The 72,089-nt window shown below is 39.8% G+C and overlaps 1 protein-coding gene across 2 annotated transcripts; it reads right to left on the reverse strand.

Annotated features, from left to right (window-relative positions):
- Positions 1 to 1,459: 1,459 nt before the first annotated feature.
- On the reverse strand, positions 1,460 to 21,297 carry TMCO5A (transmembrane and coiled-coil domains 5A). 2 transcript variants are annotated; one of them, XM_016190285.2, is made up of 12 exons: positions 21,211 to 21,297; positions 20,633 to 20,685; positions 19,248 to 19,397; positions 18,738 to 18,861; positions 17,891 to 17,941; positions 16,697 to 16,768; positions 13,499 to 13,555; positions 12,350 to 12,409; positions 10,966 to 11,030; positions 9,206 to 9,260; positions 4,808 to 4,848; positions 1,460 to 1,842 (listed from the first exon to the last, which is right to left on the reverse strand). In XM_016190285.2, exons 2-12 carry the CDS (start codon positions 20,665 to 20,667, stop codon positions 1,644 to 1,646), a joined length of 909 nt encoding a protein of 302 aa, XP_016045771.1. In that variant the 5' UTR covers positions 20,668 to 20,685; positions 21,211 to 21,297; the 3' UTR covers positions 1,460 to 1,643. The 2 variants fall into 2 exon arrangements, with proteins under 2 accessions (XP_016045771.1, XP_060031138.1); XM_060175155.1 differs by lacking the exon at positions 12,350 to 12,409.
- Between the last annotated feature and the right edge of the window lie 50,792 nt (positions 21,298 to 72,089).

Below are 72,089 nucleotides of genomic sequence, written 5' to 3' on the forward strand. Positions count from 1 at the left end.
TTGTCAGTGTTTCCTTTTATTTACCCTGCAGGTGGGGACCAGAGTCCTTATGGATCTTTGCACATTATCACATGAACCAATACCTGCCCGGAAAGTACTTTTTAAGGCTTTGGATCCAGCCATGCCTGAAACCCTAGATTTCTTTTTTATTCTATGAAGCACAATTATATTTATTTATTTAAAATTTTTTTTTAAATCTTTTGATTTTGAATAGAGACAGAGAAATTGTGAGGGGCGGGGGAATAGTGCAGAAAAGATACAGAGAGAAACCTGCAGACTTGCTTAACCACTCATGAAACTTTCCCCCTGCAGGTGGGGACCAGGGACTTGAAACCGGATCCTTGCACACTGTAATGTGTGTATTTAACCAGGTGCATCATCACCTGGCCCCTGATTTTTATTTTTTTAAATCAGAGTACTACTTAGCTCTAGATTATAATGGTGACAGGGGTCGAATTAGGAACTCAGAAACTCAGGCATAAAAATAGTTCTGTATAGCCTTATGATATTCTCCCAGAAATTTGTGACTTTTGCTATAAATTTATAAATTAGCTTAGACTAAGCTTACCTGTAACCAAAAAAATTTTCTTTAATGTTTTATTAGTGATTTAATATATATTTACAAAATTATAAGATAACAGGGTTGTAACTCCACAGTGTTCCCACCACCAGAGTTCTGTGTCCCCACTTCCTCCACTGGAAACTGTATGAGTTCTCCCAAGATCATAGATATGGATTGACTATTATTTTTATAACTATGTATCTATATTTATATATATTTGCCCCTTTTTCTATGATCCTGCCTTCTCTTCCCTTCTCAGTCACACGTACTACAGAGTGTCCTTAACCCCCCAACCACCTCTCTTCTTTTTCTGGGTCCTGATGGAATTGGAGTTCAGAGCCCTCTTGTCATCTTCCCCTAAAATTTCCCTCTATCTCTCTTGCCTCCAGGGTTATTGCTGGGGCTCAGTGCCATATGAATCCACTGCTCCTGGAGGCCATTTTATTCAACAGGACAGGGAGAAAATTGAGAGAGGAGGGGACAATAGATAGGGAGAGAGAAAGATGGACACCTGTAGAACTGCTTTACCACTTGTGAAGTGCCCCCTCCCACCCAGCAGGTGTGGAGCCAGGGGCTCGAACCTGGATCCTTGTGAAGGTTCTTGCACTTCATACTATGTGCTTAAGTGGATAAACCACCACCTGAACCCTGTAACTGCCTTTCTGCTGGACATGGGCATTGGCAGTAGAATATCTGTTTATATCTTTCCCTAGTGGAAAAAGTTTTAATATATATAGAAAACACTGTGGTATGGGGGTGGGGAGAGGGGGGGAATCTGTTCTTAGATTTTTAAGATACCTTAGAGGAATTGATCAAGTTCTACTTGGCTTTGTATCCATGGTATTATTCCAAATGTGATTTTTTAAAGTTTTGGTTATCAGTACAGCTGCAGAAATCTACTGATAGAGCTCTTTATTGGACAAAATCAATCTTAGAAAGACAACATGGGGTAGGAAGGTTAATCAGGCAAGCAAATCACTAGGGGAAAGCTAAAGACTTCTCTCTGCAGCCTCCACCATCTCCTAGCCTGCAGTCTCAGGCACTGCTTGTCTGCTTTTGCTCAAGGATGTTTCCAGGGGTGTCAGTGTGGTAGTGTGTCCTCTGTTTCCAGTGTCAGAGATGGGAAGAGGAAACATCTTAACTTCCACAGGATGTCCCTGTTCAATATTTTGGGCAGTATGTTGACAAGAATATCTGGGTTAATGAAACATATGTGGAAAAACAAGTAGCCCAGCATTCTGATGAAAAACAAGGTGGTGTAGAAGAGATATTGAAAAATCCTGAAAAGAAAAAGCCAAACAAATATTAACTAGTGGTCTGAAAATTTGAGACAAAATAGCACATCACATTCAAATGTCTCTGGGTCCTTGTAGTTCAATTCTTTCTTGCCAGTTTTTGTTTCCATTTCCACAACCATTTCCTTATAAAGGCAGTCTCTGGGGCCAGTTGGGTGCATACCCAGTAGGGAGACTGTAGATGTCACCACGCATGAGGATCAGGGCTCAAGTCCCCAGTCCCAATCTTTAAGCGGGATGTTTCATAAGCAGTGGAACAATTCTTCAGGTGTCTCTCTTTCTATCTCACTTTCTCTTCAATTTATCATTCTCTCTCCACCCCACACTCTCCCTCCCTAATTTTTTGTCTTTATAACAAAAGGAAACACACACAAACACACACACACACACACACACACACACACACACTAAAAGGAAGCAGTGGATTTTTCATGCAGGCTCTGAGAGTCACTGATAACCCTGATGGGTATGATGATGATCAATTGTGTTGGCCAGCCAAATGATATCTCTCCCAGAACCATGTTTTATTTTAGCATTTAACACTAATTAAAATTGTCTTATTCCTTTATTTTTGTTTTGGAGAGATGTTTTTCACAATAGTTACACCAATGTATAACCCACTAGCAGAGAAAATGTTTCTGTGCACCTCTAGTCTGTCTAATCCTTGACATCATCAGATTTTTAAATTTTGAACCAACCATGAGTGTAACTCCTATGGAAAACAACATGGAGAGTCCTTAAACAGATACAAATGTGAATGCATTAAGGCCCAGCAATACCACTCCTAAGCATATACCCAAAGTACATAGAAACACTGATTTGAAAGGATTTGTACACCCCTATGTTTACAGCTGAGTTATTTACAATAGCCACAGGAGTGGAAAAAACCTAAATGCCCATCATTAGATGACTGAATAAAGAAGTCAAGGGATATATATTCACTGGGACACTACACTGCAATAAAAAAGATGAGATTGTATCATTTGAACAAAATGGATGAAGGTTATTGTAGTAAATGAAATATGACTAAAAGGAGTCTTCTGGAAGACATGGCCATGGAGTAACAGTAGACATGGAGGAGACTGTTCCAAAACATAAGGACAGCTTTTGAATCTGAGTTCAGTAATTCATCAAACTAAAGCTGAGACATCTGCAGAAGCACTGTAGTCTTAGTCATCAAGTTGTAGATACTACTACAATTCCATCCTTATATCTCTATGCAGATGATCTCACCAATGTGTGCTGGAACCTCAAGTCTCCACGTCCCTACACTACTTGGGAAAGAGATAGGTTGGGTGGTTTGGATCACTGGGTAACATCCAAGTCCAGCAGATAAGCAATTACAGAAGCCAGAATTCCCATGTTCTGCACCCTCAAAAGAATTTTGGTCCATGCTCCCAGAAGGGCCAGATGTAGGGGAATATGACCAGAGGGCTCTGAACCCCAGTTCTCATGGACCCACAATGTTTGTCACTGTAAATACTATCACTAAGAGTGAAGAGAATCTGGAATACACGGCTATCTAGTCCCTGTTTGACATCTGTTATGTATGGCTTCAATGTTATTCTGATCTTAGGAGAAGCACAAGCCATGTTGTGAGGACACCTAGAAGTCTCTGATGGATTTAACCAAAAGGAGTCCAGAGCTGCTTATAGCCATGAAGAACTTGTCACATGTCTGAGTCAGATACTTATGAAATAGACTCTGACCCCAAATTTTGTAATGACTGTAACTTCATTAATATACATATATTTTAAAAAGATTTATTTATTAACATGAGAGGGGGTAGATATAGAGAGAACATTTATGCTCTCTGTTTCATGAATATTGTGTTAGGCCTATAAAAATATATGATAGTTCATTTGTCTGGTAAGCAAATTTTCCAGACAGTCAGAGATGACCTTTAAGCAATAATAATTTATATTAATCAAATTTATGGAACTCTTCCTAACTCATATTTCATACCAATTTGAATATACCTTCCTAAACAGATTATATTGAGCATAATTTGACATTTTCAGAAGATGCAAGGGCTTCATGTATGCCAATTTTACTTTGCTGTCACATAATTTCCTTAGGACAAATATCCACCCAGTTGTTTGTATTGTGAATGCTTATTCAGTTTGACAAATCTTTTTTTTTTAGCAATTATTAAGAACTGGATACTGTCCATTGCTCTCTTTTTCTTTACAGTCATGTCCTATTATTTTAAGTAAGACTTTTTAATTTACTAATGTGAGAAGAGAGGAGGAGGAAGAGACAGATGAGGAGGAAGAGACATAGGTGGGAGAACCAGAGCATCACCCTCATGCATTCAACGTCAGCGATCTAAATCAGGACTTCATGCAAGATAACCCAGTGGTCCAGCCACTGTACCACCTCCTGGGCCATCTTCTTCCTGTTTTCAAATTATGCTATTAGGTAGCAATATGCTTAAAATTAAAAGTTCTCTATCTTATTTTTTCCCCTACCAGATAGGCAGTGTGATTGTGATGCAAAAGAGTTTGAGCGATGATTAAACTAAATCATTTTGTTATGAACCAAAGAAAAGTATCTTCCTAATTTCTAATGTATTGATGCTAGTGACAAACCAGATACAGTAAGACAATTTATGTTAGTAGAGATGAGGCCTGGGAGGTAACACACTGGGTAGAAAAGTTGACTCTCAAGCATGAGGTTCCTGGTTCAGTCCCTGGGATTGTAGGCAGTAGTCTAGTTCTTTCTCCCTCTCTCTCATCAATAATCTTAAAAAAGTATTACTGGAGCAATATTGGAGTAAGTATGAGATTGGCCACATCTCTTAGGTAATGTAGCCCCTACTGATGGCTTCTAGGCTTTTGCCTTTGGATACTGGAAAGTTGAGGTGATCATTTGTGTTTGGACAGGGAAACCATATCTAGACTTTACTTTCTGCTAGGATAGCTTAAACAGAGTTTACCACATTATTTACCTTTTACAGAACAATGCTGCCATCTTCAAGAGCCAATTATTCTGGGAGGAGAAGAAAAGACACTGATGAACTATTTCTGATAACTGACATTACTGCCAAATAATATACAATAATTTAATAGCTCAATGACTTATAATTTTTATGTGCAAAAGTACATAAAATTCAAATAGTATATATAAATGTATCATATAACAAAATATATTTTACTCAATTATGTAATATGTTAAATATAATTATATAAATTTATTATAAGTGCTTTCATATTATTCTTTGTATACTTTCTGAATGAACTAAGGAGTAGAAAAGTAGAGTATATTATCCTATCCCAGGTCATGAACGTAGTAAGTCATAAAGTTACATTTTCTAACCTCCAAATCCATATTCTAGACACTTTCAACTTTTTTTTTTGTCACTAGGCTTATTACTGGGGTTTGGTGCCTGCACAATGAATTCACCATTCCTGACTTCTCTCTTTCCTTTCTCCCTCCCCTCCTTCCTTCTTTGTCCCTTCCTTCCTTCCTTCCTTCCTTCCTTCCTTCCTTCCTTCCTTCCTTCCTTCCTTCCCTTTCTTCCTTCTTTCCTTCCTTCTAGATAGAGACAGAGAGACTCAGAGGAAATGGATGGATAGAAAGGGAGAGAGAGAGAAAGAGACACAACTACAACACTGCATCACTGTTATTAAAGACCCCTTTCATGAGGGGGCTTGAACTTGGATCCTTGTCCATAGTAATGTATACACTCTACTGGGTTCATCACTACTTGGTCCCTTTACTATACCTCTACTTAGCAAATAACTCTTGGAAAAGTTTATAGGCTATGGAAACCATGCAGATGTACTCTGAGACAAAATTTTAACATGGTAAGAATATAAAGATGAGAGGGATATATTGGATTTTCGTGGAATTCCTCTTCCAAAATAATTTACCAGGGTTAGGGAGATATCTCAGCCTGTTGGAACACCAAACTTGCATGCCTGAGGCTTCTGAGACAACATTGTACACCAGAGCTGAGCAGTGCTCTGCTGTTCTCTTATTCTCCCTCTCTCTCTCGCTCTCTCTTTTAAAGATTTTTTTTATCTTTATTTATTTATTGTATAGAGACAGCTAGAAATTGAGATCAGGAAGGGAGATAGAGAGGGAGGGAGACAGAGAGACAACTACAGACCTGCTTCACAACTCACAAAGCTTTCTCCCTGTAGATGGGGACCGGGGTCTCAAACCCAGGTCCTTGGGCACTGTAATATGTGCACTCAATCAGGTGTGCCACCACTCAACCCCTCTACCTCTCTCTTATAATAAATGACTTATAAGAAATAATATCTCACTTCTCCCATTTTTCCTTTTAATCTGTTTGTGGGATTAGAAGGGGAAGCAAATTCTTGATAATATTTTTTTAGAAATGTGGATATAAGGTTCCAGAATGGGAATTATAGAAAAAACTTTCTGGATTCTAGATTTAATATGTATTTATTTTCCCTTTTGTTGCCCTTGTTGTTTTATTGTTGTAGTTATTATTGTTGTCATTGTTGTTGGATAGGACAGAGAGAAATGGAGAGAGGAGGGGAAGACAGAGGGGAAAGAGAAAGATACCTGCAGACCTGCTTCACTGCCTGTGAAGTGACTCCCCTGCAGGGGTCTCAAACCGGAATCCTTACACAGGTTCTTGCGCTTTGCGTCATGTGTGCTTAATCAGCTGCACTACTGTCCGCCCTCCCACCCACCGATTCTAGATTTAGTTCTAAGATTTGGGTAAGAGTAAATGGCCTACCAGCTGGTCAGTTGTTTAGGCAGCCTCTATGAAGATGGCTTAAATATTTTAAGTCGTTGTTATAGACTATTGCTAACATTGAAGAAGACAGCACTGTCTGTTCCCCCCTCCCCTCTGGTAGCTAGTCAAAAGGGATACTTTGATGAATTATTAGGGAAAAATGGTGAGACACAGCTGGGATCAGGCCACACTTAGTTCTAGAATGATGGAGTCCTGTTAATTTGTTTTGTTTTGCAAGTAGGGTATTTAATTTTGAGACAAAATAACTTGCTCAGCATAGTGGGATTCATGATCACTGGGAACATGGTCTTTCATATATGCAAATATTTAGATGACCACAAGAGCAATGCAGGGTTATAGCTGGAGTTCAAGTGTCTAAAGGCTCCCAGTAGCCATTTTTTTTATAGAGTCAGAGAAAAATATAGAGAGAGAAAGGGAGAGAGAATGAGAGAGATATTTGCAACATTGTTTACTTCTTGTGTAGCTTCCCTCATACAACTGGAGATCAGTGACTTGAACCCTGGTTCTTATGCATGGTAGTGTGTACACTCAGCTGTCCTACCCCTTGATACTTGTTTTTAAGGAAGAGATGCTTTTTTTTCTTTAAAGACTATAAAGATAATTTTTGTTGTTGACATAACATTTTTGGTGTATGTCAATTTTGAGCTTAAATCCAATATGAATATTGGGGAGACAGCATAATAGTTATGCAAAAGTCTTTCATGCTTGAGACTCTAAGGCCCCAGGTTCAATTTCCAGCACAACCATAAGCCAGAGCTAAGTAATACTCTGGTCTCTTTGTCTCTTTATCTCTGTATCTTAAAATATTTTAAGAAATAAACTACCATGAAGAGCAAAATCAGGAGCCAGGAGATAGCTCATTCAGTAGAATAAGCATTTTACCATCTTTGAGGCACTGACTTTGAGTCCAGCTACCACATGAGAGAGTACCGTGGATATTACTAAGGAGGCTCCATTGATGGTGGAGTGGTACAGTGGTACAGGAGTGTCACTCCTTTTTCTAACTGAATCTCCTCTTGTCCCTTCACGTAATAGATAAATTATGAGCCCCAAGGGCCTCTTAGCCATGATATAATGCTTACACAAGTCTCTGGGTTTATTTCCTGGCAACACATTAAAAAAATATAAAGGAATAGTAGAACAAAATCTTATCTTTTAGTCCCATATACTTGTTACCACAAGTTGAAAAGCTAGTCAGTTGTAAAGCTGATACTTTACATCCAACTGTTTCTGTAGGGAAATTGTGAGGATGTGGTTGAGCTTGGCAGGGCTTGATCTGAGGGCCACATCTATCCTGTCAGTCTTTCTCTCTCTCTGCTAAGAGGTTGAGTGAGGAGGGACATGACTCCCCAAGGTTTGCCACATCTTATCAGACTCCCTGCCTCACAAAGCATCCTGCATTCCTGATACTGTGGCCTGCACCCTTATTATCTACATAATCATTGTTTTGCCTGAAAGATCCCCTCCCATTCCGTTCCTTTGATCTATCTTCTTTCTACCCTCAAGACCTTCCCTGCCTGCAGGGTATTATTAATCCTACCAGTTAAAAGCCTTACAACAGTTGCTAAGGAAGTTCCTACCTTTCCCAGCCCATTTTGCCTTTCTCCGCCACTTTCCAAACCATGTCAAGCCATTACCGTTTCTGGCTTGCCACTTCTGGGTCCGACTCTTAAAAGCCTTGGCTCTCTGATCAATAAATAATTGCCACCACCAGCTCTGTCCCTGGGTCATCTCTCTCACGTTGCTGAGTGAGTAGCAGCCCAGGCTGGCTCCAGTCGCGATCTCTCCAACCCAGAGAGTACGCGCCCAAGAAGAGGCACCCTGACAGTTTCCTTCAGACCTTTATGACCTGGTGGTATCCTGGTATTAAATACAAATCAACACATGAATTATCTCATGAAGCTGTCAATTTCTATGCTGTAACTTCCTATGCTAACTCATGTGCTAACTCAATGATGATTGATGCCCCAGTGTTCCATGTAGCTAAAGAGTCAGGGCCAGGTTGGCATCACAGGGGAAGAGTTCTATGATTGTGGGAGTGATGTGTATAGTGTGTTCTGGACTGCTCTCCATTGAGTGTTCTCTCTGTTACTGATTCTTCATGCTACCATTTTGAACCCTCTTAGACCTTTGAGAACATATCATTTGCATGGCTTTAAGTAAGGCAAGACAATGGTTCTTTGACATCCTCTTTGTTAAGGGTAAGAGTGCATCTTAATTAATTGTATCTAGTACTCTTCTAAGAAAATCCAGGTGGTGGCTCACCTGGTAGAGCATGTTCATTGCCATATATGAGGACCCAAGTTCAAGCTCCTGGTCTCCACATGAAGTGGAGAAGCTTCATGAGCAGTGGGGAAGTGCTGCTGGTGTCTCTCCTCTCAGCCTCTTTACCCCTTTTGCCCTCTCTGTCCCTCACCCTGTAGCAGAAAAGCATAGCTTCCTGGAATGACCCAGTTGTGCAGGCACCAAGCCTCAGTGACAACCTTGGTAGCCAAAAAGAAAGAAAATACACATGGAAGATTTGTATATGCTTGATGTCTTAGAGTTTTTTGAAACTCCTCTGAAAAACAATGGCATTGATGGAAGCTAAAGATGGACTGGTGTGCTTACCTCATTGTTCGGACTGTTATTATCTTTCACAGAGTTTACATTCAAGACTTTTGATCTAGAGGGGAAAGAGGTCAACACAGGGATTGAATAAACTCTGCTCAGATATGCACACTGCATGACAGTTACTTTAAGCCATTTTCATATTCTAGTGCCATCTTTGTGTTATTGTAGCTACAGATGAGCTATTTATGTAATTAATTTGAAAACAATCAGTTCCTTGGTCACATTAGCCATAAGTGGCTAGTGACTCTCTATCAGATTGCATAGAGACATCTATAGTAAGTACTGTTCTAGACTCTTGGCTTTACCGTTCATGGCATTCAGAATGCCCAGCAAAGCTCCTGGCAAATTCAAAGGTGCCCCTTAAGGGTGAAGACCTTCAAATCCAGGTATCCTTCCCTTCTGGCCACAATGTGTACTTGACCTATTTAGAAGCTATGTCAAATTTGGATCTCTTTCTCTTGGTTTCAATATGCTAAAAAGCCTAGAAATAGAAATCTTTCTCTTCAGGACAGAGGTTTCACATAAAGAAGGTCAATAAATGGAAACAAGATATTTGATTTGGGAATCTCATCATTTAGATCCTCTGGACCAACTCAAGGAGTTTTATGAGGGTCTCTTTTCTTATTCTTTCTAATATTTAGTGTTTACAGTTCAATACAATATATAGTTCTGAGTTCCATAATATGATAGCTTTAGTGTTTGTCTAGAGGTTAGTTTCATGCCTATCACATTATGTATTAGTTTAAGGTCTTTTCTATGAACTAAAACAGATTTTCCACTTATTGCAGGTGCAGGACTACTTTGCCTGTCTAATGTTCCTGAGCATGATTTATTTAATATTTTTGTTCTTTTTAATCATTTTATTATTTATTATTATTATTGCCACCAGTGTTATAGTTGGGGTTGAGTGCCTGCATGATGAATCTATCATCCCCAGTGGCCTATTTTGGCTTTTTTGCCCTTTGCATTTACTTGATTGGACAGAGAGAAATTGAGAAGAGAAAGGGAGATGGGGAGAAAGACACCTGCTTGATTACTGATTAAATTCCTTCCTACAGGTGGGAACTGGGGTCTTGAACCTGGGATCTTGATCACAGTAACACATGTGTTCAACCAAGTGCAACACTATCTAGCACACTAGCTATTTGTAAAGCACAAATTTATATCTATGGACATATATGAGAGTTTCAAGTGGGAGGGAAAGAGAGAGAAGCCAGAGCTCCACTTGGGGACATGAGGCTCCAGGGATTGAACCTGAAGTGGAACCCTCCTACACATATAAATATAAACATAAACATATGATGAAATGAAAATATATTTTGTAGTGATGGAGAGTGGAAGACACACAGAAAATGAGGAACACTAACAACATTGCTTTAATGCTTGTGAAGTTGTCTCCACACCTTGCAGGTAGAAATCCAGGACTTGAACTTGGGCTTTTGTGCACCATGTGAGCCACTGCCCAGCCCCAGAAATCTTTTAAAAATCACATTATTGTCTTAGTAAAAGCACAAGTAATAGCTGATGTTACAACATTGTGCACCCCTAAAGAAGAGGAGATGGAGCTGAATTTTAAAGTTAGTGCTGGGCAGGGCTGAGGGGAAGGGGTTAACCCAGTCACTAACAGGAGGGAAGAATGTGCTGATGGGGCACACACAATTCCATTTAGGAACTGGGCCGAGAAAACTTTGCTCTGACCCAGGCTGAGATGGAGTTACCACTAAAACCAGGATGTTCCTTTGTTTGCCAAAGCTCACACTTCTCTCTCAAGGAACCGAGTCTCTAGTTCTTCTTCAATTTTCCTCAAAGTTTCCTGGTACTTCTTCAAAGAGAAATGAAAAAAAAAATCCAGTTACTAATGGAATGCTTCATGCTTTTCCTAATCAACACTTATCATTACATTGTAATATGAAAGTTTGAGATTTACACTGTTACTTTTTATTCCTTCTTTGTATTCCACCTAGTTAGTACTGAGCTCTATGATTTACCATTAGTCAAGTCCCTTAGGAGTAATGGGGTATCTTCCTATAAATAGGAAAAAAGTTCATTATTAACTGTTTTGTCATGCTAGGACTTTACCTCTCTGAGTTGACTATTTCAAATAGAAAGAGACAGAGAGATAAAAGGAAAGATGACACACTGAAGTTTCCTTCAATGTTGTGAGGGTCAGGCTTGAACCTAGGTCACACACATTATAAAGCAGGTGCACTATCTAGGTAAGCTATTTTGCTGGCTGCTTCTTATTAACTTCAGAGCATATGCTTTTGAGAGGTTGGGGTAGTAATAAAATGGCATCATTGTGAAGCTTTAAGACCTTTGATGTTCCTTTGTAGCACTGCTTTGAAGTCAAAATTGTTTGAGGGAGAACAGTTCAGAAAGTCTGGCTCTATCCTACCCCACTAGGGAAAGATAGTAATAGTCTGGGGGTATGGATCAACTCATCAGTGCTCATATCCAACAGAGAAGCAATTACAGAAGCCAGAATTTCCACCTTCTGCACCCCATAATCATCTTTGGTCCATATTACTAAAGGGATGAAGAATAGGGAAACTTCCTATGGAGGGGATGGGCTATGGAACTCTGGTGGTGGGAATTGTATGGAATTATACCTCTCTGATCCCAAAATCATATATATCATTATTAAATCACTACTAAAACAAAAAGATAATTATGAGAAGGAGATAAAAAAATGAAAGAAAGTCTGACTCTTTGGCCAGGCAGAGGCACACCAGGTTAAAGTGCACACATAGTACTAAGTGCAAGGTCCAGTGCAAGGGTCCGGGTTCAAGCGCCGGCTCCCCACCTTCAAGGGCAAAGCAGGTATTCAGGTGTCTATCTCTCTCTCTTTCTCTCTTTTTCCCTCTCCTCTCTCAATTTCTTTCTGTCCTATTTAAAAAAAAAGGGATATGGGGAGCAGTGGTTTTGTAGTACAGGGACCTAGCCCTAGAGATAATCCTGGAGGCAAAAAGGAAAGAAAAAAAGAAAGAGAAAGAAAGCAACAGAGAATGAAAAATAGAAAGGAAGGAAAGAGGGAAGGGAGGAAGGAAGGAAGAAAGAGAAAAGGGAAGAAAAGAAAGAGGGGCTCTTGTTTATTCTGTACCCGCCACTAACACTGTCTACCCATACAGAGAGCAGCTATACCTTTATGCACAGGGCCTGATCTTCACAGAGCTGGGCCACAAATGTATAGTCTTCCATTATCTGAGAAAGCAAAATTCAGTCTTAAATTTCTCAGTCAATTGTTGTGAGAACAAGAATATACTCAACTCCTACTTCTCAGACCCTGAATTCTTCTTCTTTTTATATATATTTTAAAACTTTTTATTTTTTTATTATCTTTATTTACTAGATAGAGACAGCCAAAAATCAAGAGGAAAGGGGGTATAGAGAAGGAGAGACAGAGAGACACCTGCAACACTGTTTCACCACTTGCAAAGCATTCCCCCTGCAGGTGGGGACTGGGGACTCGAACCTGAGTCCTTGTGCACTATGGCATGTATACTCAACCAAATGCACCACCACCAGGCCCCTCTTTGAGTTTGCTACCAGGACATCCCTTGAGTTCAGTGCATGACCACTCCAGAATTCCTGGTATTCATTTTTTTCTCTTCCCATAGAAAATGAGAGAAACTAAGAAGGAGAGAAGGAAGGAAAGGGAGGAAAAGACACCTGCAGTATTATGCCACTGCTCATGATGCTTCTCTCCTGCATATATGGAACAGGGACTTGAACCTAGGTCTTAGCACATGGTATTATGTGCACTCTACCAGGTGAACCATCACTTGGCCTCTTCTCTCTTTCTTTGAAGATAAAGAAGAAATATTTTACAATCTGAAGGTAGTTTCTATAGGGCATTTGAGAGAGTAGGTACTAACTTGTGAACAAGATAGATTATGGAGTATTTCTTGAGTAAAAGGCTAGAGAAGGTAAACTTGGGATCCTATACTCAACTCCTTCATGGTCTCAGCTCTAGGATCTTATTACAACTTAATCATTGGGGAAATATGTTAAATGGCCTGAGTTAGAAGCATTTTTATTTCATTTTAAAAATATTTAATTTTAATTTGATAGGATAGAGAGAAATTGAGAGAGGAAGAGGAGATAGAAAAAGAGACACCTGCAGCAGTGCTCCACTACTTGGGAAGCTTACCCACTACAAGTGGGGATTGAGGGCTAGAACCCAGGTCCTTGTACAAGGTAATGTGTGTGATCAACCAGGTTCACTACTGTCCATCTCCTTTAAATTTAATTTCCTTTTGGAGGCGTACCATTGAAGTGAGTTATGGTTACCTTGGTCAGCTTCTTCTCTTGGTCTGCACAGGAAGTTTCCAGCTGCTGTAACTTAATCTGTATCAGAGAAAAAGACCTAGAGCTCAGCACACTGGAAACTATACAGGATTCCATTCTGAAATGTTAACAGGGTGTCTCATGAGTGGTTAAAGTTTATCAGGCATCTTTAAAAATGTCTTATGACTGCACCATCTGCTTGGTGAACCTGCTCTTCTAAATCTCCAACCCTTTATTATTTACCAGTGATTTTACCCCTAAATGTCAACCTGTAGCATCCTTTTGGTTTAGTCAAATCTCTTAGAAAATAAACAGCCTTGGAAAATTTAAACTTTTTTTTTAATCTTTCTTGCTTACACATTTCCCCCCTCCTTATATTTTCTTTCCTCTTTTTCTTCTTTACATATCTGATGAAAACCTAATATATGCTTTTTAACCAGATCACTGTTCATCTCTTGGTTGTGGTGGTATTTGGGATTGAACCTGAGTACTCAGAGTATCAGGCATGGAAATATCTTGGATAATCACTATGCTCTCTCCCCAGTCCTGATAATAGGTTTTATATTGGCCACTATACTTTATGACAGGGTGGGGATGAGAGGATTACTGAGGACACAGTGGTCAGCAGGAATGATAGGATCTCTGCCTCACAGAGCTGACCTTCTCTGGGAGGGGGAGGCATCACACACTGGTCAACAAAGTGACATAAGTGCTGTGAGGGAAATAGAAACAATGATGTGATGAACATGAGTGTTAATGTGAGAACTTTTAGAGATAAGCAAAAAAAAACCAAAAATCATCTCTGATGAGGTGATTCTTGAGCTTAACTCCAAATGATAGATATTAATCAAGATACAGAGACATGAGAAAATAGATGTTCTGAGTGGTTTCACAAGGGCCCAGTCTGTGAAGTAGCATAAAGCTGGTATGTGCAATGGGGCTGAGGAGACACTAGTAAAATGGGAGATGGGATGGCTGAAGAGGGTACAGACATGTATGACATTACTTTGGCCTTACAGATTCTGGAAAGAAATTAGTTCTTTATTCTAATTGCACTGGGGAATCAAAGGAGAATTTGGATACTATGGGCAGAATGTGATTTATGATTTTTATGAATTTAAAGTGTGAACAGTAAGTTGCTTAGGAATAAAAGTTAGCTTACAAAAAGGTGGTGATAATAGTAATAGAAGGAGGAAAAGGTTTATTGGGGGGGATATTCTAGACATAGAGAAGACATAACTGTATCTTTCCTTCCATCCCTTTTTAGATCTATTGTTTCTACTTTTACTTCACATCCAGACTCTTTTGGCAATGCTGTTTTTTTAAAGTTAAACATATTTAGGGCCAGAAAAATATGTTGAGGTCTATAGTTAATAAAGCAGATGTCCGAGTCATGTTAAGTGAGATAAGCTAGGAAGGATAGATACCAGATGATCTCACTTATAGGTGGAACTTAAGAAAGAATAGAAAGGGAAAACAAAATAAAACTTGGAGTGAATTTTTCTATATTGCACCAAAGCAAAGGATGCTGGGGAAGGAGAGTGGGGAGATGTGTAGGAGGATTTTGGGGTCCTAGTGGATGGTGGTGGAAAAGGAGCTAAGTTGGGGTTGAGAGCGTTTTGCAGACATCTGTCACAGAAGATGAGAATTATATCCATATTTCAACAACTGTACTGTAATCCATTATCCTCAAAACACAAAAACAAGATGGTGATTTGAGTCACAAGGAACTTGAAGTCGTTTAACTTACCTGATTGTCAGCTTGTAAAAGGAACAGAAATTGAAAGAATTAGAGAGAACTCTACAAAATAGGTGAGTGAACAAAAATTAACAATACTCTGCAATTCTTTAGATCAGGGGAATTTGCTGCTAGGAAAATGACAATAGTTCTGACAATAGCATGGAATTAATTGTCAGAACAGCTTATTTGACTTAAAATGTAATTAATAGATTCTGGTGAATTTCCTATCAGAATCTGGGAAGCAGAAGGAATCATGGTAGAAAACCAGTCACCTGACTGCAAAAGTGAGTTGGCTTCATGACTCTAGTTTTGCCTTCATTTTTCCCCCTGTATGTATGCTGGTTCCAAATTTCTTTTTTTCCAGATAAGTTTGGCTTTCCTATTTTGTATTGTCTTTGACCACAAGTGAATAGTTATCTAGTCTTAATTTTATGCCTCTATTTTTTGTGTTTACATCTTAAGAAACTTCACAGACAGAGTGAAGATTACTTACTTGTATGGTGTGTCACACACACAGCTCCAGTTTGAGCCTAGTGCCCACCACACTGAAAGAAGTTTAAGGGTTGTGATGTCTTTTGCTTTGTCTCTCTATAAGAAAAATCTTATATAGAGTGGTGAAGATTAAAAAAAAGATAGTGATTGTAAGAATAACTTGATAACACCAGGGCATTGGTATATGGTGTATTCCACAGAAAATATCAAATAAAATATAAACTACTGTCTGAATAAAACATCTTAATGTTTAATTCTTGTTTTTATGAATAGATGAGTAATGGTTGGCCCCATGTTCTTAGTTCTGGAACACAAGTAGAGAAACGCCAAATACTGAATAAGGAAATCAGTGACTAGAGGACACTAAATACTTGAGTGACCAGTTGAATAAAGTATTTTTTGGACTGAAAAGAGAGATAGGCTAAGCAAATTGATTAACATATTGGAAATGTATGCATCTTTGTTCCACCTTTATGAATTCATACACATGCTGTATGCTAGAGAGATGCTATGGCAATGGAAGAAGCTTTGGCATTGCAGTGTCTCCTCTTGTCTCTGTTCCTCCCTGTCTCTTTACCTGAATGAAAAAAAAAGTTCACAGGTCCATTCATCATCACACTAAAGCTGGAAAGGACTGATTATATTTCCCAGTCTTGTACATCAAGCTAAACTTACTGCTGGGGCCAGGATTTAAACTAGTGATTCAATTGTCTCCAAGCTTACATGTGCATTTATGTAATAAGACCTGCTCTTTCAGATGGGAGAGAACTATATACATGACACAGAATGAAATTCTGCACTGCAGGCAAAGGAGAATTCAAATTCATTGACCTAAGCTTAATTAAGTCTGATATGAGCTAAAGCAACAAAGAATTTTTCTCATTTTTTTTTTTTACCACTGTTTCCACTTAAAGGCTTAGATCTTGGTTATGTGGTTTCAACCCATTCCAAATTTCTCTTTCATTTACCTTTGACTCTTCTGGGGTCCTTTTCAGGTTGCTTTGGTCACATTTGGTTACCTTTGGTGATGTCCTTGTAAGCTACAGTTCAAATAAAAGTGAATTTTCAATAAAAATATATTAAACAAAAAATACAGAAGACAAAAATACATTCTCTAGTGTGTGGAGGCCTGTAATTTGACTTTGATAAAAGCTGCAAGGAGGATGGAACCAGGTGGTGGCACATCCAAATTGAACCTACTACAGATTATCATGTGCAAGGATTCAGGTTCAACCCCCCAGTCGTCACCTGTAGAGGGAAGCTTCACTAACAGTGAAGCAGTAATGCAGCTGCTTCTCTCTCTCCCACTCTGCCTCCCACTTCCCCTCTCAATTTTCTCTGTCCTGTTAAATAAAAGGGAAAATGTGGTGTATTTCTCTTGTAGGCACTAAACCCCAGTAATAACCCTGGTGGCAAAATAAAATTCATATAAATAAAGCTGCCAGGAGATGATCCCTTGGCATCTTTGAAAATATTGTTATTGTACTTTCTTCTCATCTTGACTACCCAAACTAGACTTTACTGATTTTTAGGACTACTCTGAACCACTAATTCATGCCAGGCTCCTGAAGGCAGTAGGTATGGATCTTAAAGTAGGGTAAGAACAGGAAGTCCGCTACATTCTGAATAGCTGTTGAAGTAAAGGAAATGCCTATACAAAGCTCCTTCAGGATTGAGTCTCATTCCTAAGTCTCTGGTGAAAGTGAAATTAACCTCTTTCCACAGAGGTTTCTGCTAGTCATTTCAGCAGTATGTCTGTCCTAATGCATTTTCTCATGATAGAAATAAATACCCATAAATCATTGAATACGTTCCCTCTGCTCCTTTCATTTGACATCCAGTTGGAAAAATCTGACACATCAGGAGGCTCATTCTCAGGAGAACCAAGCAGAGTTGCCCTCATCCCCAGCCAGACCTTTCTGACATGTGGATTCTATATGACAACAATTCCTCCCTTACCTCTTGGGACACTAGAGGACTAGGGGATACAGAATCTCCACATCTCCACCCACCCTCTTTTTTTTTTTTTTTTTTTTTTTCTACCAGAGCACTGCTCAGTCTGCCATATGATGGTTCTGAGGATTTAGCCTCAAATCTTTAGAGCCTCAGGCATGAAAGTCTTTTTGTATAACCACTATGCCATCTCCTTAGGCCTCACTCACCCTTCTTTGAAGTTCTGCTATACTGTGGACCAGAGTCTCATTCTTCCTTTCCTATTATGAGAAATAAGCAGAGCATAAGTGCATGTCTGGGACCACCATCCATCTTTATCCAGGGCCTGGCACTTCTCCATTTTATACTAGTAATATTTTCTTACACTAGCTCTAAATGTTTGATGTCAGGGTGAAGGATAGGTCATCTGATCTGACACATCAGCTTTCCAGAGTAGAGTTGCCCACCCGAAGATTTTCCTTATACTATGTATATCTCAAGAGACCTTGACCTCCACACTATCTCTTCTTTTTTTTTTTTTTTTTGTCTCAGGGTTATTGCTGGGGCTTGGTGCCAGCACTATGAATCCACTGCTCCTGGAGGCCATTTTTCCCATTTTTGTTGCCCTTGTTGTAGCTGTTGTTGTTGGCTAGGACAGAGAGAAATTGAAAGAGGAGAGGAAGACAGAGAGGAGGAGAGAATGATAAATACCTGCAGACCTGCTTCACCTTTTGTGAAGTGACCTCCTGCAGATGGGGAGCCAGAGCTTGAACCCCAGATCCTTGTGCTGGTCCTTGTGCTTTGCGCCATGTGAGCTTAACCCACTGCACTAACGCCCAGCCCCTCACACTATCTCTTCTTACAGTCTTATTATGTCATGACTTCTGAGTTGAATATCCCTTTTTATGGTGTCAGTGATTGAATCCATGCGTTTAAAAATGTGAGGCATGCATTCTACAACCTAATTGTATTCCCTTCCCCCAGAGATCACTACTCTTTGTTGCAAGGGGAGAGGAACCTTTCTGACAGCTGATCAGGGCTAGAATCCATGGAATGACTTCCCACCTTCTTGCTTACCAGTCTGGCTGTTTCTTCCTCCAGCTCCTGCAGTGCTCTTTCCCTTTCCAGTGTGGCACAGTTCTCCTTCTCCCACTCCTCATCTTCTGCCACATCTTTGCTCTGAGTGAGCTCATTTTCCAGCCTGAGTGACACAAGCACAAAGCATGTGGAACTAGTGTTTCCAAAGCACAGATCCAACTCAAGTTGTAATGCCTTCTTTCCTGGATCCTTATAATCAATATCACTTTAAAGACAGAAGAGATGATTCAAACACCCGATTCTTCTTCCAAGTTAAGTAAATAAATACCACTCAATCTTTAAGGAATGATCTAAAAATTTTCTCTACTTCAAAGTGTGGGTCACAGAGAAGTGTCAAGAATGGAGATGAAACCTTTTGTTACACAGGATAGATTTTCTAGATCAGAAAGGACATTTTATATTTGTTTCTTCTTCTCCCAACCCTCCCCTTCCCGATACTCTTTGGATTGAGAAGATCCCTCATAAGACCCTCCCCCACCTCGTATTTACCTCTGAATCTCATCTTCTTTCTCATGGATTCTTTGAAGAAGTTCCTGATTTGCTTCATCTGTTCTCTGCATATCCCTCTCAAGGTCCATGTTCAAACTGTTAATGTTCTTCTTTGACTGGGCCAGTCTTAAGATTTCCATTTTCTCTGACCTATAGACTCAGCCCCCCAGATGAATGAGGGCCAGTTATCTTAAGATCGGTAACAATGAGGTTATAGGGTTATCTTGAGAAGACATGTGATTCATTAACCTGAATCTTTCCTTTTTATTCGCAGGAAATTGTATTTTTAATGTTATTAATTCTTTTTAAAATCATTTATTTATTTGATAAGATGGAGAGAAATTGAGAAGGGAGGGGAGAGGAAGTGAGTGAGAAAGAGAGACACCTGCAGCACTTCTCCACTGCTTGTGAAACTTCCACCCTGCAAGTGGAGACCGGCAGGGTGAAACTGGGTTCTTATACACTGTAATATGTATGCTTAACCAGTTGTACTTTGGCCTGGTCCCAGAAATTACACTTATTAACCTTGCACTATAATTTGTTTTAATAATTCTGAATATGAATAAACAGGCAGGAAGATATTCTCTAGACTTTATGAACCAAAACATCAAATCAAACAGTGTACCTCCACTCAAGTGTTACAAAAGACTTTGCTTCTTAAAGTAGATTCTTGCATCAGATATAATTAATAGCTTTTCTTAGAAATTTTAGACAAAGTGTTTCATAAAATTTATTCACACATACACATTTTATCTAGGATACATCACTCATAATTAGACTTATACAGAGTTACAAGAGACTTTTATGAGCTGAGTAAGATTTCCAGTCTCCTCATTGGGGGCTCCCTTCTTCCATTTCAAAACTTCACCTCTATTGGCTACTACTAAGTTTGATAGTCAACCATGATTATGAACACAGAGATATACATTGCATGTATATCCATTCAGACATTCACTTTCAGGAATGCAATATTTTTCTTTTGGGGGGCTGGGATCTGAATTAGATAACTATAGACTCATTTAGAAAGGGTAGCCTGCTAATGGAAAATTCTCAACACACTTTAATTCTTATGTGCCAGTTAATTTATTGGTTTGTCTGATTACCTGGGGCCAAGGAACTTTTGCTATGAATAGGAAATGAGAGATGATATTTGGTAAAGAAAGAGCTATGCTGGGGGTGGGGGGCTGGCTTAGATGTAGGAATTTACAGTAGTTATTTTGGGAGGGCATGGTGCACATGAGGTAGAATACAGTGAAGATGGGTGGAAGTTATGGAAGGAAAGGGTTGGACTAGAAGATGAAGATTCAAAGATTAGAGAAGACATCGGTTGCAGACCTATGTCATACCTTGGTACTAGGATGTGGCTTTTCATAGTCATTACTTACTCATAATCTGGCTGTTCTTTCTTGTGTTCCTCCATAGTAGATTTCCTGAAATACTGCAAGAGATATAGCTAATGAATTGAGGAGATGGGCCCACTTGTGAAATAGCCGAGTATCCCCAAAGACAGGAATGCAATGAACTGGCTTCCTCTCTACAACCCCCACATTTTTGCCATGATGAAACCTAGCCCTCTGATTCTTCTGCCCATAATCTACTTATCCTGCTGTATGGACACAGTGATAGTACTAGAAAGTTCAATATATGTCCTATTAGTAGATATGTACAGAGATGGTTTACCAGCTAAAGCCCTTTCGAAACTTACAGAAGGCAAATAAAAGCCAATAGAGATTATCAGTTGTTCTTTAGTCTCTTTTTACCCTTTTTGATTTCCCAAAGACTAGAGGACATAAATATAAGTGCACAACTGCCCAGAGGAAAAAAATCTTAATGCTCTCTACAGGAGAAAGCCTGGTCTCTGCAGAATCTCCAGATACTAAGTTCTGTAACATTAAATAGGGCCCAGAGAAAGCCAGCATAAATTATCTGACTTGTCCTCTGTTTCTCTTTCTACAGATAATACCTGTTTTGATGTGTGATCTTTTCAATTCTGCCCTTGTCAGTCAACTTCTGATGAGTCTAATATTTCCAAACTGGCACTATCCAAGAGAATTTCAGAACCTTCTAAGGGGTCCTGACCCTGCTGTTGACATAGGATGGGTGGGGCTGCATGTCACAGTGGGCTAGACACAAAGTTCCGAGTCTAACTGACTTCCAGTTGTCTCTGGTCAGCTCTCCCCTCTGGTAGCAGGAGGTCAGTTGATCTGATAACCTGGGCAGGATGACTAGGCAGCCTCTCATTTTTTTCCCCTCTGGGAGATAGAAGTCCCCTACTGTCCAAATGTATCTTGGACCTCATCTGGGAATACTGAGTCCCATATTTAACACTCTGATGCCATTATGTAGCAGACTAATCACAAACATCGACACATTAAAAAAATACTTCTGTGTGCCAGTTACTATTCTAAGCACTAGGGAATCATGGAGAACAAAGCATCCCAAAGTACTTGGTCTTGGATGATCTACATATAGTCTCTGTTTTCTGGGTGGGTGGGAGTATTGGTTAACAATGAACAAAGTAAGTACACTGATTTTATTTTGTTTGATAGAAGAGAATGTCATGAAGTGGAGCAGGTAAGGGAGAAATCATCATGTAGGAAGGAAAACGTTGCAGTTTTTAAAATTATTTTTTGGTACCAGATTTATTGCAGGAGCTAGGCACCTATACAAACTCCACCATTCACCATTCCCGGTGACTTTTTTTATTTGTTTCATTTTTTTTTATAGAGGACAAAAGAGAGAGCGGGAAAGGGGAAATCGAGACATTTTTCTCCACCTTTTTGCTCCACTGCTCATGAAATGAATTAACCACTGCCCCCCACCCCAAGGCTTGAACCCTGGTCCTTGTGCATGGTAATGTATGTTCTTTTATCATAGTCAGATATCACCTGACTTTAATTGTTTCAATTTTTAATTGGGTGGTAGCTGCTTATTCCTACACATAGAAGTGTATGGATGTGCTCAGAAGTCAAATGAATGGGAGACTTTGGGTCTTGCTGAAGTGGACACAGAATCCATGGACATCATGATCACAAGCAATAACAAGGCTTATATTTATCATCAGCATGAGCTAGCATGTAGCTGTAAAAATAAGCAGATGTAAAAATATCAAGAGAAGGCAAAGAGTAAACTAAGAAACAACAGAGGAGTGACTAAGAACATTGTGCATTTTACACAATGGAATACTACTTAGCTGTTAAAAATGATGAAGTTGTCTCCTTTGTCTCATTTTGGACAGAACTTAAAGGAATCCTGCTATTGAGATAAGCCAAAAAGAGAACGATACACACTATATTATCTCACAGGCAGAACTTAGGAAACAAGGGTAGAGGGGAAAACACAAAGCTAAACTTGGACTGGGTTTGGTATGTTGCACTAAAACAAAGGACTCTGGGGCAGGAGGTCAGGGAAAGAGCAGGGGTGTTGAGGTCCTGATATACGATGGTGGAAAAGGGCCTTACTTGGAGTTGAGAGTGTTTTGGAAACACTTTTCACAGGGAGCTGAGAATTTGTATCCATGTGTCAATGATCATCCTATAAACCATTAACTCCCAATAAAATGATAGAAAAAAAGAGGTGGCAAGGAGAATGAAAGGCAGATATGCTCACCATGATAACACCAAGGCTTCAGGGGAATGGGGAATGGGAGATTCTTCTATAATACCTGATGCCCTTTCCCCTGCACCTGACACTATCCTGGAAAAGAAAAGCATTCTGGAGGAGGGTCTCTATAAAAGTCTGAGAAAATATCTGTAAAGAGATTTTTTTTTTTTCAGAAAGGCAAAGTTCATAGTGCCTTGAATTGGTTCCATGGAATCTTCTCTGACAATTTAAGAAGGGCAGCTGGGGAGAGGGTGATAGAATAGAAAGAAACAGCTCTGCATACCTGAATATGCTCACTGTTGTACTCTGAAACACTGTGTGTACAAGTCATGGAAACCTGTAAGTTTGGGGTCTCTAATTAATAGAGAGACCATACCAATTTGATTTGTGGGATGGAGTGACTTCTTCAAATACTATAGTTTCTAACAAACTATTTGTAAAATTAATGGCCTCTGATGACCCCCATTACAATGTCGCTTCTTCCTGAAAGAAGGCATTTCATTGCTTTATGAAGCTGTACACAGAGTATAATTAAGTAACAATTCAGGCCAATGGCCTTTCCCAGATACTAATGGCAGGGAGAGTTCATTAACCCCAGCTAGAGATAGCTTTACCAGGAAATGTCTTAAACAAGGTTATCGCAGCTCTTAATGGACTGGGTAGGGACTTTAACTGGGATGAAAATGAGGTTCTCCAGGGCTGGGTGGTAGTTCACGCAGTAGAGTGCAGATATTACCATTCATGAGCACTGGGCTCAAGTTTCTGGCCCTCAGCTGCAGAGGGAAGCTTTAAGTGCAGTATAACAGAGCTGAAAGTGTCTGCTCTTTTTCTCTCTCACCCTCTATCAAAGAAAAAGGGAAGGGGAAGACCACTGGAATCAGTGAAGTCATCCTATAGGTACTGAGCCACAGTGATAACTCTGTGGCAAAAAATATGAGAGGAGTGGTAGTTTGGGGTTTGGTGCATGATGGTGGAAAATGATCTAAGTTGGGGGTAAGAGAGTTTGAAGCTACCTATCATGGGGAGATGAGAAATTATACTTATGTGTCAACAACTGTACCATTAACCCCTCTTAAAAAAAAAGAGATCCAAAATAAAATAGTAAAACTCCTGTTTTTTTGTCAGGGAGCTCTTTTTATTTTCTTCCTCAAGGGGCTACCAAAAGTTAAATTGTAAGAAAGAAGCAGCAGAATCCCAAGCTTGGGGCCTTGTGTCAGGAGTATATCAGATTGCTATTAGTGAAGATTGTTAAATCAAGATTAAAGCAAGGCCATGCGACAAACTAAGATCCTTGCTGTAAGCCTCCTGACTCTTCAGAAGCTGACTTGGCTACCAACAAATGTGGCTGTGTTCACTCTGCTCAATTTCCAATGCCATGCCTATTCCCAGGAAGAGGAGCTGAGGATGGTCCTGGCAGATTTTGCCCCTGGCTTCCAGGGAAGTGGTGGTCTATTGTCAGTGTCTTTCCAGTTTTTACCCAAGTTGAGTGCTCAGTGTGTGTCTTCCTGGTCTTCGTCTCTTTGCTGTCAGAGGACTAACTAGATGTTTGAATTTTAGATGGGGCTGCTTGGGCCCTGCCCTTTCTGATGTCTCATAGAGCTGGAGAGCTCGTTCTTTTGTTCACATTGCTTCTTTTTGCATCACTATGGCATTTTTTTCTGGGATATTTTCATAAAAGAAACCCATTTTTTCCCCCTGTCTGTTTCCTGGCACTAGGGTTATCATTGGAGCTCAATGCCTGCACAACTCTGCCAATCCTGGAGGCCACTCCCCCCCCTCAACTTTTTCATTCTTTTTGACAGAGGGAGGAAGGGAGAGAAAGAGAGAAAGAGAGAGAGAGAGAGAGAGGAAAGTTCAACAGAGTTCAACAGTTGTAGCACTGTTTTACTGCTTATAAAGCTTCACCCCATAGGTCGAAACTGGGGCCTCGAATTTGGGCCCTTGTGCATAGTAAAATGTGAGCTCTACCAGGGCAGGTTTGAAGGGTCATAACCCTGGCAGTGGAGGACCTCATTTAAATTCATTGTTCTTTGAATACAGAATCAAGGGTCTTATTGTTTTATGTCTTTACTTTTTTTTTTTTTGTATTGCCTCAGGTTTCACCTCTCCTGGCCAACTTTCTCAGACTGAATACAAGAGGGAGAGAGATAAAGATACCACAGAACACACAGCTCTTAAGTTCCCTCTAGAGTGGTACGGGCCAAGCACGATCTTGAGACACACACATGGTAGAGCAGAGCAGGCTTTCCTTATTTATTTATTTATTTATTTATTTATTTATATTTATTATTTATCTATTAATGAAAGAGAAGGTGAGGGACAATCAGGGCATCATTGTGGCACATGCAATGCTGGGAAAGAACTTGGGACCTCATGCTTTAAAGTCCAGCACTTTATCTACTGTGCTACCACTGAAAGCCTTTTCCTTTCCTTTCCTTTCCTTTCCTTTCCTTTCCTTTCCTTTCCTTTCCTTTCCTTTCCTTTCCTTTCCTTTCCTTTCCTTTCCTTTCCTTTCCTTTCCTTTCCTCTCCTTTCCTCTCCTTTCCTCTCCTTTCCTCTCCTTTCCTCTCCTTTCCTCTCCTTTCCTCTCCTTTCCTCTCCTTTCCTCTCCTTTCCTCTCCTTTCCTCTCCTTTCCTCTCCTTTCCTCTCCTTTCCTCTCCTTTCCTCTCCTTTCCTCTCCCTTCCCCTCCCTTCCCCTCCCTTCCCCTCCCTTCCCCTCCCTTCCCCTCCCTTCCCCTCCCTTCCCCTCCCCTCCTCTCCCTTCCCCTCCCTTCCCCTCCCCTCCCCTTCCCTCCCCTTCCCTCCCCTCCCCTCTTCCTTCCTTTTCTCTTTTCTTTTCTTTTCTTTTCTTTTCTTTTCTTTTCTTTTCTTTTCTTTTCTTTTCTTTTCTTTCCTTTTCTTTTGTCACCAGGGTTATCACTGGGGCTTGATGCCTGCATTACTAGTCCATTTCACCTAGTGGCCATTTTCCTTTTTTTTTCTTTCTTTCAATTTTATTTGATAGGATGAACATTAAATTGAGATGGGAAGGGGAGTTAGGGAGAAAAAAGACACTTGCAGACTTGCTTCACTGGTCCTGAAGTGTCTCCCTTGCAGGTGGGAGTGGGAGGGGTTTGAATGTGGGTCCTTGTATATGATAATGTATGTGGTCAACCAGATACACCACTGTCCTGCCCCCTTACTTACTTAAAAATTTTTTTTATTCATGATTTAATAATGATTAATAAGGTTATAAGATAACAACACTGTTTCTACCACCAGAATTCCATGTCATATCCCCTCAGTTAGAAGATTTCCTATTCTTTATCCCTCTGAGAGAATGGACCAAAGATCTTTATGGGGTACAAAAGGTGAAAGGTCTGGCTTCTGTAATTGCTTCTCCACTGGACATGGACATTGGGAGGTTGATCCATAACCCCAGCTTTAGAGAGGTGAGACTTTGGGACACATTGGTGAGACCATCTGCCCAGGGAAGTCAGGATGGCATCATAGTAACATCTGCAGCTTGGTGGATGGAAGGCAGTAAGATATAAAGCAGTGCAAATTATTTAATAAACAGGAGCCAAAAGGAAGGAATACCTTACTTATTTTTAATGATTATGTTTTTATAATATTTAAGCTCATAAACACTCTTCACATTTTCTTTCACAATTCTTCTCAAAATAAAGTACTACTCAAAAGCATAAAGGTGAACTAAACTAAAATGTTTGTAAATGAGATGAGGTGGTGTGGGAAGGAGGGAGGAGGAAAGAATGCATTATTAGTTCCATAGTTGATACGATTGATTTGACTCAGGTTAATGTATGTCTGTTTGTTACCTAGTCATATTCAAGTCAAAATAAAGGTTTTTTTAAAAAAATTTTGGATAGAGATAGTGATAAATTTAGAGGGAAGGGGGAGATAGATTAGATAAATAGATAGATGAAAGAGAGATGATAGCTTGATAGATCTGCTTCACAGATCATGTAATTTTCCCCTTGCAAGTGGGGATCTGGAGCTTGAACCCTGCATCATGCACACTGTAATGTGTGTGATCAACTAGGCACACCACCACCCAGTTACTTAACTAGGATTTATTGTATGTATGTATGTATGTATGTATGTATGTATGTATGTATGTATGTATTTTTACCAGAACACTGCTCACCTCTGGTTTTTTGGTGTTGTGGAGGATTAAACCTGGGCCACAAAAGCTTTACATTTCTTTCAAGACATGTTGACCTTTGCATTTGTTGTCTCACTGCCTTTCAGACTTTTTTCCCCCCAGTATCTTTCATTTATTTCACATAGCTTTTTAAAAAAGATTTTATTATTCTTATTTTAAAACTATTTATAAAATGAAAGTATTGACAAGACCATAGCAATTCCATATAATTCCCACCACCAGAACTCCGTATCCAATCCCTCCGTATCCTCCTTTGAAAGCTTTCTTATTCTTTATCCCTCTGGGAGTATGTGCCCAGGATCATTATGGGGTGCAAAAGGTGGGAGGTCTGGCTTCTGTAATTGCTTCCCCACAGGTTGACCCATAGACAACCTGTCTTTTTCTTTCCCTAGTGGGGTAGGGCTCTTGGGAAGTGGGGCTCCAGGACATATTGGTGGGGTTGTCTGCCCAGGGAAGTCAGGCTGGCATCATGATAGCGTCTGGAACCTGGTCACTGTAAAAGAGATAAGATATAAGGCAGAAGAAATTGTTGACTAATCATGAACATGAAGACAAGAATATTGCAGATGAAGATTTAGGGTCTCCATTTTGGAAAAAGCTAGTAGGTCTATTTTTTTATAAGGATCGTCCATGTTAGTAACCCAGAATTATTGGCTCACTTGAAGATACTTCATCACTTCTGCAAAGAATCCCTGCCACATCCAACGAGAAAAAATCACTGGAAACTAGGATACAGGTGAATTTAGGAATCATTATTTATTTATTCTGTCTCTGTTCAATCTTGACTCTAATTTTGAAAAGTAAGTGAGGATTCAAAAATTATCTGAGATGTTTTCCAAATTTGCACTTAAGTCCTTATTTCAAGGTCCACTTAAGATTCTCTCAATCCCCCCCCCTTGTCTCTCCCTTCCTTGCTTCCTTATTTTTTTCCTACCTTCCTTCCTTCCTTCCTTCCTTCCTTCCTTCCTTCCTTTCTTCCTTCCTTCCTTCTTTCCTTCCACTCTTACTTTCTCTCTCTTCTTTTGTCTTCATGATTTCAGTGTTAATATATTCTGGTAGCAATTAGTAATTGACAAGTATATCTAGAACCCCAAGATATTGACCGCTGACTTGAGACTTCCTATATACATAGGCAAATATTGTTCTTATGCAGAATGGTTTAGCTATGCTCAGTAAATGATTGAAGAGAGAGAGAAAAAGAGAGAGAGAGAGAGAGGGAGGGAGAGAGAATAAGAGAAAGACTCTCTGCTTATAAAATTTCTTCCCTGCAAGTGCTCCTTTGTGGCAACCTAGGGTTTGACCTCTGGTTCTTGCACATGATAACACTTTTACTTTACCAGGCAAGTCCCAGTTGTGAAAATTTTAGGAAGTTACTACTTTCATTTATTTTTTAATTTTGTGTTTGTTATTAATAGTATGTTATAATACTGTAGGATTGCAATTTATATTTCCTACTGGCCCTACCACCAAAGTTTTGTATTCTCACCCTCACAGCTCCCAAAGATAAACACCACAGTTCTCATAATATTAGAAATAATGAGCTTGCTTCTGTTTTTTTAATTTGATTTGTGAGTTAATATTGATTCACAAAATTATAAGATAATAGGTATAATTATGCACCATTCCCACCACCAGAGTTCTGTATTCCCATCTCCTCAGTCGGAAGTTACATCAGTTTTCCCAAGGTTGCAGATATGGGTTAACTATTATTACTGTATCTATCTATATTTGTCTATACTTGCCCATTTTTTCCCAGTGGTCCAGTTTTCTCTTTCTTCTAGGTCATACTTACACCTATGACTACTTCTGAATAAGCTTTCTTTTTTCTTGTATCTACAAGTCCATTGGAGTTAGAGTTCAGAGCCCTCTGGCCATCTTCCCCTGTTATTTCTCCCCTGCTGGAAATATGGACCAAATTTTTTTTGGGTGGAAGGGAGAGTGCAGAAGGTGGGAGTTCTAGCTTCTGTAATTGCTTCTCTGCTGAACATTGTAGTTGGCAGAAATCCCTAACTCCAGCCTGTTTCTGTCTTTCCCTAGTGGGGATGGACTCTGGAGAGGTGAGGTTCTGGAACATATTGGTGAGGTCATCTGCCTAGGGAAGTCAGGCTGGAATCACAATAGCTTCTGCAACTTGGTGGCTAAAGTAGGACAAAATGATGAATGGACAGTAACCGGAAAGTAGGAACCAAACAGATGAGAATAGAAATCTTAGGAGTGGAAAGAAGTGAGGAAGTCTATTTTTTAAAAAAATTTTTTATTTAAGAAAGGATTGATGAACAAAAACATAAGGTAGGAGGGGTACAACTCCACACAATTCCCACCACCCAATCTCCATAACCCACCCCCTCCCATGATAGCTTTCCCATTCTCTAGCCCTCTGGGAGCATGGACCCAGGGTCGTTGAGGGTTGCAGAAGGTAGAAGGTCTGGCTTCTGTAATTGCTTCCCCGCTGAACATGGGCGTTGACTGGTCGGTCCATACTCCCAGTCTGCCTCTCTCTTTCCCTAGAAAGGTGTGTCTCTGGGGAAGCTGAGCTCCAGGACACATTGGTGGGGTCTTCAATCCAGGGAAGCCTGGCCAGCATCCTGGTGGCATCTGGAACCTGGTGATTGAAAAGAGAGTTAACATACGAAGCCAAACAATTTGTTGAGCAATCATGGATCCCAAGCTTGGAATAGTGGAGAGGAAGTGTTAGGGAGGTACTCACTGCAAACTCTAGTGTACTACTGCTTTCAGGTATATATTTTGCAGTAGTTTATGGATACGTGTGCACATAAGCTCTCTCTCACAGAAACTGTATGTTCCTAGGGGCATATGACTTTGGTAGTTTTTGCTTGAGTTTGATAGCTACCATGGATTTGGATAAAAATATTGTCTGGGAATTATCAGAGTTGAGAATAGGTCTAGACAATTGTATTAGGACAGAAAATTGCTCTTAAACTTGAAGAAAATCTATGAATGAATTTAACTATTGACTCCATCAACCTGACCCAGGGCCCATATATATTCACACTTAGTACAGAAGCCTATGTAACCTTTGAGTCCCTGTCAGTCTGAGCTCACATTTCATGATGACAGCTGGGAACATTCTAAGCTGTACTCATTTCTTCCAGTGGTAGGGTAGGCTGACCCAGTCTACTTTTGGAGAGTGGATCAGCCCCTATCATTATTACTTTATAGAGAGGACAAGTTTCTGGAATCCTATAGAAGGGCTTATGATGAAGTTTCTGACAGAAGTGACTAGTGTTGGTGGAGATAGGGATCTATTAGAGGTCTAGGCTCATCATATCTGTGTAGGATCCAAGGATTCCCTGATTAGAGTCCCCTGATTAGGGGTGGTCTCATATTGACCAGAAAGGCCATCATTAAGTGCACCAGTCTCTTCCCTTATTCAACTGTTGTTGTCCTTTCTTTATCTGATGAGTTAAAGGATGGAGTGTAATTTGTCATATCCAAAACTGTATTAGGTTTGTGGGGTCTGCTTATTTGCTCTAAGTTTGATAGGCTAAAGAATTTATGATGCCTTAGGCCCTTATACTAGGATCCCAGGCTTATTAGGTCTAAGACTAATTACAGAGGACTTTTTTTTTTTTTTTCCTCCAGGGTTACTGCTGGGCTCAGTGCCTGCACCATGAATCCACCGCTCCTGGAGGCCATTTTTTCCCCCTTTTGTTGCCCTTGTTGTTGTAGCCTCGTTGTGGTTATTATTGCCATTGTTGATGTCATTTGTTGTTGGACAGGACAGAGAGAAATGGAGAAAGGAGGGGAAGACAGAGGGGGAGAAAAAGACAGACACCTGCAGACCTGTCTCCGCCTGTGAAGCGACTCCCCTGCAGGTGGGGGGGGGGGCCTCCAACCGGGATCCTTACGCCAGTCCTTGCGCTTTGGGACATGTGCCCTTAACCCACTGGGCTACCGCCCAACCCCCTACAGAGGACTTTTAAGCATTTTTACTTTGAGATATAATTACCCCTTGCATGTGGATACATGTACACCAGTACCCTAAGCCCTCATCTGTATCTAGTATCTGTAACTTTGTTAGATAATATACCATCTGAAATGGAACTAGTTAGTCCCATGTGTTAGGAAAGATATCACTAGATTAGAGGAGTTAGAAGGCTGACATATCAGGCTTAGTGTCTCTGGTGACAATCCACAGTAACAAATCAGTAGCAGCAGGACATGGCACGACAGCACTGGTAGTGTTGATTTAGTTGAGGTCAATAGAGGCAGTATGATGGTAAGGGATGAGAAAGAAGAAGCATCAAGAAATATGGGTATAATCCTAGAGGTTCCAGGACTAGGAGAAATACGCATCTTAAAGAGAATGTGATATGTTCCTTGTAGTCTTAGAAAGAGTTTAAATTAGCAGTAGTTCATTATTATTATAACCAGACTAATTGGGGTTTTGTTTTTCTATGAAAATACAATGGTTAGGATCTACTGTAATATACTTGACCTCACTGTGTTTTTTGCCCTCTAGGGGTATCTGATAATCACCATATCTTAGCCACTAACAGGGCCAAATGGTTTTGATATATCTGGCCCAAGATTATAGGTAACTTAGATATTTAAAAATACTATATATACAAATATATTTTTTAGAGTTCTTTGAACAATTTAAGCCCAGTGTCAGAATATGATCTTCTTAAACAACTAAAACATTAAAGAAAATCCATGTACTCAAAACTATGGAGTTTGTTATTTCACAGAGAAGTGCTTCATTTTTCCAAATCTTTCTTTTACAAGAGTTTTAAATTCATATACTATCTTGTAGTGTTAATGTTTTCTCCTTCACCTGATGAAGTCTATTAGGCCTTTTACCTCACACTGAACTGAATTCAAAGTATCCTTTAGGTCCTGCCCAAAACCTAAAAGACCTTTGGAGGGTTTTACCCCCTGTACTTTGCAGTTGGTTGATAAAATGATCACTGAATACTTGAATCAAGTTTGGTTTCTTGAATTGATTTAATAATGAGTTTTCTGAACTCTATCTCTGTGATTCTTTCTATGCCTGTCTGGTCATTTGGGGTTTCTGTCATTGCTATCTGAATTTTGTTGTTGTGCCAGCAGGAGGTGCTGTGGGTAAGGTGTTCAATTTCCTTTCTTATATATTTTGTTTGGGCAGGGGAGTATTTATCCTGTGTCACCAAGCCTGTTTACTGTCTGCTTTTGATGTCAATATAGGGTTTTCCTGCTGCTGTTCTAGCCTCTGGGGGAGAGGGGGTGGGTTACAGCCTTGGAATAATTTCTTTCTCCTTAGTATTCAATGAAAAAGCAAGATTTATGGCCTAAATATTCCTTGCCTTCCTTCCTCAGAGCATGTATTCTGTTTTGTTGGTACCAAAATATCTCCCACTGCCACTGATCATGACTTCTTAAGGTTTTGAGACCTTTTCCCTCACTCCTGATCAGACTTGCCTATACCCATTGGCTTAGTGAGTTACTTAAGAGGAGGGAAGATTTTATCCTGAGTCACCAGGCTGGTTTACTGTCTTTGATGTCAGTACAGGGTCTCCTTGCTGTTGTTCCAGCTTATGTGGTGTAACAGCATTAAGATATAAAGCAGAGGAAGTCGGGTGGTAGCGCAGCTGGCTAAGCACAGGTGGCACAAAGCGCAAGGACCAGCGTAAGGATCCTGGTTCGAGCCCCGGCTCCCCACCTGCAGGGGAATTGCTTCACAGGTGGTGAAGCAGGTCTGCAGGTGTCTTTTTCTCCCCCTCTGTCTTCCCCCTCCTCTCTCCATTTCTCTCTGTCCTATTCAACAACGACTACAACAATAAAACAAGGGCAACAAAAGGGAATAAATAAATAAATATTAAAAAAAGAAAGAAAAAAGATATAAAGAAGAATAAATTATTTAATAAGCAGGAGCCTAAGGAATATCACAAATGAGATTTGGGGTCTTTATGTTGGAAGAAGCTAGGACTTTTGTTTTAGCTATATTCTGATGGGTCTGTGACTTTACTAATTTTTTGTTTGGGTTGGACAGCTAATGTGCAGGTGGGATAAAAGTATTTTATGGGAGGATTATGTCATCGTTGGAAATAGGACCGGAAAGCTGAATCAGGGGAGGGTAGCTCCCAAATATGGAAAATGTGTATAAATAGTGTTAACTGTAAATCCTATTGATCTGACCCAAGGCCCATGTCCACTCATATTTAGCGTAGGAGCCTGTGTAACCTCTACATCTCTGTCAGCCTGATCTCACATTCAATTTTCATAGCTAGGAACATTCTAAACTGTACTCATTCAGGACCAGTCTTCCTCAAGTGGCAGAGTATGCTGAGTCAGCCTCCCTTCAGGGAGTGCAGCAATTTCTACCACTGTTACTCTACGTTGAGGGCAAGGTCCTGTAAAGGCCCATAAGAGGGCCTCATAAGTGATTTTTAAAAACAGTTGTTGTTGCTTTAACAGGGACCCAGAAGTGGTATACCTCGGCTACTGATCTCTCAGTCTGGTGTCACCCATCCTTGAGTATGGCTTTCTATCCTGGGAATCTCTCCCTCACTTCATTTCTGTCCACCTCATCCCTTTTCTGTCCATAGGCCACACTCACATGTGGTTTGGTAAGAAATCCTAGTGAAGTTACAGTTGGCTTCACTCCACTTTGTTGAGTCCTGGTACCTTGCAGTTTTCATTCATATGATATTGAGTAAAAATTTCAAGTACCATTTCACAGAAAAAAGTTCTTTCCATTTGCAAACAGAACGCTGTAGAAGTTGGTTGTATGTCACCTGTCTGATTTTTTTCTCCCTGCTCCAGAGCTCTAAGACTTAACTCTGAGCCAGGTTCTAGAATCCCTAACTGGGATGGAAGTAGATAGTATAATGGTTATGCAAAGGGACTCATGTCTGAGGCTACAAAGTCCCAGGTTCAATCCCTCACTACCATAAGTCAGAGCCAGAAAAAAAAAAAAAAGAATCTTTAACCCTGAATGTACGTCTCTAAATCAGTCAGCCTGCCTTCCTGTGTCCTCTGACTGTAATCCTAGCCTGGCATCTTAGCTCATTCCTTATTCCCTTTTGCCATTGTCTAGCCGGATTCTTCAGTTTTGAAACTGAAAGTGTCACAAGCCCACTCAGGAGTAGTTAATTAAACTGTAATTAAACTTTGTTCTTGTCAGAACCTCTATGCATTAAGCTGATGCTATGCTCTTCCCCAAAGCTGGGACCCCATCCAGAACTTCCACATCTCTCTAAGGGCTGGATAACTTTTGCTTGTGTGTGTGTGTGTGTGTGTGTGTGTGTGTGTGTGTGTGTGTGTGTGTGTGTGTATGTGTGTATGTGTGTTTGTGCTTGTGTTTGTGTGTGTGTGTGTGTTACTGGAAAAAGCCCTCAATAGTATTTGTAAATTTGCTTAAATATGTACCTTGCTGCCTTCCTTTGTCTATACTAGATTTTAGTTTTTAAATACTTCCTGGGCATCCATTCTCACCTTTACTGCTGAAGCAGGATTTTAGTAACTGCCCTTTCTAGAAATTTTATTTCACCCATATGCAAGCAGCCACTCCTGTGGAATATTTTGTTGTGGACAGAACACTTATTGTAAGGCTGGGGGAGATAGATAGCATGGTGGTTAAACAAGTGACTTTTCATACCCGAAGCTCTAAGATTCCAGGTTCAATTCCCAGTACCAACAAATGAGAGCTGTGATTTAAAAGAAAAGTCTAATAATTCTAAGGCATAAATAAATTGGTGAATTTCTTATTAAATGAAAAAAATAAGATTTTACAATTAAGGATATATTTTGAGGGGGCTGGTTGATGGTGCACCTGAATGAGTACATACATTATAGTACTCAAGTATCTATGGTTCAAGTATCTGGTCCCCACTTGCAAAGGGGAGATTTCACAAGTGATGAAGCAGTGTTGCAGGTATTTGTCTGTTGCTCCCCTTCTCTATTTCCCCTTATCCTCTAGATTTTTGTCTTTATCCATAAAATAAATAAAGTTTTTTTAAAGGATATATTTTGAAAATTTTATGCATAAAGCATATTCTGGTTATACTTAAACACTTAAATCATTTAGGGAGTTAATTTTGCCAATAACAATGTTCTCATAGGCTGAATCCTATTCCTATTCAGGGGAGAGAGTACTCTTCTAAAGCTAAACTTTTGCTTCAAATTTGAATTGATTTTTATTTGGGTACTAGACAGGGTTAATAAACTTTTCTGAGGATAAGTAAAAAATAAATGGGATGTTTTCTCAAGTCTATTTAGTTTTGGACAAAACATTTCTGAGTGGTCAAATTCTAGATAATCTCTGAATTCTAAACAGGTTTTATAACTTCTATTAGCAACATATCTGTATTTGTGAAATCCATAAAGCTTTTAAGGTACAGTTGATATTGAAATAATAATGACCCTGGAACAGGATATTTCCTGGAGATTAATGACTAGCTGGGAGGGGTTGATGGCCTGAAGTGTAGTTGAGGGCCATTAACCTCAGACAGTCATTAAAGCTCAGGAAATGTCCTATGTCTGGGCTGTTATTGTTATTATAAATTGAAAATGGAGGAAAGAAGAAAGCCTACAGACAATCTGAATGGCAACTCCATTTCCAAGGCACGAGGAATGTTCTGGGAGAATTTATTCCTCTGTCCATTAGTCAACCAATCTTCCAGAATCTGTGTCATATCACTCTTCAATGAATAGGGCTTTGTGCCAGAAATCCCTGACTTCCCCAGACACGCCTGGCATGGAAAGTAGGGTTCCCTCACTGGACCTGCCTTTGCTCAGAGAGGCTGGATTAAACAAACAGTAATTGTGAATTACGTGGTCACTACTTTTAATTACATTTTGTATTGCCAGCTACTTGTTTCCCCTGGGATCTGCTGCTTTCTTCTCCATTTAGTTGCAGTATAATTCCCAGAGGTAAATTTTAAGTCCTCCAGTGTGTGTGTGTGTGTGTGTGTGTGTGTGTGTGTGTGTGTGTGTGTGTGTATTTCCCAGGTCATTGGGAGTGAAAGTGTATGCTATTTGCTTTGCAGTTATGTTGTCTGTCATCAAACTAGACATGCTGCCCCAGCCTAACTATTGCTCAATTTCCAGATTGTACTATAATGAAGAGACACTTTACATTTCCAACTCAGTACTGTTTACTTTCGAAAAGGCATTATGTTTCCACTTTTTGTCTTGTAGCACTAGAGTCATCTTCATCTTTATTTATTTTTTGAAACAAAGTATTCAAAATGGAGAAAAGCTTTACCTTTCTCAATATCCCTTTGGAGCTGTATAACACATAATTGGAGATAAAACATTCAGTTGCAATATTCTGAAATTGAACTTGCCTTATTTATTTTATTTATGGGATGTAAGAATTTTCCTGGGATAAACCCCACTTGGTCATGATGAAAAAACTTTTTAATATACTGCTCTATGCAGTTGGCTAGAATTTTGTTCAATATTTTAGCATCTATGTTCATCAGAGATATTGGTCTGTAGTTTTCTTTTTTGGCTGTGTCCCTGTCTGCTTTTGGTATCAAAGTGATGTTGGCTTCATAGAAGCTGGAAGGGTGTAATCCAGTGTCTTCAATCTTCTGGAAGACTTTTAAATATAGAGTATTAGTTATTATTTATAGGTTTTGTAGAATTCATTTGTAAAACCATCTGGTCCAGGACTTTTATTTTTGGGGAGATTTTTGATAACTTTTTCAATTTCATTAGCTGTGATAGGCCTGTTCATGTTATCTAGTTCCTCTTTAATTAATTTTGGAAGTTTTTAGGTTTCTAGGAAATCATCCATTTCTTCCAGGTTCTCTAGCTTGGTTGCATATAGTTGTTTTGCAGTGGTTTTAGGGATTAACAGTCACAAAACTTGGATGATTCTATAGTATAATGTTATACAGGGGGGCAGGGCAGTGGTGCACCCATTTAAATGCACATAGTACTAAGTGCATGGACCAGCAGAAGGATTCAGGTTTGAGCCCCAGCTTCTCGTCTGCAGAAGGGATGCTTTTCAAGCAGCAAAGTCTGTCTGCATGTGTCTATCTTTCTCTCTCCTTTTCTGTCTCCCCTTGCTCTCTCAATTTCTCTCTGTTCTATTGAATAAAATGGGAAAAAATGGCTGCCAGGAACAGTGGACTTGTAGTGATGGCACGGAGCTCCAGTAATAACACTGGAGCAAATTAAAATTTTTTTTATTTATTTATAAAATGGAAATACTAACAAGACCATAGGATAAGAGGGGTACAATTCCCACCACCAGAGCTCTGTATCCCTCTCCTCCCATGATAGCTTTTCTGTTCTTTAACTCCGTGGGAGTATGGACCCAGGGTCATTATAGGGTGTAAAAGGTGGAAGGTTTGGCTTCTGTAATTGCTTCCCCCACTGAACATGGTTGTTGACATACTCCCAGCCTGACTCTCTCTTTCCCTAGTGGGGCAGGGCTCTGAGGAAGCAGAACTCTAGGACACATTGGTGGGATCATCTGTCCAGGGAAGTCCAGTTGACATCATGGTAGAATCTGGAACCTGGTGACTGAAAAAGAGTTAACATATAAAGTCATACAAATTGTTGATTAGTTGTGAACCTAAAGGTCGGAATATTGCAGATAAAGATTTGGGGTTGCCATTTTGGAAATAGCTAATAGGTCTATTTTAGGTATGTTCTAAAGGGCCCATGACTTTATTAGTTTTTGCCTGAGCCTGGAATCTGATATGCAGGTGGACGCAGATTATTGTCTGGGGAGATGATGTCATGGCTGGAAAAGGGTCTGCAAAGCTGGATCAGGGAAGAGAGTAGCTCTGAAATATGGGGAAAGTTTTATACACTTTAAATATTGTATAAATATTGTAGACTATAAACACCATTGGTTTGATTTGGGGCCCATATTCGGTACAGGAGCCTATGTAACCTCTGCATCCTGTAGGTTTGAACTTACATTCTATGGTCATCAGTAGGAACATTTTGAGTTGCACCAATTTCAAGACCTATCTTCTTCAGGTGGTAGATCATCTTCTTCTAGCGTTTTCCCTTTTTCGTAGCCAGTCAACAGCGTCAGGTTGAGCCTGATGTAAAGTTTCGAGACCTCCTTCGAATCTGGAGAGGTGGCAGTCATTGACTATGTGGGTCATAGATAGATAATGTATGTTATCCAACCCCCTTCGGAGGATGGAACATTCTCTGCCATTGTTAATCCACACTGAGGGCAAGGTACTGTGGGGCCCCAAAAAGGGTTGAACCAGCCTTGCATTCCTGGGATAAAACCCGCTTGGTTGTGATGAACAATCTTTTTGATATACTGCTGTATCCGGTTGGCCATGATCTTGTTTAATATTTTGGCATCTATGTTCATTAGAGATATTGGTCTGTAGTTTTCCCTTTTTGCTGTGTCCCTGTCTGCTTTTGGTATCAAGGTGATGTTGGTTTTATAGAAGGTGGAAGGGAGTATTCCTGTTTCTTTGATCTTATGGAAAAGCATAAGAAGTATGGGTATTAACTGTTTCCTGAAGGTTTTGTAGAATTCGTTTGTGAAGCCATCTGGTCCAGGACTTTTGTTGTTGAGGAAATTCTTAATTATGTTTCGATTTCTTTTTCTGTGATTGGTTTATTTAGGTTTTGTAGTTCTTCGTGTTCAGTTTTGGAAGGGCATATGTTTCTAGGAATTCTTCCATTTCTTCCAGATTTTCTAGCTTGGTGGCATATAGTTCTTCATAGAAGTTTTGCATGATTTTTTGGATTTCTGTCGTGTCAGTTGTGATATCTCCTCTGTCATTTACAATTCTATTAATTTGAGTCTTCTCCCTTTTTTATTGTGTCTGTCTAGGGGTTTGTCAATCTTGTTTAATCTTTCAAAGAACCAACATTTAGCTTCACTGATCTTTTGTATGGTTCTCTTATTTTCAATGTTGTTTATTTCTGCTCTAATTTTAGTGATTTCTATCCTTCTGGTTGCTTTAGGGTTCCTTTGTTCCTCTTCCTCTAAGTCTTTAAGGTATGCAGTAAGGTCATTTATTTGAGCTTTTCTTGTTGTTTAATATGTGATTGTATGGGTATGAGTTTCTCTCTCAATACTGCTTTAGCTGTGTCCTAAATATTTTAATAGCTTGTGTCTTCATTTTCATTTGTTTCCAGGAACATTTGAATTTCTTTCTTGAGTGTTTCTCTGACCAAGTGGTTCTTAAACAGTATGCTGTTTAGTTTCCAAATTCTGTCTTTTAGTAATTTTCTGTTTGTTGTTAAATACTAAGTTACTCGACTGTGGTCTGAGAAGATACTTGGGATGATTTCAATGCTCTTGAATTTGTTGCTGCTGTCTTTGTGGCCTAACATGTTGTCTATCCTTGAGTATGTGTTGTGTGGATTTGAAAAGAATGTGTATTCCAGTTTTTTGGAGTGAGGAACTCTGAAAATGTCCAAGAGGTCTATTCTGTCCATCTCTTCATTTAATTCTCTTGTTTCTTTGTCGATTCTCTGCTTTTTTGATCTAAGTGTGAGAGTGAGGTGTTAATGTCTCCCACTTTTATTGTATTACTATTGATGTATTTTTGTAGTTCTTTCAGTAGGTGTTTGATGTATTTAGATGGTCCATAGATGTTAACAATTGTTAAGTCTTCTTGGCTGATTGATCCTCTAATCATTATGTAATGGCCTTGCCTATCTTTTATTACTTTATTTAATTTAAAAATCTATTGTGTCCGAGATGAGAATGGTTGTTCCTGCTTTTTTTTTTTTTTTTTTTTTTTGTAGTCTATTAGCTTGTATGATAGTTTTCCATCCTTTCACTTTAAGTCTGTGTTTATCTTGTTGGGTCTGATGATATTCTTGCAAGTAGCATATGGTTGGATTATGTTTTCTGATCCATCCTCCCACTCTGTGCCTTTTGATGTGTGAGTTTAAGTCATTGAAATTTATTGATATTATGGATTTAATGTATTGTAGTGCCATTACTAACAATTTTTATTTGCTCTGAGATATTGCAAGTATTATAGTGATGTTCTTGTATATAAGTGATCTTTTAGAACCTATTTCAGGGAATGCTTGGTGATGGTTACCTCCTTTAACTGTTGTCTGTCTAAGAAGATTTTGATCCCTCCATCTAGTTTGAATGACAGTCTAGCAGGATATATTATCCTTGGCTGTAACCCTTTTTCATTCAGAGCTTGATAGATATCTTGCCATTGTCTTCTGGGTTTTAGAGTTTGAGTGGAGAGATCTGCTGATAGTCTTAAGGGTTTTCCCCTGTATGTGACTTTTTGTTTTTCTCTTGTAGCCTTTAGGAACCTTTATTTATCCTTGCTTCTTTTTATTGTAACTATGATGTGTCTTGGTGTCTTCAGGTCTGGGTTGATTCTGCTTGGGATTCTCTGGGCCTCTTGAATCTTAATGTCCTTTCTGTTGTTCAGGTGTGCGAAGTTTTCCTCTATAATTTCCTCTGGAATGTTTACTTCCCCTTCCTCTCTTTCTTCCTCTGGCAGGCCAATTATATGAATGTTACATCTTTTGAGATCATCCCATATGTCTCTGTTCTTGTTTTCAGTATCTCTCAATCTCTTTTTGAGCTCTTTTACCTCTTTCTTAGTTACTTCTGACTGATTTGTAGTTTGTTCTGGGCTCTTGTCTTCATTCATTGTAGTAGCAGTTTTATTTGCTCTTAGTTGAACCATTTTTTTATTGATGTGTTTTTTATTTGTATGTTCTGTTGTTCCTCAGTTGTTGTGTTTTGAGTATAAGCCACATTATACTGAATACCTTTATGACAAATGCAATCACCAACCTTGGAATTTACAATAGTAACTGAAGCAAGGATTGAAGCAGTTTAACCAATACCAGTTAGCCAATGTCTCAATTCCAAGAAAAAATAGCAACAAATCCAAACGAAAAAGTAAGAGTAAGGAAAAAAAGGATAGCAAGAATAGACAATTATGCAAATATACTGTCTACTATAAATTCTAGGGGTAGAAAGAGGAGAAATGGAAGTAGAGAAGACACACACATAAAGAGAGTCCACTCTGTGTCAGGTTTCCTCCCCAAAATAATTCACAAATGAGTTTCAGTGAATTCAGAAAGCACAAGAAGTAGGAAAGAAAGAAAGGAAGACATGAGAATGAGAAGAAAGGAAGAAAGGAAGAATGAGAAAAAAAGGAAGAAAAAAGAAAAGAAAAAAAGAAAAAAGAGCAGTGAAAGGAAAAAGTTTTTTTTTTTTTTTTTTTGTAATTAGCTAGGAGGAGGGAGAAGGGGGAGATTGGATAGAGGAGGGAGGTAGAGTGAAGCATGTTCCTCTCACAGTGGATAGGACACCCAGTCACCTAGCAATGAAAAATACACTAAGAGTTAATTTTGGTCAACCTGAAGGAAGGGGAGAAAGGGATACACATATATACATAATAGTAATAATAAAATAGAACAGAGTGAAAAACCCTAACAGTTAGTCTGCAGCTTGGAGGGCTCCAAATTGGCCCAGGCCAATTGTTAAAAAAAAAAACTAAACAAAACAAACAAAAAGAAACCTCCAGGTAGTCTTTCCCAGGTGGGTTGAGGCTCTGATTGGTCAGATATTTGTCACTCTGATTGGGCTTGAGCCTCTTAGAAAGAAAAAAAAAAGAGCAAAGTGAATCAGAAAGGAAAAGGATTGGAAGGACACCCCTAGTGAGCCAGGACTCTTGTTAAAGAAAAAAGCTCAGTGGGGAGCCTGCTATTAGCAGCTCTCCATCCTCCAGGTTCTGGTTATGGGGGGGATAGAGGGGTGTGTTTCAGAAATAATTAGAAAATTTCCTTTATTTTTTCTCTGTCTTCTAACCCAAATTGAGCTATAGTCACCTCCTTGGTGTCACACTTAGGACCCCTTATTCACTGTCCTGCTGAAGGCCAGTTATCCCTACCCTTTCCAGCAGTTGTCGGAGCTCAAAGCAGCAGTTGCTTCCAAGTCGCCATCTTGGCTCTGCTCCAGATATTTATTCTATATGTCTCATTTCTAGAAATGTTATAGTGGAAATAATAGATCCTAGGAATAAGAAAGCATGCTGTGTAATTTTGTTAATTAGATGTAATTTATCAACACCTCTCCCTTGCTACCCTGTTCTGAAAGAGATTAGTATTGCCTCTGCTTGATTAGCAGCCATTTGGTACTTAAGACATGTGAAAGTTTGAGAGCCACAGACACTCATGATATTGGGTGTGACTGAATAAAAGGTCATCAAATCAGGTGAAGAATTTGGTGAGGGTTTTGGTATCCTTTTATTCCTCAGGGGGTTGTTTCCTTTTTTTGTAAAATATTTTGTTTTTATTATTTACTGGATAGAGACAGAGAGAAATTGAGAGGGAAGGGGACCTTCTCAGGACCAGGGGCTGAGTCCAGTCTTTGCCCATTGTCCCATGAGTGTTCAATGGGTTGCTCCATTGCTTGGCTCCAAGATGATTTCTTTTAAGTTGTCAGAAACTTTCCCTTTTGTCATTCTCAGAAGAGTTAGAGAAGTTTATAACTCTCTCTATACCTTTAGCACAGAGAAAGCCCATTACCTAACATGTGGAAAGCTGAAACTCTAAGTGAAAAATGGCCATGCATGTGAATTAAGATAAGAGAGAAGGGGACAGTGAAGGATATTCCAGTGGTGAGGGATCATGGGTATTGGCGGCTACCCATCTCTCTTATCTCACCTAATGATAATGGCAGGTGTCTGCCAATGTTTATTTGGCCATTGCCATTCACCAGCTGTTCCTCTGCCATGTTGTTTTTCTTCCCAGATGGCAACACGATGTTCCATGATAAAAATGACATAAAAAACAATGTGAAATTTGTCTAAGAGAGGTTCAGTTTGCATGAGAAAAACATCTGATCTCTCTCAGAGCCCGCCAAGTTTGCAGAGTGCAGTGCCAGAACAATTATGGAATGATTTGAACAAAAGCAGTGCACAGTGAAGCCACTTCCAAATGTATCAGGTAGGTTTCCAGAAGAGGAGAGAGAAAACAACAACAATAACAACAACAACAAAAAACCCACTCCTGCTCCATTTTCCCTCTGGCTTCCTGACAGCACTGATGAGTGCAGCCTGTGGCTCCCAGAAGACTAGTATATTCCTGAATCTGTTCTTTCCTCCATGCTGTCTAATTAATGATCCACTATTTTAAAAACTATCTTATTCAATTAGATCTTGATTCCAATAAGGTAAGCATTCCTGCTATCAAAATTCCAGGGAACCAGCATTGCCAGGCCACCCTGTTCCCAGAATATCTGCCATTCCTATTGTTCCTGATATCTTGTTCTGTCCAGTCTTCATATGGCTACTTGATCCTGTTAAGTCCTGTAAAAAATTGACTATTTTGGGAATTGTTATAACTGGAGAGAGTATTCTTTCCATCTTGTTACTTAGAGAACTAATCTCCTCTTAACTTCTACAGAAAAAACACAAACTAAAGATAACATCTTTATTACTATTGGTTGTAAAAAGTTGCAGATGTTATTTAGAATTAGAGCATTACTTGGGTTTCATATTTACTATATTCCTGTATTTTGTGTCTGTTACCATTGCTAATAATTTGTCAAATCATATTTTTAGGTGAAGTGATTGAGAGTTTTCTTTGTACGTTAACTCAGATTTATCTTCTAGGAATGAGTGCATTCACATTTGTTTGGTTAGATATTTCATTCTTATTTTAGTTTATTTGACTTTACTATAAAGACAAATTGAGAAAAGTGTTTCTTTTCCCCCTTATTTATTTATTTTATTAGTATTTTTTATTTATAAAATGGAAACATTGACAATACTGTAGGTTAAGAGGGGTACATTTTCACACATTGCCCACACCTAGAACTCCATATCCAATCCTCTCCCTTGATAGCTTCACTATTCTTTATCTCTCTGTGAGTATGGGCCCAGGATGATTGTGGGATGCAGGAGGTGGAAGGTCTGGCTTCTGTAATTGCTTTTCTGCTGAACATGGGCATTGGCAGGCCGATTCTTACTCCTACCTATCATTCGAGAAATCTGCCCCCAGCTTCTGTTAATGAAAAGAAAAACAAAAGCCCAATAGGCTTTGGTTAAAAATACTATTTTTGTGAATGAATTCATCTTTTCTGATGACTTAAAACTTATGAATTTCTTGAGCGTGATTGATAATCAAAAATATTTGTCTGGTATGATAAGAAAGTTTTATTGTAGGTTCATTAGCGTTTGGTTTATCACTTAGCCTCATAATCTGTTTCCTTTTGTAGGAAAGGGAAATGTGAAGAATTGTCAATAAACCCACTATTGCAAAGGTCAAATCAATCAACAGATATAAAAGGGATTTATAAGTTGTAAATTATGGTACAAGTTTTAGGTATTAACATGGAATTGGGAGAAACTTTCTCTGATTTGCTGCATCTCTCTGAAGTCTCACTTTTTCCTAGACTGTAACTTTCCCTGTTATATGGAATTTCCTTTTCTTTTATTTTGTAATTTGTTGCTGTAACCTCAGTTCCTGGGAGATCAGGGCACTGTAGCTTTTATAACTCTTGTGAATATTTGACCTTCTAAGGGCATAGGAAAGATCTGAATATATTAACATTTGAGGTCATGGTCTAATTTAGTTTTGTCGGAAGCAACACTATTTGACATTTCAACCTCTTGGTGGGACAGATTTTTGGGCTTTTTCCGAGGAAACAGAGTTGTACTTTTCTTTTCAGTACTGAAATCACTAGACTGTGTGTATACAGGTGGAATTAATATAATAGACATATTCTAGTTCATATTCATGTTGGATCAGAATGATTCCATGGAGCAGAGCAAGGTCAGGGTAAGAACTCTCTGTCGTTTTCGATGGGTTATGTTGTTTTCGCCGGGCTGGCTTCACGGGCACGGGCGGGTAACAGACGACCAGGGACTCATAGTTGTGCTGTAGGCAGTATCTCTTTATTCATGCAGGGCGCAGCACAATCTAAGCCGAGCTAAGCTAAACTAAAGTATAGTAAAACTCACAATGCTGTCTTTATATATACTTGCCAAGTAGGGTGGAAACAGGATGTGAGATAGAGAGGGTGGAGAGAAAAGTGACTGGTAAAAATCAGAGTGTGACAAGGAGGGGGCAGATTAGGCGAGAATCCTATCACTGAACCACAAATGCCCTGGAGGGAGGGTGGAACTTGTTAACAGTAAATAGAATGAAGTGGTTATGTAAATAGAATAGTGTTAAGCAGGGGGGATTTAAACCAAATGAAACAGAAAGGGTTTCATGCATACCAACAATTCCCCCTTTCTTTTTAACTAATGGCCATTGTGGGGTGAACAGAAACGTATATCATACAGGCATTTTCAAAATAACTGGCATAAGACATGGAAAACAAAATATGCGAGCAGCAATAGCCAATGTGATGCCAAGGGGAGCTTTTCTTGCCTCAAAGGGCAAGGCCTAGCAGGCGAAAGGGCATTTCTTGCCTCTGGGAATGCTTCATGCCTCTGGGGGCATCTCTTGCCTCAAAGGGCATTTCTTGCCTCTGGGAATGCTTCATGCCTCTGGGGGCATCTCTTGCCTCAAAGGGCGTTTCCTGCCTCTGTGGGCATCTCTTGCCTCTTGGGGCGCTTCATGCCTCTGTGGGCATAACCTAATAAGGAGGGGGAGCTTTCTGCCTCTGGGACAGAGCCTGCAGGCGAGGGGACATGGTCTATAAAATTTCAAGGCAACTGGCTGAAGTTAGTCTTTGAGAAACACAGCAGTGTGTACCAGTAAGTCCGATGGAGGTGTCAGTCCAAAGTAGCTGACCACAGAAGAAAATGCCAGAGGATGAAACGCTGTATGTCTGTCTCCATGGGGAATGTCGGCCACCTGAATTCTGCTTTTCTGTAGAGAGTGATCTTTGGAGTCTGTGAATCTGTTTCTTCAGGTCGTGCCAGGTCTCATCATTGGTTTCCGGGGGCGATGTCAGAGAACTCAACTGGAGCTGATCTAGGCTGCTGTGTGGGAGAGGGATCAGGAACTCGTGCTGCACCAACTTCTGCAGGAGATACACTCTGGAACTCTCGGAGCCGGAAAGCAATTTCCAAGTGTCTTTAATCAGAAGAGCAGCTGTTTTTATACTCTCCAAGTAGGGTGGAAACAGGATGTGAGATAGAGAGGGTGGAGAGAAAAGTGACTGGTAAAAATCAGAGTGTGACAAGGAGGGGGCAGATTAGGCGAGAATCCTATCACTGAACCACAAATGCCCTGGAGGGAGGGTGGAACTTGTTAACAGTAAATAGAATGAAGTGGTTATGTAAATAGAATAGTGTTAAGCAGGGGGGATTTAAACCAAATGAAACAGAAAGGGTCTCATGCATACCAACAACTCTCAAAGCACTGAGGGGTTGATTTTACTAATTCCAGCCTGTTAGGCTAATATACATCTAGAATAAAGCAGTGGTTCTCAAATCTGACTTAAAAAATCACCTACAGAACATTTTCCTGTTTGCTTAGTTTTGGTTCTTCATAGCTATCCTACTTAATGATTTAGAGTGAAATAAAGAAATTAACATTGATATTCTGCAGAACCAACAGTATTCTGAAAAGTGGTGTGTAGTGACCTTTAATCATCAACTTTTTCTAAGTGACCATATTTGGAAATAAGTTGGTGTCAATGTCATTATCTGAGATGAGCTTGTACTAGGAAAGGATGGTCCCTTGATCCAATATGATGAATGTCCTTATAAAAATAACTTTCAATGCAGACATGTACAAAGGGAGAATGACGGGAGTCAGGCGGTAGTGCAGCGGGTTAAGTGCACGTGGAACAAAGTGCAAGGACTGGCTTAAGGATCCCTGTTAGAGCCTCCAACTCCCCACCTGCAAAGGAGTCGCTTCACAGGTGGTGAAACAGGTCTGCAGGTGTCTATCTTTATCTCCCCCTCTCTGTCTTCCCCTGCTCTCTCCATTTCTCTCTGTCTTATCCAACAACAATGATATCAATAACTACAATAAAACAAGGGAGGAATAAATAAACATTTATTAAAAAGTGAGAATGACGTGTCTTTGGACATGTAACCTCAAGCCAAGATACTAAGAAGAGATTGGAGAGAGGCCTGAAACAGAGGGAGCTGATCAGATGACCCCTTGATTTCAGACTTCGGGATTCAAGAATCATCAGAAAATACATTTTTGCTTTTTGAAAGCCACCTGCTATATGGTGCTTTGTCACAGCATTCATAGAAAAAGGATATAGCAGATATTCAATGACTGCTGCTTAAGTGCATGGCTTTTCTGCTACATCACATACTACCACATTTCCCACAAAGGTATGATCAAGTAATGTTATTGTTATTCTCTCCCTTCATGGGGAACCGCAGACACTTAGAGACTTTCAGTATTGTGCTCAAGGTCACCTCTCTGTTTCCTCAGCTGTAGCTTATAAGATCTAGACTGTGCTGTTTGGTATCATGTATATTATGAATTTACTGTGAATGAGCAGCATAATCTATCTTGGCATTACTCTCGATGGCACTCTGTCATTTCACGAACATCTCATAAAAACTGCAGCAAAGGTGGGCGCAAGGAATAACATCATTGCAAGACTGGCCAGCTCCTCATGGGGCGCGAGTGCTTCCTCACTACGATCATCATCTCTGGCATTATGCTATTCCACTGCAGAATACTGTGCCCCAGTATGGTTCCGTAGCCCCCATGTCCACTTGGTCGATTCCAAATTATATTCCTCCATGAGGATAATTTCTGGAACCATCCGTTCCACCCCGGTTCCACGGCTGCCAGTTCTTAGCAACATCTCCCCGCCAGATATTCGTCGGGATGTGGCATCATCTAAGTTCATTTCCCACATCTACGCTCGACCGGACCTGCCAATATACGCGGATATCTTTGCCCACCCTGTCCAACGCTTGACGTCTCGTCACCCAATCTGGTCCCCTATGCCTACACTGAACTTCTCTGTTCCAGTCTCTTGGAAACAGAGTTGGCAGTCAGCTGAGGTAAAGAACAAACACCTCATCACAGACCCCTGCAAGCGTCAACCCGGCTTTGACCTAGCACGTTATAATTGGGCCCTCCTCAATCGCTATCGAACAGGCCATGGCCGGTGTGCTGCTATGTTCCATCGCTGGGGAGCCAGAGACGACCCAAACTGCCCCTGTGGCTACAGACAGACTATGACCCACATAGTCAACGACTGCCACCTCTCCAGATTCAAAGGAGGTCTCGAAACTTTACATCAGGCTCAACCTGACGCTATTGACTGGCTACGGAAGAAGGGCAAACGCTAGAAGAAGAAGAAGGTATGGAATACCAACCCTCTAGCTTCATTACTTTGGTGAGACCTTTCCTAGCTCATAGGACTCCTTAATTCCATTTTGGGTGGTGCACTTCTTAACAAAGTTCAAAGTGCATAATAGTTTTCAGTGAGTCAATAAATGCAGCAAGCAAGTAGGAAGACCTAAAACAGACACCATTAAGTAACTAATCGTATAGTTTCTACCTGGACCTATACCTATACTCCTTACCTACTACCTATTTCACTTCTCTCAATCACTCTAAGGCTAACCTTGTCAGACAATGTAAGAACTACAAAAGCTGAATAAGGGCAAGAGACTGGCATACTTTAATGACAAGTCACTACCAGACCACCCCATCACCAAGGCCCTCGTCAAGGAGTCCTGGGATTCCCACACAGACACGATGAGCCTAGACCTCCAACTTATCCCTCTATCCGCTGTCACTGATCATCTCCATCAGGAACAACATAATGGACCCCTATAGGCCCTCAATGTGGATTAAAAATGGTAGTGACTGCTCCATTCTCTGAAGGGAGGTAGGGCAACAACATACTTTACCATTTGAAGACGATGGGTCTTGAAATTAGTGCAGCCTAGAATGTTCACGAAACATGACCACAAAATGTGAGCTCAGATCTATATGAATGCAGAGGTTACACAGGCTCTTTTGATGAATATGGGTCTCAGATCAAATCGATGGAGTTGACAGTTAACAATATTTATATACTTTTCCCATATTTGGGAGCTACTCTCTTCCCTGATTCAGATTTTTAGTCCTTTTTCCAACTTTGACAACATCTCCCCAGACAATACCTTGGGTCCACCTGCATGTAGCTGTCAGGCTCAGGCAGACACTAGTAAAGTCATGGGCCCCTTGGAATATCTAAAGTAGACCTACTAGCTTTCTCCGAAATGGAGACCCCAAATATCATCTGCTATATTCTTGCCCTTAGGTTCCTGATTATTTAACAATTTGTTCTTCCTTATATCTTAACTCTTCTTCAGCCACCAGGTTCCAAATGATATCATGATGACAACTTGATTTCCCTGGGCAGAGAACTCACCAATGTGCCCTGCCTCCTTAGAACACTGCCCCACTAGGGAAAGAGAGAAGCAGGCTAGGAGTATGTATCAGCCTACCAATGCCCATGTTCAGCAGAGAAGCAATTACAGAAACCAGACCCCCATCCTGTTTCTATTTTTCCCCTAGTAGGCTAGAGCTCTGGAGAGGAGAGATTACAGGACACACTGGTGAGGTTGTCTGCCCAGAGAACTAATGATGGAATCATGGCAGCATATGCAACTTGGTGTATGGATGTTGGTAGGACATAAAGTAAGACAAAAATGGTTAATGAATAGGAACCAAAAAGTAGGAACAGAGCAAATGAGATTAGGGATCTTAGGGTAGAAAAAAGCTAGGAAGTCCATTTTAGGCACGTTTCAAGGGGTCCACAACTATGGTAGTTTTGCTTGAGTTTGATAGTTGCATGAAGTTGGATAGAAATATTGTCTCAGAAAATGGTATCAGAGTAAAGAGCTAGAAAATAGGATTAGAACAATGAGTAGATAACATTATTAGAAAAATTCTGTGGCTAAAATTAACTATTTACATCTAACCACCTGACCCAGAGTCCACATATATTTATATTTACCATTAGAGCCTGTGTATCCTCTAAGTCCCTATTGGTCTGAACAATATATGGATCATTGCAGAGATCAAAAAATTAATTAAGAGGCAGCTGGGAATATTGTAGGCTGCACTCATTTCAGAGCCAGTTTTCCTCTAGTGGCAGGGCAGGATACTCCAGCCTCTTTTCAGAGACAGGGGCAGTCCCTATCATTGTTGCTTTATGATGAGGGAAGGTCCTGGAAAGGCCCACAAGAGGGTTTATGATCATGTTCCTGGTGGAAGTGACCAGTGATGGTGCAGACAGAGGTTCATTGGAGGTCTAAACCCATCATATTTATGTGAGAATCCAAGGGTTCCCTGCCTAGGGCCCCAAATGTTTAGGTGGTGTGATATTGACTAAAAGGGCCATTATTCCACTCTTTAACTTTCTCCCAGTTGTTGAAGCATTGAGTGTCATTTGTTGAACCCAACCAGAATTAGGTTTTGGGGATCTGTCTTCTTTGGGCCTTTCTGCTAGATCACCAAGCTAATTTGGTCTAAGTCTAATCTATTAGAGAATTTATGATGTCTTCTTTAGGCACTTCAACTAAGATCCCAGATTTACTAAGTCCAAATACTATTAAGTGCAATTACTTTGAATTATATACTTTTCCCTTGCTTATGGATACAAGTTCACCTGTACCCAGTACCCTAAACCCTAGCCTATATTGAGTATCTGCAACTTTGTGAAATGATGTGCCATCTAATGTAGATGTAGGTAGTCCCATGTATTAGGAAAGATCTTACCAGGTTTAAAGAGTTGTGAAGTTGACATCTCCAGTTAAGTATCTCCACAGTGGGAATTCAGAAGCAGCATAATGTGGAATGGCAGCACTAGTAGTGACTTGTTTAAGTTCAACTGAGGTGATATAGTGGTAAGGAATCAGAGAAAAGAAATATGGGCTTGTACTAGAGGTTCCAGGACTAGGAGAAATGAGTATCTTAAAGAGAATGCAAGGGCTTTCTTGTAGTCTTAGAAAATTTTAGAAAAGCAATGATTAGTTATTATTTTAACCAGGTTAATTTGGAGTTTGTTTCCTATGATAATGTAATAGTTAGCACCTATGGTAATATACTTGATCTCACTATGCTTTGTGCCATTTTAATGTATCTGAACATCTTCACATTTCAGATAGTGACAAGGCCAAATGGCCTTGATTCGTCTGGCCTAAAGTTGTAGTTGACTGGGGCCAGGTGGTGGTGTACCTGGTTGAGTGCACATGTTACAATGAGCAAGGACCCAGGTTCAAGTCACTGGCCCCCACCTGCAGGGGGAAAGCTTCACAAGTAGTGAAGCAGTGCGGCAGGCACCTCCCTCCTCCCTTCCCTCCTTGCCCCATGAAGCCAAACATCCACCCACACCCTCAACCTAGCGTTTTCACTTTGGTGCCTTACTCCAAATTCAGTAAAATCCTGCTTGGAGTTTCCCTTTCTGTTCTTCTTTCTCAACTTCTGTTTATGAGTGGGATCATCCCATACTTGTCTTTATCTTTCTGACTTAGCTCACCTAACATTGTTCCTTCTAACTCCATCCATTTTTTCTGCTGAACCAAAGCAAGTCTCTTTGCTTGTATCTCTCTTGCAAACTTGTCCTTGTCTAACTATCCCTAGCTATTCACTGCATTAGCAAAGAATGGGGCAAACATGGCCTGGCACCACATTGCTTCCCCTTTTCTCCTCTTTTCTCTACTATTCCAAATCTAATTCATGGAAATCCTTTCTTTAGCCCCTCCTCTATTCTTTCCTGTGCTGCCTCACCTTTTCCTGTGACTTCAGGTTCCTTTCCACAACCACCTCATCCTACTGTGCCATGTGAGTCACTCACCCGCTTTCTAAATTCTGCTCCTCTGCATTCCCCCCTTGCCTTTACCCACAACTTCAGACTTAGACCTGTCTGCTGTCAGTGATAAAGACAGAATAATTCCTTTCAAAAATGCCATTGATTGATACTTTGAGGAAGAGCTTATGCAAAACGTTTTGTCTGAACTTCATGCTTTTCCCATGCTCCCTACAGGGGAAGGAACTGAGATAAAATATGAAACTTTGCCAGATCAGGTTATTAGAGATGTCTCACTGTGTCTCCTAGTGGTTGAGGGTGATTTTACGTCTCCCAATGGTCAAATGAACATTGGAAAAAAGGAAATTCATCTCACTGCATAAGCTGCAGTCAGGGCATGGAATGAGATACCAGAACCTAGCACTCCTGTGGAGACTTTTAACTGTTTTCCAGAAAGATACAGACTGCTACACGGACTTCATGGACAGATTAAAAGAAACAGTAGTAAGACAAATAGATAATCAAGAGGCAGCCAAAATTCTAATTAAGTGATTAGTCCATGATAATGCAAACCAAGATTATAAAGGAATTCATGGGTCACTTAAAGATCAAAATAAACATTGCTCAGATGATAAAAGCATGTACTGAGACTCAAACCCATAAAGCACATGTTATAGCTGCAATAAATTAGGCTACATGTGTGGCAGGCTCAGCTCAACCCATGCAAAACAAAGTTTGTTTTAAATGTAATAGTAAAGGTCATTTACAAAAAATTTGAAGGGGGAATATCAAATGATTTAATTATTCAGCATGTAGAGATGACAGACTCAAAACCTTCCTTTACCAAATGCCCACCCTGTAAAAGATGTTATCACTGGGCAATCCACTGACATCTAGAATTTATGTAAGAAGTAAGTTTGCTAGGAAACAAAAAGCAGGGCCATGACCCACAAAGCAATAAGGACTATTGGACTGTTCTGAAGGATAGCCACTTACTACGGAAATGGACCATAAGAGATCACCTCATTGTGTCCCTATTTCTTAAAACTTCCATTTCTCTATGGGGACTTGATTTATTTGAATAGTAGAATATGTATTCACTCAAATTAATCCTAGATATATTTAATCAAATTTATTCTAGAAGTCACTGTTTATTGGAATGCTGTAGTACACCCCCCCTTTTTAATTTAAAGGGATGCAATAGAATTTGTACCTACCAGTATTTGGGGTACTCTCCCCAAAAGTTGTACTGATGTTTTGCTATAGGTTCACTCTCAAGTACATTCTGGAATTATTGATACTGAACATATAGGACAAATTAAAATTTTTCATTTGCCCTGAACTGCATAGTCAAACTCTATGCCCTATTTATGAAGACTATCAAATGGTCCCCTTAGGGATGATGGTGCATATAGACTAGCAGTGTGTTTGACTTTGAATTTGGCTCATTCCCACTTCTTTTTTAACCAAGGTGCAAAGTTCTAGTTAAACAATTTGATATTTCTCTAGTACAAGCATGAGCCATTGTTTTTTTATGCATAGACTGGCAAGCTATTACTTGTGATTACTCCCTCTATGGGTTTTTACATCAGAAGACTTTCTAGCAATGTGTTGTAGCTGTTACCTCTGTCTGATAAATTGAAATTTGTTCCTATTTCTGTGGACACTGGTTACAGGCTTTATACATGTCACTTATCACACAGAAGGCAACCCATGTTCATGAACACCTGTCTGTCTTTGCTGCTAAAGTCATTCCTTTTAATATACTCACAACAGCCCTGTGTATGTCTAGATTATGGCTTATTGCTTTTAAGTATGTCATGTGTGTGCTTAACCAGGTGTGTCACCACTGGTCTGCTTTTAAGCATGTAACTGGCCTACATTACAACCCTACTGGATGAGTAATTGTGGACCACTGTAATTCACCCTTAAAGGGCTAATTCACAAAAAGAAACAGGAGAATATATTTTCAGTTTTTTGTACTGTATAATTCTAATCAGACAGCTTCTAAACATCACTTTTCTCTACAGAGCTTCTGTTCCTTCTCCAGCAGCTGCAGTATTATCTATGAAATGACCAAAGAAAAGTCCTAAAAATGCCTTATCTGGATTTAACTCTATGTTTTCTTTTAAAGGTTCTCCTTGATTTGTCTAGCCTCTTTGTGATTGAAGTCAATAAGATTACTAACTTAAGGTCTAGGGTATGTTTTAGTTTTGTTATTCACAGCTCTTATTTGGACCCATACCAGAACAGTTAAATGTTTCCACTGAAAATTCCTCACAAGAACATGACAGACTTCTCCCAAGAACTATACAAAACACACACACACACACACACACACACACACTGAACAACTTAAGCCTAGTGTGAGATTTTGATCATCTTACAAATTTGAAACATTAAATACTTAGGCTAAAGAAAATATGTTTACTCAGAGCTATGGTTAGACTGTTAGAGAACTTGAAGTATTACATTGATAACCCCCTTAACATATTAAATTAATAGTGATTTATGAAATCATAAATTAATATGATTCTCTGCTTCTCGAATGAGTGTGTTCAGAGGATTGCTTAACTGAGGAAAATTCTTAACAAATTTCCCTGGATATGGTCAGTCTATGTTCCTTTCACACTGTTCTTTTCCTCAGTTTTTTTTTTACCCTCAATAACCCTCTATTAATTTATTTCTGGCTGCATTCCACCATTTTTTATTGAACAAATTCCTTTTTTATTCATAAAATGGAAGTATTTCTATCACTCTTATATTTGACCTTTTGATGGAGTCTGCAATTTCACAGAGTTGCTTCTTTAATTCTAAACCTTTACTCTGCCTCATCTTTGAATTGAAAGAGTGGGCGGATTATATTCTTTTATGTACTCTTTCTTCTGCATGAGTGAGTCTACTCCGAAGTCTTTTTCTACCTGTGCTTGTACTGCACTCAAGGTATTTTTTCACTCCCTGCAATTGTTTGAATTTTTTCTTTCATGCTTCCTAATTGCTTAATGAACTCTGATCGAAGTTGTTCTTTCATGTTTTCTAATTTCTTAGAGAACTGATTCTAGTTCTTCTCCCATGATTTCAGGTTTCTTATAGAACTATGTTTGAAGCTCTTCTTTTGTGTTCCCTAAATCCTTGGTGAAATATTCTTTAAACTCTTGAATAAGCTTCTCCATAATATGATTCAATTCTTGGAGAGTCCTCCTAAAGAGTCTTTTTCTATAGTCCCTCTATGTCTGTATTTTCTTAGAGTTCTTCATCTGATTTGGCATATTTTATAGTCTGCTTCTGCAGTATTGCTGTTTATGCATTTATTGTGCTATTTATTGCTGGCCATCATGTGGTGTTATTGTTGTGGTTTCTGGGCTTCACTTTGTTTATATATTGCCTGGTGGAGGGATGGGGTCTTGGGTTAGGTTTATTTACTTATTTTTGTTTCTTTGTTTCCTTGATCACTTTTGTGTTCCAGGTGGTACTTGTATATGGTTTCTCTCTATGATTTCAATCTGAAATCAATACTCAGGGTTTTGCTGCAGGGCTGCAGCTGTGTTCATAAAAGCAAGCCTAACTTTACCATTTAGCTTTAGTCAGCTGCCACAGATTACCTTTTTTGTCTTGGCGACAGACCAGAATTCTTTTGATCAAAAGTGCTCCTTGCTTTTTTGGTGTGTCCTTGCCTGTATTTCAGTAAGCTATTAAAAGGCCACAAATTCCCTTCTCTTACTACCATTATTGTGTGTTTCCTTGACTACTGCTGAGCATAGAGGGAAAATGGCACTAATCTCTGCTGTAGCTCTAATTTTTTTCTGTTTGACGTCAGTCCCATGCCCATTCTCACCCTACCCAATGTGCATGACCAACCACCTTTGTATTTCCTGTTTTATTTATTTATTTATCTATTTATTTATTTATTTATTCCCTTTTGTTGCCCTTGTTTTATTATTGTAGTTATTATTGTTGTTGTTGTTGTCGTTGGATAGGACAGAGAGAAATGGAGAGAGGAGGGGAAGATAGAGAGGGGGTGAGAAAACGCCTGCAGACCTGCTTCACTGCTTGTGAAGCGACTCCCCTGCAGGTGGGGAGCCGGGAGCTCGAACAGGGATCCTTACGCTGGTCCTTGCGCTTTGCACCACTTGCACTTAACCCGCTGCGCTACCGTCTGACTCCTGCCTATTATTTTATTTTTTTTTTATATTTTCCTTTATTATGGGACAGAGACAGAGAGAAATTGAGAGGGGAAGGGCAGACAAAGAGGTAAAGAGGCAGAGAGATACCTGTATCACTGCTTCATCGCTCATGAAGCTTTCCCCTTCAGGTGAGGCTGGGGGCCTTGTGTAAGATAATGTGTGCGATTAACCAGATATGGCACCACCTGGTCCCCCTTTTCTTAACGTCCTAATAAAATATTGTTTCATCTCTCAAGTATGCTTCTCAGTACTGTGCTTGGACTTTTGGAGAGAATTCAAAAAGAGTTTTCTTTTTTCTTTCTTTTCTTTTTCTTTCTCTTTACTTTTTTTTTTTTTTGCCTCCAGGGTTATCATTGGGGCTTGGTGCCAGCACTATGAATCCACTGCTTCTGGTGGTCAGTTTTTCCATTTTATTGGGTAGGAAAGAGAAAAGTTGAGAGAAGAGGGTGAGATAGGGAGAGAGAAAGGTAGACACCTGCAGATTTGCTTCCTTGCTTGTGAAGCATCCTCCCTGAAAGTGGGAGTGGTGGCTCAAACTTGGATCTTGCCTGAGTCCTTGTGCTTACTACTATGTGTGTTTAACTTGGTATACCACCTCCCAACCCCCTCAAAATGAGTTTTCTATGGTCTTGCTCTGATAGTCTCTCTATATCTAAAATTTCTTGGATTAAAATTTCTTGAAAAAAATAGTTTCATTTCTATCTTTTTGAGTTGTCATGTTCTGAAGTTTGTTTTTTGCTATTTCTCTGTTGTTCGCACATTAATTGTATTGGTTGTTGCTGAGCCAACAGGTGGTGTTATTGTTATACTTATTAGATTTCATTTTGTTCATTTTGTTTGTGGTGGGGGTTGGGGTCATATTTCTTGTTATTTCTTTGAGCTGTTTTATACTCTATGTAATATGTACACATGACTGCTCTGTAGAATTTCAGTCTGAATTCAAGCCACGGAGGGTTGCTACTAGATGGCAGTTGTATTTGAAGAAGCAGGGCTCAGCTTACCATTTATTTGGCTGTCGATTATCTTTAAACTGTAAGTTGCCACAAATTACATTTCTGTAGGTCTGCCTTAGTTTGGGGCTGGGGTATATATAATATATATATTTGCCAAAATATTCAGGCAAATCCCCTGCTACTGTGGTATGACCCAACCACCAGTTCACCAGACTCTCACTCCAGAGGCCATAGGCCAAAACTCAGAGGTTACCCCATCTTACAGTTAGCACCCTGCACAGCCTTGATTGCTATTGCTTACAGGTAAAATGGTGCCATTTGTTGCCAGGGCTCCCAAACTCTGCATGCTTGACTTCAACTCTGTGCTTCTCTCACCCTGGCCAGGCACACTAACATTTACCTGAGGTCTCAGTGTCTGTGGATGTCCCAGCTACAGTTTAGTGAGGTTTGTGTGTTTGAAGGTTGTCAATATTTCTTGTTTGGGGGGGAGAGTGTTTGCTGTTTGGGTTAGTCCATAGCCATGCTTCCTGCAAGCACCCACCTGAGTCTGGGCAGTTTCTGCAGATGTATTAGCTATAGTTGGTAATTTTTAAAAGTTCAATAGTGTATATATTTGTTGTTTTGGTGAAGAGTTTGATCTGGTCACTCCTCTGTGAAGTTTCTCACACCTTTGCATTTTTATTGCTCTGTTCGCATCCCAGAAGTTCTAAAGGGAAAGCTTAACAGGAATTAGAAAAAAAAAATTAAAGTGAGAAAATCCACTTCAAAAATAATGTAGGTTAAAATTTTCCTAAATGAGTTATTTTATAACTTATGATCCTTCTGGTTGTTACAGAATCCTAATTATATGACTGTGGGTATAAGGAGTATGAAGATAAACAATATACAGTCTGTTTTCTTAAGGAATTGACAGATGACTTTATGAGTCAACTGTAGTATAGGACAGAGTAAAATAAATGCAAAATGTAGAGAGGAAAAGGACAGATAACATTTGGCTACAACAAATGCTCAGATGCAGCCCCCAAACCAGAAAACTGTATTTTCCCCCAAGGAATTGCTATTAAAATCTAAATATTGAGTTGTTGGAAAAGTCATAAAGCATATTTATGCTTTCCAATGCAAAAATATGGTATAACTTTTCTAACAACCCAATATAATTTGACCCGAAGGGGTCAAGAATCAGCCCTTCTTGCTGACCAGGGCTGAGCATTAAAACTCAGTTAATGAAGATTTCTGAAAACAGAAGTGTTTTGACCAGAGGCCACATCTTGTCTAGTCATCATTGTGGTTTGCTTTCTCCTCTTCCTTTTTTCTCCCTGCCTTCCCTCCTTCCTTCCTTCCTTCCTTCCTTCCTTCCTTCCTTCCTTCCTTCCTTCCTTCCTTCCTTCCTTCCTTCCTTCCTTCCTTCTCCTCCCTTCATTCCTCTCCTTTTTTTTTTGGACAATATGAAAGGATTGCAGTTCTCTCCAAAGACCAAAAGAGGGCACTTGGAGCTTGCTATATAAGGCTGTTAGAGCTGTGTTAGCTCAGGCATTTGGCTCAAATTTGTCAGGACATTTTCAGTTACCCTATACAGTAGAGATCTGCTCAAAATACTGTTTGGGAGCCTTGGAGGGATGTGGTAGGCCTCAAGTCTGTTCTTCTGAAACTGAAGAAACACATTTATTTAAGTGTGTCTAATTTAAATGATCCATCATTTCATTCCCTTTGCATGTACAGTGTAGTAATATGTTAGTGTCAAAAGGACCTACTATCTTGATAACCATAGCATATAACAGAAAAACTGTTTTATAATTTCTCTGAAAGCCTACCACTGCAACTTTATTGTGAGCAATCTTGCCCTATAGTGATTTTATTTGAACATTTGACTATGAGAAGCTTCCCTTCTCTTCTTTATTTCCTTTAGAAGGCCCCCATTTCTTCACTGAAGATAAGTAGAGTTCTTTCAGATCTGTAAGTCTATGGGAACTTGTAAAGTTCTAAAGATGGGGCCATTAAGCTTGAAAATAACATCCTGAGGAGTGGTTTGTGAAGCTAGTGTAAACATGACTAGCCAACTTTATTCACAATTGCAAGGATTAGTCTTGTTTTTCATTGTGCCCTTAAGGGCAATCCTGCCTAGAGGCAAGATGAGCTAGGGAGCTCTTGAAGTTAGATCAAGGACACTACAAGAATTTCCATTAGCCTCTTTAAAACAAAATAACAAACAAGACAGAGGATAGTTGTATGCTAGGCTTCTCAACTTTTAGTCTCTATCGGAAGTGGACTGAGGTTGCAGGGTGACCCGAAAGCCTCAACTTTTGGCATTTTAGTTATCTCTTCAATTAAGTGGAGAAAAATATGGTTGCCCTTATTTGTTTAAACTTACTAAAAGGGTTAATTTTCAGAGGCACTGGTGTAAAATCTCTGGGCGAGTATGGGCTGTTTGTTTCCTTTACATCTCTAACCCTAGAGATATTACAATCCCTGGCCTGTAGTAGAAACTCAGTGAATATTTGTAGAAAGAATGAAGGCAGGATAAAAAGGAAAGTTATATACATATATATATATATATATATATATGTGTGTGTGTGTGTGTGTGTGTTAGTACACATTGTTATATGTATTCTATTGACAATGATGATGATGGCTTTCATGTGCAGATTATTTCAGAACTTATAGAACCCTATGTATTTATTATCTCAGTTTGATCCTCAGGACTGTAACTGAAAAAAAAGGGCTTTAAAACATTTTAATGGACTTTTTTGTTGCCTTTTAAAAAATTATTGTTGTAGTTATTATTATTGTTGTTGTTATTGATGTCATTGTTGTTGGATAGGATGGAAAGAAATGGAGAGGGGAGGAGAAGACAGAGAGGGGGAGAGAAAGATAGACACCTGTAGACCTGCTTCTCCGCCCTTGAAATGACCCCTCTGCAGTTGGGGAGCCAGGCGCTGGAACCCAAATCCTTATGCTGGTCCTTGTGCTTCTCACCATATACGCTGCTGCTCTACTGCCTGACTCCCCTGGAGTTTTATTTTTAGCAGTACAAGATCCTTGCATATGTACTATTTTACAGCTTCTGGGCTTATTCACACAGGCACACATGAGAGATGGAGATACCGTAGCACTGAAGGTTCCTATGGTGTCATGGCACTACACTGTGGTGCAGGGTACAAACCCAGACAATGCATATGGCAAAACCACAGCACCTAAACTTCTTTCAATGCAGTGGGGCTAGGCTAAAATCTGAGTCACACACATTACAAAGCTGTGAACTATCCAAGTGAGCTATCTTGCTGGCCCCTGGCCCACCCCCCCGAATCATTCAGACAGCTATAAGTGAGGTGAACATATCATTGTTTGTTCAGTGGGAATAGCTTTGAGATTGTAAGAGTAAAGCAAAGCATTAATAGATATGTCAGTGAAACAGCAGAGATCAAGACTGTTCTGTGAAAGTCAGAGTTTATGACCCCCTTACCAATAATTATCAAAGTAAAGACATGTACCTGGGTCTTTCTTATTCTATGCTGTGTATGGTAGAGGCTCAGTGAATGTGATTTATGAATTTTTCTGTTGTTAGTAGGGCTGTGCTAAATGATGTCTATGAAGCATAATTTGGATATTAAATGATTTCTTTTCTGTTTTCCTTTGCTTTATGATTCCTTAGAAATTGGCAAGCTATGGAAAGCTGAAACATTTGATTAAATTTTAGCAGTCAGTTCCCTGCTTTGGCAAGTAATATTGAGGCTTCTGTGTATTCTTACACATGTCCTCCATGACATTTTAGCATATTCTGAAGAGTTTAATAGTTTCTGAGTTTATAGGTGAGAAAGATATAGTTGTGGTTTGTTCAGATCTGCCCTCTATCCATTATAAAATTCAATTGTAAGTTCTTATTAACATATAATCCCACAAGCTTAATAGGAAAAATGTAAAATGTACCTTACCTTGTCTTCATGGGGACATATGTGTGGATATGAATATGTGAGCACATTATTTATTAGGTTTTTTTTTATTTAAGAAAGTATTAATTAACAAAACCTTAGGGTAGGAGGGGTACAATTCCACACAATTCCCACCACCCAATCTCCATATCCCATCCCCTCCCCTGATAGCTGTCCCACTCTCTATCCCTCTGGGAGCATGGACCCAGGGTCATTGTGGGTTGCAGAAGGTAGAAGGTCTGGCTTCTGTGATTGCTTCCCCGCCAAACATGGGCGTTGATAGGTCGGTCCATACCCCCAGTCTGCCTCTCTCTTTCCCTAGTAGGGTGGGTCTCTGGGGAAGCTGAACTCCAGGACACATTGGTGGGGTCTTCAGTCTAGGGAAGCCTGGCCGGCATCCTGATGACATCTGGAACCTGGTGACTGAAAAGAGAGTTAACATATGAAGCCAAACAAATTGTTGAGCAATCATGGACCCAAAGCTTGGAATAGTGGAGAGGAAGTGTTAGGGGGGTACTCACTGCAAACTCTAGTGTACTTCTGCTTTCAGGTATATATTTTGCAGTAGTTTATGGATACGTGTGAACATATGCTCTCTCTCATAGAAACTGGTGTATATCTAGGTTTTGGGACTTTGTTAGAAAGTGAACCACCTGAGATGGAATTAGAGTATACTATGAAAGGAAAGGTCTCACCCGAGTAATGAAGCTGAAGGGTTGTCATTCCACACGTGAAGTCTCTGGACACAGTCTGAAGTGAAGCATGTTGAGGTGGCAATCGTTGTGTTGTTTAGGTTGTGATCGGCAGATGCAATATTATTTGATATGGATTGGGAGATGCATATGGGAAAGTGGGCCCTATCCAAGGGTTCCAGGACTGGGGGAAGTAGAGGCTCTATAGTGGAGATGTGAGGTTCCTGCTGTCTTAGGGTTCAAAAAGACGATCAATAGTTAATGTTATCATCACATTATTTGGTAATTGGGTTAACTTTGAAAAGTCCTTTTGTTAGGGTTTGCTGTACAGTACCCAGTATCTTGTATATAGCTGTGCTATTGGTTGCTTCTGATCTACTTGGTCTAGGCTTTTGAGAGAGTCTGCATATCAATTACACAGCCTATATATTGAAAAGATTCAGTTTGTGTTTTGAAAAACTTCGAGACATACAATTAATTTTCCCCCTCTCATATTAATTAACTAGTGATTTATATGACTACATTTTACTAGGAGTGTACATAAACACCATTCCTACCACCAAAAGACTGTGACCCATCCCTCCCACCCACTCTCACCCCCCACTGTCCCAGGAAGCTGCATGTCTACCCCTCACCACAGGGTTTTTACTTTGGTGCCCTACTTACAATTTGGTCAGGTCCTACTTTTAGTTTCCCTTTCAGATCTTCTTACTCAACTTCTGTTGATGAGTGGGATCATCCCATACTCATCTTTATCTTTCTGACTTAGCTCACTTAACATAATTCCTTCTAGCTCTGTCCAAGATGGGTCAGAGAAGGTGGGTTCATTGTTCTTGATAGCTGCATAGTATTCCATTGTGTATGTATACCACAGCTTTCTCAGCCACTCATCTGTTGTTGGGCACCTGGGTTGCTTCCAGGTTTTAGCTATTATGAATTGTGCTGCTATGAACATAGGAGTACACACCTCTTTTTCGTTGGGTGTTATGGAGTCCTTGGGGTATAACCCCAGGAGAGGAATTACTTCTTCTTCTAGCATTTGCCTGAGGAATTACTGGATCATATGGAAGGTCCATGTCTAGCCTTCTGAGAGTTTTCCAGACTGCTCTCCACAGAGGCTGGACCAATTTACATTCCCACCAGCAATGTAAAAGGGTTCCTCTGTCCCCTCAACCTCTCCAGCATTTGTTGCTGCTGTCCTTTTTGATGTATGCCATTCTTACAGGAGTGAGGTGGTATCTTAGTGTTTGTCTTAATTTGCATTTCTCTGACAATCAGTGACCTAGAGCAGTTTTCCCTATGTTTGTTAGCCTTTTGGATCTCCTCTGTAGTGAATGTTTTATTCATATCCTCTGCCCATTCTTGGATGGATTCATTTGCTTTTTTGTTGCTAAGTTTGCTGAGCTCTTTATATATTTTGGTGATTAGTTTCTTGTCGGATGTATGGCATGTGAAGATCTTCTCCCATTCTGTGAGGGGTCTCTTTGTTTGTTTAATAGTTTCTTTGGCTGTGCAGAAGCTTTTCAATTTGATGTAGTCCCATTGGTTTGTTTCTGCTTTAGTCTTCCTTGCAACTGGGTTTGATTCATCAAAGATATCCTTGAGGTGTAGGTGGGAAAGTATTTTACCAATGTTTTCCTCTAAGTATTTGATTGTTTCTGGTCTGACATCTAGGTCTTTGATCCAGAGTCGATTTTTGTTTCTGGCGAGATAAGGTGGTTCAATTTCATTCTTCTGCATGTTACAACCCAGTTTTCCCAGCACCATTTATTGAAGAGAGACTCCTTTTTCCATTTAATCCTTTGGGCCCCCTTATCAAAGATTAGATGCCCATAGGTGTGGGGATATATTTCTGGGCTTTCAGTTCTGTTCTACTGGTCTGTGTGCCTATTTTTGCTCCAGTATCATGCTGTTTTGAAGATGATGGCTTTATAATATAGTTTAAGGTCTGGCAGTGTGATGCCTCCATTTGTGTTTCTTTTCCTTAAGATGGCTTTGTCAATTCTAGGTGTTTTCAGGTTCCAGATAAATGATTGTCGTGTTTGTTCTATTCTCTTAAAGAAGCTTGGTGGAACTTTGATGGGTATTGCATTAAATTTGTATATGGCTCTGGGGAGAATATTCATTTTGATGATATTTATCCTTCCACTCCATGAGCATGGGATATCTTTCCATTTCTTGGTGTCAGTTTCTATTTCCTTGAGTAGCGACTCATAGTTTTCATATTTATTAGGTTTTGATAAAAATATGTGCTTACTACTTGTTCCAGATTTTGAGTAGTGCTTATTCAGAAAAAATATACATCATGATCTACTTATATATATATATTTTTTTCCTCTGATTTTAGTTATTGATTTCATGGAGAAAAAGTCATACTAAAACATTTATTTAAATCCTAAGACTAGTTATCTACATTTCCTAAATTCATGTTTTTTATAAAATATTTTGTTTACTGGATCTAGGCAGAAAGAAATTGAGAAGAGTGAGGGTGGTAGAAAGGCAGAGAGAGAGAGATACTGGCAGCATTGCTTCACCAGCAGTGAAGGTATGGACTAGGGGCTTGAACTGGGATCTTTGCACATGGCAACATGTCCTAAATTCACATTTTATGTTTTATATTTAATTTTTAGTTAGGTAGAGAGAGAAACTGAACGTGGAATGGAAGATAAAGAGATGGAGAGAAAGAGACCTGCAGAATTGCTTTACTTGTGAAACTCTCCCCCCTGCAGGTGGGGACCTGAGGCCTAAATCTGGGTTTTTAAACATGGGACAATATGTGCATTCTGCTAGTTAGTGACTGCCTGTCTCCTGTAAGTTCTTTAAATAAGTTCAGGAAAGTTTACAAAGCAGCTTTATTAACTGTCAATTTTTAAAAAATATAATTTTTCCCATTTTATTTATTTATTTATTTATTATTGGATAGAGACAGAGAGAAATTAAAAGGGAAGGGGGAGATAGAGAGGAAGAGAAACAGAGAGACACCTGCAGCCCTGCTTCACCCGTTGTGAAGTATTCCTCTACAGGTGGGGACCAGGGGCTTGAACCTGGGTCCTTGTGCACTGTAATGTGTGCACTCAACAAATTTCCATCAAATGTACAATATATTTATATTATATATATATATATATATATATATTTTTTTTTTTTTGCATGACTCCACTGCTCCTGGCAGTCTTTATCCTTGTCTTTTCTGTTGTTTTGACAGAGGGTAGTGAGAAACAGAGACAAATAGAGAGAGAAAGCAGGAGAAGGAGAAATTCTTATAGTACTACTTCACCATTCATGAAGCTTTCCTGTTGAAACTGGAGACCAAGGGCTTGAACTTAGTTCCTCATACATGGATGTGTGGTATTGGGTGTATCACCACACAGCCCCGACAATAATGTTATTTATTTATTTATTTATTTATTTATTATTTTACAGAAGGATTCTGCTTTTGACTGTCAGGAATGCTACCTTTATAAAAGGATCACTGACCGTGCAACATATCTGAAATTGTTGAAAAAACCACACTACTTTCCCCTTTTCTGATTTATAAGTATGTGACAAAGTAAGAGAATTGGGGGGAAAAGCCCTCTTCCCATGACCTGTCTGACTAATTCAGACTAACTGGGAAATAAAATCACATGATGTACAACACTTCAGAAATCCAGGCTGAAAATTACCAACACTATGAATAGCAGAGGTGGGAACCAGTCCAAGGCTTGTGTGTAGAAGGGTGACAGATAAAAATAGCGCCCTAAATTTTTCGGAGGTGATTTGAAGCCTCCCAAGTACATATGACCTTGCTACTGAAAATAAGATCACACAGGCATAGTTGAAATCATAGCCGCTCTTAAGGGTTTGTTGAATTAAACTTATGTATAAGAGAGAAATTCTGACCCCCCTCAATGCCCATTAAAAAGATGCACACAGGGGACAATGGACATTTTCTTTTCTCTGATAAATTCTTAAGATATTTATCCTTCTTCTCTGATCCTTTCAAGAATGGAAGGCAGCAGCTCAGTATCATAATTTTTCAAAAGCATACCATTTTCAGTTCCCTCCTGCTGATGAAAACACATCCAGAAGACAAGAGGCAGGCTCAGCAATGGAATGAAAAATATGTCTATATAGTTCTCACATCATAAACTTTTTTTTTGGTCACTTTTCATTGTGGCCCTCACTCCACACTGTGCAGCTACTATCCATAGGGGCATGATTTGCAGCTACTCACACCTGAGAAATCTTTAAAACTTGCTTCCCCTCAACCCCCAGTTACTAGATGCAAAGATAAAGCACAGGACATTTTGTTTACTATTTCAGATTTTCAAGAAGGGAAGATAAGTGCGCAGGGAGAAGTGAAGTTGGTTTTGAACGTCCCATTTCTGAAAGTGCCTTTGCCTTTCTTCATGCTCTGTTGGAGATTAAACTAAGGTCACATGTCTGGAAGGCTTTTTGAGCTGGATAGGGAGAGTTTGGTGACAGTGTGGCACACCATTAGTGAGATTTCTTTTGGTGACAGACAGATGTAAATGCATCCATCTCATTCTTCCCTCTCAGGTGTCGGCCTACAGATGGATGTTCATAATTAGCCATTGCGTCTCTGGCCTTTTTATTAAATTGGATTCTCCATAAATTCATCATTTCTTTTTTATTTTCTCAAAGTCATAGCAATCCTGACAGCTTCCCTTTGTTCTTGTGTTTATAAATAATTTATAGCACAGAAATATCTCTTCTTTGTCTTAAAATACAAACTAATGGAATAATACAACACACTGGCCCAAACTACCTTCCAGTTAGGGAAGAAATCCAGTCTTGGAGTGGGATGGAGAAGGCACAAAGCTTCATTCTTAACAAAGGGACACAGAAGATCATAGACCAGAAGATCTGGTTACCTGCATGTTTTTTTTTTCTTTTTTCATACATCCACCCCCACCAGATCATGGGAGTTCTAGACAGTCCAAGTAAACTCTTATGATTTCTTGTCCAAATACTTGTTCAGATTCCCAAGTACACAGTGCATTTCTCAAGCTGTATAGGGTGGGAGACTATTATTCAGTTAAAACATCCACAGACGCTAAAAACATACCGTGGTACATTTTTTCCCCCACAAATGTATGCTCATAACCCACAGACAGTCTCTAAACACCAAATTATAGGGATTTGGTCCAAATGAGCAAAAAAATATACCATGTTTGTCCTCCGTCATGTTGTAATGACTGCATAGTTTTCCTTGTGTACCCAGTGGCCTTGTAGACAGCTTCATAACTGTTTTGTGTAGTCACTAACACGGTGTTATACACACATATGGCCAGCCTCTGGGCTAATTAAGGTAAGTCGAACAATATTGAATCTGCTTTCCTTAGCTGAGATCTTCAGTGGAGGAGGTTAAAAATTTATTATTATTCCTTCTGATAGCTACTTTCAGCTGGCACATCCTATCATAGCAGATAGCTTCAAAAGTCATCCTTTGATACCCTGGAAATATATTCAGGTTGGAGATAAATAACCCACCTAACAATGCTAATGCAGAAGTGTCTGGCATGTAATTTAGATAGGAATCGGAACTCATCCTTATATCAGCTGTGAAGATTTTTTTGCACTGAAGCAGAAATAACGTCTTATCTACCATCTGGAAATGGGACACTGTATGGTGACATAAGTTATTTACAGAGTTACCGAAAAACAAGAGCACTCACAGGCAAACTCCAAAGCAACTCCCTGGATGATGGCTGTAGTCTCAGGCCAGATAACTAATCGGTCCGGTGTAAATAAATTGGGAGCTGCCTGATTTTATAGAGCGGAAACATAACTTGCAACTTGCAGTGGTGCTGGGTGGAGCTCTCCTTCACATGTCGATTTCTGAAGTCTCCTGCCAGGTCCTAGCTGAAGAGTAACAGACACATATAGAGAACACTTGCTGTTTCTCCATCACAGACAGTGGGGACAGAAAACCATGTTCACAGAGGGCTGGAGCCTCATCCAGTTTAGCCCGGAAAGACAGATGTACCTTTCCATTGAGACTAACTGAAAGCTGAGGCTAGATTTGACCTGAGGGGAATGTGGCTATTATTTTGGATCAGTTTCTCTCTCATGGTACCAATTGTCTTGTTCTTGGCAGAAGAGTTGTTGTTATTATTATTATTTTCTTTTTTTATTAACAATTTTATTTTATTTTTTAAATATTTGTTTATTTTCCCTTTTGTTGCCCTTGTTGTTTTATTGTTGTAGTTATTATTGTGGTTGTTATTTTTTATTTTATTTTATTTTTTTATTTAAGAAAGGAGACATTAACAAAACCATAGAATAAGAGGGGTACAATTCCGCACAATTCCCATAACCCGATCTCCATATCCCCTCCCCTCCCCTGATAGCCTTCCCACTCTCTATCTCTCTGGGAGTATGGATCCAGGGTCATTGTGGGTTGCAGAGGGTGGAAGGTCTGGCTTCTGTAATTGCTTACCCTCTGAACATGGGCGTTGACTGGTTGATCCATACTCCCAGTCTGCCTCTCTCTTTCTCTAGTAGGGTGGGGCTCTGAGGAAGTGGAGCTCCAGTACACATTGATGGGGTCATCTGTCCAGGGAAGTCTGGTCAGCATCTTGCTGGCATCCAGAACCTGGTGACTGAAAAGAGAGTTAATATACAAAGCCAAACAAATTGTTGAACAGTCATGGACCTAAAGGCTGGAATAGTGCAGATGAAGTGTTGGGGGTATTCCCTGCATGCTCTTGTGTACTTCTGCTTTCAGGTACATATTTTTCCCTTAGTTTATGGGCACGGTTGAACCTATGCTCTATTTCAGGGGACCTGGACTATATCTATGTTTGGGGACTTTATTGGGGAGTGGAACATCTGGAATGGAATTAGAGAATACTATGAAAGGAAAGGTCTCACCCGAGTGATGAAGCTGAAGGGTTGTCATTCCACACGTGAAGTCTCTGGTCAAAGACTGAAGTGAAGCATGCTGGGGTGGCACTTGTTGCGTTGATTGGGTTGCGATCCGCGGATGCAATATTATTTGATTTGAATTGAGAGCAGCATGCAGAAAAGTGGGCCCCACTGAGTTTCCAGGACTGGGGGAAATATAGGCTCTATAGTGAAGATGTGAGGTTCCTGTTGTCTTAGGGTTCAAGAAGACAATGGATAGTTATTGTTATCGTCACATTATTTGGTGATAGGGTTAACTTTGGAAAGTCCCTTTGATAGGGTTAGGGCTATAAGACCTAGCATCTTGTATATAGCTGTGCTACCGGTTGCTTCTGTTCTCCCTGGTCTAGGCTTTTGGGAGAGACAACATATTAAAGACTAAAAAGACTCAGTCTGTGTTTTAAGAAGTTCTAGACATATCATCAGTTTTTCGCCTCTCATATTAACTAAATAGTGGTTTATATGTTTACACTTTAATAGGATTGTACATAAATACCACTCCCACCACCAAAGGACTGTGTCCCATCCCCACCACCCACCCCTGCCCCCCCAACCCCCGCCGTGCTGGAAGCCCAATGGCCACCCTCCCCTTCACCACAGGGTTTTTACTTAGGTGCCCTGCTCTCGATTTAATCAGATCCTGCTTTTAGTTTCCCTTTCTGTTCTTCTTTCTCAACTTCTGTTGATGAGTGGGGACATCCCATACTCATCTTTATCTTTCTGACTTAGCTGACTTAACATAATTCCTTCTAGCTCTGTCCAAGATGGGGCAGATAAGGTGGGCTCATTGTTCTTAATAGCTGCATAGTATTCCATTGTGTATATGTACCACAGCTTTCTCAGCCACTCATCTGCTGTTGGGCACCTGGGTTCCTTCCAGGTTTTAGCTATTATGAATTGTGCTCCTATGAACATAGATATATACACATCTTTTTGGTTGGGCATTGTGGAATCCTTGGGGTATATCCCCAGGAGAGGAATTACTGGGTCAAATGAAAAGTCTGTGTCTAGCCTTGTGGGAGTTCTCCAGACTGCTCTCCAGAGAGGCTGGACCAATTTACATTCCCACCAGCAGTGCAAAAGGGTTCCTCTGTCCCCACAGCCTCTCCAACATTTGTTGCTGCTGTCCTTTTTGATGTATGCCATTATTACAGAAGTGAGGTGGTATCTCAGTGTTGTCTTTATTTGCATCTCTCTGACAATCAGCGACATGGAACAGTTTTTCATATGTTTGTTAGCCTTTTGGATCTCCTCTGAAGTATAACCTCTGCCCATTTATGGATGGGGTCATTTGCTTTTTTGGTGCTAAGTTTGCTGGGTTCTCTGTATATTTTGGTGATTAGTTTCTTGTCTGATGTTTGGCATGTGAAGATCTTCTCCCATTCTGTGAGGGGTCTCTTTGTTTGTGTGATAGTTTCTTAAAGTGTTTCACCAATGTTTTCCTCTAAGTATTTGATTGTTTCTGGTCTGACATCCAGGTCTTTGATCCATTTGGAGTTGATTTTTGTTTCTGGCGAGATAAGGTGGTTCAATTTCATTCTTCTGCATGTTTCAACCCAGTTTTCCCAGCACCATTTATTGAAGAGAGACTCCTTCTTCCAATTTATACTTTGGGCTCCCTTATCAAAGATTAGATGTCCATCAGTGTGGGGGGTTTAGATCTGGGCTTTCAATTCTGTTCCACTGGTCTGCGTGCCTATTTTTGTTCCAGTACCATGCTGTTTTGATGATGATGGCTTTATAATATAGTTTAATGTCTGGGAGTGTGATGCCTCCATTTCTGTTTCTTTTCCTCAAGATGGTGTTGGCAATTCTAGGTGTTTTCTGGTTCCAGATAAATGAATGTAGTTTTTGTTCTATTCTCTTAAAGAAGCTTGGTGGAACTTTGATGGGTATTGCATTAAATTTGTATATGGCTCTGGGGAGAATATTCATTTTGATGATATTTATCCTTACAATCCATGAGCATGGGATGTCTTTCCATTTCTTGGTATCAGTTTCTATTTCCTTGAAGAGTGACTCATAGTTTTCAGTATACAAGTCTTTCACTTCTTTGGTCAGCTTTACTCCTAGGTATTTTATTGATTTTGTTGCAACAGTGAATGGGAGTGATTTCTGGATGTCTTCTTCTTCATATTTAGTGTTTGCATAGAGAAATGCCACTGATTTTTGTACATTGATTTTGTAGCCTGACACCTTGCTATATTGCCTAATAACTTCCAGTAGTTTTCTACTGGATTCTTTAGGTTTTTCTATGTATTCTATCATGTCATCTGCAAATAGTGAGAGGTTGACTTCTTCCCTTCCAATCTGTATTCCTTTGATTTCTTTCTCTTGCCTGATTGCTATGGCAAGAACTTCCAATACTATGTTGAATAGTAATGGTGATAGTGGGCAGCCCTGTCTAGTCCCTGATCTGAGGGGAAATGCTTTCAACTTCTGTCCATTGAGTATGATGTTGGCTGTTGGTTTGCTATATATGGATTCCACTATCTTGAGGAATTTCCCATCTATTCCCGTTTTTTGTAGGGTTTTGAGCATGAATGGGTGTTGGATTTTGTCAAAGGCTTTCCCTGCATATATTGAGATAATCATGTGGTTTTGGCTTTGCTTTTATTGATGTGGTGATTGATGTTGATAGACTTACATATGTTGAACCAGCCTTGCATTCCTGGGATGAATCCCACTTGGTCGTGATGAACAATCTTTTTGATATGCTGCTGTATCCGGTTGGCCAAGATCTTGTTTAATATTTTGGCATCTATGTTCATCTGTAGTTTTCCTTTTTTGTTGTGTCTCTATCTGCTTTTGGTATCAGAGTGATGTTGGCTTCATAGAAGGTGGAAGGGAGTGTCCCCGTTTCTTCAATCAATTGTCTTGTTCTTGGCAGATGAGTTGTTGTTATTATTATTATTATTTTCTTAAATATGGGATGGTACCAAGATCTCCACTTGGGGCTTTGTAGTGCTTTTTTTCTCCCCAGAAACAGTAGCCGACATTATTGGTTATAGTGATTCAGGCATGAAGCATTAAGGGTAGGGTGTTTTACTTCTTTTTCTTTTCTTTTCTTTTTTTAATTTTCTTTTTCTCTTTGTCAAGGTACTGGGGGACAAAATAATTATCAGCTTGTGCCACAGCCCAACAATTAAGAACAAATAAAATGCTTTCTTTGGCTTGAAAACATTTCTACATAAGGAACCCCAGTTCCTCTCCCTCCCACTGGCCCCTCCACAAGACATCTTCCAGGCTCTGGAAGCCTTTCTGGGGCAGGGATGGAGCAAGTAGTGCATCTGGAGCCTTTCTGGGGCAGGGATGGAGCAATTAGTGCATCTCTGAGAAAAATAATATTTTTATTCAAAACACAGACTGTTCATCACCCCAGTGTCTCTGCTTTTTTTAGGGGGGGTGTTCCTCTGGAAAATTGGCTTAAGTAGCTCAGCAGAGTATGTGAAGGTGTGGAGTGGGAAGAGGTAAGGAAAGAGTGGTGAGTGAACACTGCCTATTTTATGGCAGAGATTTCGCAGGAAGAAAACACCATCTTGACTTTTGGATGAAGACAACTGGCTTCTATTTAACCTGAAACTGAGATGATAGCTGGTACACAATTGAATGCTAGCCCAGTGTGGTCAGAACATCTTAGAATCAAGAATTTTTCTAACTGCCTTCTACCTCATAACACATAAATCAAGGTGTTAATTTCTCTGTCCATGTCCTTGTCATCTTCTTTATTCTATTCTTAACTGAATGGTGGAATATGTTTTGGTGTGTAAGGCAATTCTTATTCCCAGCT

Source organism: Erinaceus europaeus, chromosome 16, assembly GCF_950295315.1.
Source record: "Erinaceus europaeus chromosome 16, mEriEur2.1, whole genome shotgun sequence".
Lineage (NCBI taxonomy): Eukaryota > Metazoa > Chordata > Mammalia > Eulipotyphla > Erinaceidae > Erinaceus > Erinaceus europaeus.

Bases quoted from the DNA above. Each gene is read 5' to 3' on its own strand.
- TMCO5A (XM_016190285.2), bottom strand. From the start codon at position 20,667: ATGGAGGAACACAAGAAAGAACAGCCAGATTATGA. The intron at 13,556-16,696 runs GTAAATGAAAGA...TCTCTGATACAG, and splicing joins GGACCCCAGAAGAGTCAAAG to ATTAAGTTACAGCAGCTGGA. The intron at 4,849-9,205 runs GTAAGCACACCA...TTCTCCTCCCAG, and splicing joins ATAACAGTCCGAACAATGAG to AATAATTGGCTCTTGAAGAT.